The following is a 68,376-nucleotide window of genomic DNA, read 5'->3' on the forward strand; positions in this document are numbered from 1 at the left end:
AGGCTGGTCTGTGGTCCGTTCCCCGATCCCCCCAGGGTGCTCGGCTGTGAGCGCGGAGCCTGTCATGCCCGTGAGCATGGGAGTCCTCTCTGTGCGAAATGTGCTCGACCACACAAGAGGCACGGACGCCCCTACGGTTCTATTTTTTATTTATTTATTTTTTTGAGACAGAGTCTCACTCTGTTGCCCAGGCTAGAGTGCCGTGGCGTCAGCCTAGCTCACAGCAACCTCAAACTCCTGGGCTCAAGCAATCCTCCTGCCTCAGCTTCCCTAGTAGCTGGGACTACAGGCATGCGCCACCATGCCCGGCTAATTTTTTCTATATATATATTTTAGTTGTCTAATTAATTTCTTTCTGTTTTTAGTAGATACGGGGTCTCACTCTTGCTCAGGCTGGTTTCGAACTCCTGACCTTGAGCAATCCTCCCCCCTCGGCCTCCCAGAGTGCTAGGATTACAGGCCTGAGCCACTGCGCCCAGCCTGTTGGAATTTTTGTTGGAGTTTGAGCAGCAGATGCCCCACGGCCAGCATAGTGGGAGGCAGGGGCCATGGGCAGAGCCCCCCTGTCCCTGGGGCGTCGTCCCTCCTCGGGGCCTGGCGGCCGCTGCCCACTCCCAGCCCCGCTGACCAGGCGACGGTCAGTCTGCTCGGACCCCGCCAGCCCCGCGGCCACCCAGGGGACACGGGCAGGGCGTCCATCCACCGTGGGAGGTGAGCAACCCCTGCCTGGTGTCGAGAGGCGCACAGAGAGCAAATGCTGGGACTCCTCCTGCACGGACACAGCGCCCTCGCCTGGCCGCCCCTCAGCACACGCGTGTGGCATGATACGCGTGTGCGACCCCGTCGTGGACGCTGGCAGAGGAGGGACAGTCACCCGCCATCCAGCCGTTCCGAGGGGCTCACTGTCGCGGCCCGGGAGAGTCCCTTCCGCCCGTTTCCTAGCAGAGCCCCTTGCTGGACGCAGGAGCAGCAGACAAGTGAGGAAGGACGCCGTGGGTGGACACAGGGACTTGCCGCCGCCCACCGCCCTCTGCACTCCACACGCGACGGAAAGGGAGGCCAGGCCCAAGGACGTGACCGGCAGTTCCGCCGCCAACTCGGTGCCGTCTTCTCCAAGGGGCCAACACTCCCAAACGCCGAGTCCCAGGTTCCCGTGTGCGACGGCCGCCCCCAGCAGCACCCTGTCCCCTGCCTGGCCCTGTCGCCCCGGGTGTGGACCCCACTGTGTGTGTTTGGGGCCTGCACGGCCTTTCCCGCCCATCCCCTGTGTCCGGCGGCCTCAGTCGTCCTTGGGAGCCCAGCACGATGCCACCTCCTGGGGGAGGAAGGGCCCTGTCCGCCCGCCTGGCCTGCGGGCCTCTCTGGCCAGGCCAGCCCTGGCCGTCCCTGTGTGTCCCAGACGCGGGCCGTGGTGCCTGCCCCCAAGGAGCTGGGTCATTCGCACACTTGGGCCTCTTCCCGCGACGCGGTCTCGCCCGCCCTTCCGGGGGCTCGGCAGGGGCCCGCGGGCCGGAGCGAGCGGATCCGCACCCGGCCACAGAGCCCGGGGCGGTGGGGAGCTGTTCCCCGGGAAAGGTCGGCCGTGTTTGTGTTCCGGCTCTTTCTCCTCCCTGAGGTCATGCGAGGCCCGGCTTATCTGAGCACAGAACCTCTTTGTGCCTCGGCTGGCACCGGTCACGGTGAATGTCACGCAGAGGGGACGTGCCTGGACGCCACCTGGACCTGTGTCCCCTGACCCGGCTGCCAAGCTGACGCCGAGGACGTGGCCTCCTGGGCAAGCACTGCCGTCTTCCCACCCACTCGCTCCCTGCCCGGGCGCCCCTCCCGGGCCCTGGGCACCCCCACTCCCCAGGCCGGGCCCAGGATGGCGTCGCCGGCGCTGGGCAGCCACGGCCAGCGTGGGGTCCTAGCAGACGGCCTTGGCCAGCACAGGCCACGGACAGTGGGGGAGGGGACACGGCACGGGCACCCGCGGGGCCCTCAGCCCGGCTCGTCCTCCTGGAGGACCAGCCACCCTCCTGAGCAGCTGGGGGTCGGGGAGCTGGGACGTGAGGCCCAGCCCAGGAACAGCCTCCAAACCTCACTACAGGACTCGCCTTCCCGAAGACCCCAGGAATGAGGAAGAGGGGAGCAGGAGGGCGGGAGGGAGGGAGTCCCGAGCCAGGGGCCACTGGGAGGGAGCAGCATGGACCTGTCTGGGTCACCTCCTGGGAAACTGAGTCCCAGTGAGGCGGAACCAGGTCTCCCGCTCCAGTCCCGCCCACCACACAGGCAGCTGCTCCGTGGGAGGCGGGAGACATCCGAGGTGGGGCCTTCAGCCCATGAGACATGTTGGGGGGCACGTCCTGCTGTCCCTGCACCTGGCACCTACCCTGGCCCAGGTGAGCACCAGGAAGCCCCTCTCTGGGTGGGCGTGATGCTAACGTCTGTGCAGCTGTCTGATTCGGAGGAAGGTGCGTCCAGGTGACAGGGCTCGGAGAGGCTGCCGTAGACGGTTGGTGCCAGGCTTACACTCTCGTGGGGAGCTGCGTTCTGCGCCTCTTCCCCGGGAGAGGGAGGCCGGGCTGGAGGGTGAGGAGGGGCCGAGCTCGCTCAGGGGCCGGCACGGACCCCAGACTCACACCCGGCACCAGGCAGAAGCCCCATCTCCCCTCGCCCGCGCTGCCCCTCGGCCCCGGGCTGAGAAGCGCTGGGGGAACGCCTCCCCCCCTCCCCGTGGCCCCGGGCTGAGATGCGCGGGGCGGGGCGGCCCTGGGCCCACGCCCAGCTGGGGGTCTGCAGAGCCCCCTCCTCAAAAGGTCTCTGTCTCTCTCCTCCTTCTGCTTTTGGTTTCTGAGCCGCAGCTGTGACTGTCGGTCAAACGTCCCTACCAGGAACCGGGGGCTGACGGAGGGGCCGCCCCCTGCGTGGGGGACACGTGAGGGTTTTAGCTCCTGCTTCTGAGCTTTCTGCACTTCCTCGGTCACCTGTGTGACCACATCAGAAAGGCTTGGCACCAAGGAGAGCACAGTGTATCTGTGTTATAGACAATTTTACATTTTTAAGAAAAAATACAGAAACCTCTGTATCCAGTTCCCTCTTTCCCATCCCACCCCCTATAAAAAAGCAAAAAATACAAATTTTCTATGTCACATCCCCCCCCCCGAAATAAAAACTCCTTAGGGCCTTACTGGGCTGCCGTTGGGTATTTAATTAATTTGGGACAATTCTCCCTGTCTCATTTGCTCCCCGTTTAATCTGTGGCCGGCAGCGTCCTGCAGGGAGGCTGGTCTCTGCCGTGTGCGTCGTGCACTCTTGGGGGGCTCCGGGCACCTCGCAGGCCTAGTGAGACTGGCCCCAGCAGTACCTGGACAGGTGCGCACACCGGGACGCTGTTCTCGCAGGAAGTCAGGGCCGTCGGGGACGCGGGAGGATCCGGCCCCCCGCCCCTCCCTCCACCCCACACAGACCGAGTCCTGGGGGACTGGGGGACGAGGGCCGTGCTCCGGCGAGTCGCACTGGGCTGGTGTGGCCGGCTCTCTGGTCTGCGACTGCTCCGGAACAGGCCGGGAGGCCTGAGAAGAAACATGGGGGGGAGGACACCTGAGACCCCGGCAGGAGCCCCTGTGAGGATGGGCCCACCCTGGGACCCTCAGGGAGAGAGGCCTGAGAAGAAATATGCAGGGGGCACCCGAGACCCTGGCAAGTGCCCCCATGGGGACGGGCCCACCCTGGGACCCTCAGGGAGAGAGGCAGGGGGCACCCAGGTCCTCAACGACACCAGGGACGCCCGTATGACCCTGGACCCCAGCCACGTGGGCTGACGCCTGGCCAGGCTGACCCAGCAGTATGAGGCCGAGCACGGTGCCCGGCGTGGGTGTCACGTGTGCCTGAGCCAGCTGTGCTGTGGACGGGATAGTGACGGCTGGGGGATGGGGGTGGGGGATGGGGGTGTCAGGGGACGGGGAGTGACAGCTGCTTTGAGTGTCACGGGGAGCACGCTGCTGGGCAGCAGCGAGAGGTCGGGGGTGGGGGTGGGACCTCGGGACGGCCACAGAGCACAAGGCACCTTGGCAAGCAGCGGGCTGTGTCTTCAGACCTGCAGCAACTGACCTTTAAACATCAGAGGCGAAGCACGCTTGTCTCAAAACGTTTAGGGCCCCACCTCAAACAATTGTGCAGGTCACTATACCTGTGGACAGCCAACATCAACACTGCGTGCTCACTGGCCTCGCCAGCTTGGCCGTTCCATGGGGAAGGGTATCAAGCCATTGTGCAGGCCACTGTGCCCAGGGAAAACCGGCAGTGACATCTGTACACGATGGCCCTGCCAGCTTGACCGTTCCATGGGGAAGGGTATCAAGCCATTGTGCAGGTCACTGTGCCCATGGAAAGCCGGCAGTGACAACTGTACACGATGGCCCTGCCAGCTTGGCCGTTCCATGGGGAAGGGTATCAAGCCATCGTGCAGGCCACTGTGCCCAGGGAAAGCTGGCAGTGACAACTGTACACGATGGCCCTGCCAGCTTGGCCGTTCCATGGGGAAGGGTATCAAGCCATCGTGCAGGTCACTGTGCCCAGGGAAAGCCGGCAGTGACATCTGTACACGATGGCCTCACCAGTTTGGTCGTTCCGTGGGGAAGGGTATCAAGCCATCGTGCAGGTCACTGTGCCCAGGGAAAGCCGGCAGTGACAACTGTACACGATGGCCCTGCCAGCTTGGCCGTTCCATGGGGAAGGGTATCAAGCCATCGTGCAGGCCACTGTATCCATGGAAAGCCGACAGTGACATCTCTGCACGCTGGCTTCAGGTCGTGGGGCTGTGAGGAAGTGAAACTGGTGGCCAGCTCGAAGCCCCTGGCGCCGCCTGCCAGACGGGGGACCAGGCCGGTCCAGACCTTCCAAGGTCAGTTCAACAACCTCCCTTCTGTAGGCCCCAGGGAGCCAGAGCTTTCTTCACCCCCATTCTCAGGGCTTCCTGCCTTCCCTCCCTCCCTCCTTCTGCTTTCTGGGACGGGTGAGCTCCTAGGTGTTACTGCTGACACCACCCCAGCACTGGGTGGGCACTAAGCCGTTATTCCTCAGTCGAGAACTTCAGCCTGAACTCTGCCCCAGCTCCCAATAGCAGGCAGTTCTTTATAAAACGGCTCTTTTTGTTCTGAGAATATTTTTAAGTTCTCTCTCCTTCCTTCGTCTCAGTTAAGGAGCAGAATCCCTTCTGGATCTTTCGCTTTTGTAATGGTGTTTTATGTGAATCACAAAAGTTTTAGATTTTGACGAAGTACAGTCTTTTCTTATGGGTTATGCTTTCGCTGATGCATGTAAGAACTTTGGCAAACTCAAAAGGCATGAACATTTTCTGTTTTCTTCTGGAAAGTGTATAGCTTTGGCTCTACCATGTAGATTCATGATCATTTTGAGTTAATTCTTTGGTATTCTGTGAGGTACGAATAAATCTTTTGAGTGACATACAATTATCCCAGCAGCATTTGTGACTCCAGCGAACTGCCCTGGCACCTTGTCAAAACCAGTGGACCGTGGTAGTGCCAGGCTCGGGACTGGGCTCTGGCTTGCACACGGACGGACGTGCCAATCCTCGAGCTAGGAGGGCGCAGCTCTCTAGTAAGTTCTGCAATGGGGAGCGTGAGGCCTCCAACTTTATTCTTCGGCAAGACTGTTTTGGCATCTCATGAATTCTAAGATCAACTTGTCAGTCTTTGAAAACAAACACACACATTGTGTTCACCTCCTGGGGGGCAAACTTGGAGGCCGTCCCCCGCTCAGGCCTCTTCCCGTTTCGCCCAGAGCCCTCTGAGCCCGCAGCCGGGCACCCCATTGCTCAGAAGCGGCCCCAGTCTCTGTCTGTTCCCAGACAGTCCTCTGACAGTCCTGTCCTCTGACAGTCTCTGTCCCCATCAGTCTGCTCCTTCCCTGTCACTCCCTACTCCTGAAGTGGTCTGGCTCATTGGTGCCTGCTGGGTCACACCCTCGGCTGGGCCACCCCTGTCCCACCCGACCCCCCAGAGCTGGAAGCACAGCAAGCTTAGTGGTTCCTCACTGGCCATGTCCAGTGCAGGGTCCGGTGGAACCATCAGCAGATGGAGAGGGGGCCAGGCCAGCCACCAGCCCGGATCCGTGGGCAGCGTATGGAGCAGTGGTGGGGCTCCAGGGAGCCTGCCGGGGTCTGCGGCCCTGACTCTCCACTCTCCTCCTCGCAGGGCACCCCTGGTTTGTCGAGCACTCCGAGGGCTGCTCCGTCCACCCAGCCCCTAAAGCAAAGACCAGAGGGCAGAGCTACCTCCACCCCTCATCAGCACCTGTGCCCTACTGCGTCTCTCCTGGTCCTGCCCCGGCCCCTCCCTGAGTGGCTTGGCAGGGAAGGTCTGTGCCAGGCCTGCTACTATGGGCTGGCTCGGACCCTCGGTTTCAAGGGCCTCTCTCAGGGGAGGCCCAGTTCAAGTTCCAGGAGCACCTACTGGAAGCACCAAGCAGTAAGTTCTGCCTGAGTCGAACTGCTGTCTCACTGCAGGGCCTTGGCTCCCCAGCTCTGTGGGGGCCCAGCTCAGGGAAACTGCGTCTGCACGCCCCAGAGGATTCTGTCAGGGGAGAGCCCTGGAGCGACCGCTCAGTTTACCCACCTGCAAAGCTGCACCTTCAGATGTCAGGTTTGCAGATGAAAGCCACGCTGGCCAGCTGGCAAGTCCACACTAGAGCGCAGCTCCCCGGACCTTCTGGATCCTGAACCCGGGCACCCCCGACACCGCCGAGGACCACACTGTGCCCAACCTGCACTGAGACAGGCAGACATCGGACTCCAAACCCCCCTGCTCGCATGCTGCTCCTGCAGGGCAGGTGGGGGCAGGCACAGGCTCCACACCTGGCCACACGAGGGCCCCGCCTGGAGGCCCCACGGACCCTGCTGCCCCGGTGCTCCCCAGGGACAGGCTCCTCGGGGCGGTCACCTAGGCAGCACAAGGGGCCCTGAAAGACGACAGTGGCCGCCTATTCCAGGCACAGAACTGTGTCCTTACACAAGGGAATACTAAGCATCTTGTCAGCAAGTACCCCTCGGTCTGTCCTCAACGCTCTGGGGCACACCGAGCCTGTTTCTGTGAACACTCTGCTACTGCCTCCCGGCCTGGCTGCGCCGGGGCTTGTCGTGTGCCCCAGTGCTGCCCTCATCAAGTCACCTCACAGACCGTCTGCCCCGTCCCCAGGGCAGGGACACTTCTTGTGTGCCCTGGGGCCCCGTGGGTGTCTGATAAACGTCACACCAATGAGGGCAAACCCAAGCGTGGCAGAACTCAAAGCTCCAAGTCAAATTTTGCCAAATCTAGGTTTTATTTCTGCTGGGATCAGACCATCTGTTTGGCCAGGCTGGTCCCAACCCAGCTGGGAGCTTCTGAGAGGTTTGCCTGCGACATCACGTCATAAAACAGCCCCCGGAGGTAGGCAGGGAAGCAGCCCCACGCCGGGTGTCTGGAGCGGCAGGCGACCTCCCTAACGGAGGTCTGATGTCAGGGCGGAAGCTTGGGCTGCTCAGATTACAGGGAGAGCCGTGTCTCCCCACGGGTGGGCCACGCCCACAGCGGGGTGTCGGCCCGGGGCCACGCCCGCAGCGGGGTGTCGGCCCGAGGCCTAACTGCAGGGAAGCAGCTGTTTTGGACGTGTTGCTTGCCCCGTGGTCTGCTCCTCACAGAAAAAAATACCGATGGCCTACTTGGCCCTGGGTCTGGAGTGGAACCTGGATGGGCGTGGTGGGAACCAGCCGGGTACTGTCACCCACAACAAGGACCCAGATGCCCAGCACTAGAAATGCTGGGGCCCCAGGGCTGGGGAGGGGATGCCCAGCGCAGACGGGCTTGGCCACTCTTTGGTCTGGGAGGAGGGCGGCTGAGGCCTACCCTGGGGGCCTTCAGGTGGGTCTGGCCCCCGGCCCCCAGCCCCCTGCTGTCCCTGCAGCCGATGCAGGATCTCGACCTGCTTCCGCTTCTCCTTGGCCCGGCTGATGACCGTCCGGAAGAGCCTGCAGTAGAGGTGGACGGCCGGGGGCGAGTCATCGTTGCCAGGGACGGGGTAGGTGATGAGGCAGGGGTTGCAGTTGGTGTCCACGATGCCCACAGTGGGGATGTTCATCTTGGCCGCGTCCCTCACGGCCACGTGGGGCTCGAAGACGTTGTTGAGCGTGTGCAGGAAGATGATGAGGTCCGGCAGGCGGACCATGGGGCCGAAGAGGAGGGGCGCGTTGGTCAGCAGGCCGCCCTTGAAGTAGCGGGTGTGGGCGTACTCGCCACAGTCACGGGCCACGTTCTCGATCAGGTTCGAGAACTGCCGGTTGCGGCTCACAAACAAGATGATGCCCTTGCGGTAGGCCACATGGGCGGTGAAATTCAAGGCCAGCTGGAGGTGCACGGCTGTCTGCTCCAGGTCAATTATGTCCTGGTCCAGGCGGCTCCCGAAAATGTATGGCTCCATAAACCTGCCAGAGACCCCAGCCAGGCAAGAGCCATGAGGGCCAGAGAGCCAGTTCCACCCCTGACCTTGTACAGACACCCACCGGGGACATGGGCTCCTCTGCAGGGGCACTACAGTTGAGAGGCACAATTTGAAATACTCCCCATGTGGACAGATGGCAGTGAGGACCTCCGCCCAGGTGTGACGGTCTGGGAGAGCAGGTCGTGGGGCCACCTATGTGCCTTGGGCACAGGCTTAACCCCTCCGACCCTTCACCGACTCTTGCGGAGATCTTAACAGAACTGATGCCACACGAAGGTCTGGATGTTTAAAAATGACAGTGAGGCTGGGCGTGGTGGCTCACACCTTTAATCCTAGCACTCGGGGAGGCTGAGGCGGGCAGACAGCTCGAGGTCAGGAGTTCGAAACCAGCCTGAGCAAGAGTGAGACCCTGTCTCTACTATAAATAGAAAGAAATTAATTGGCCGACTAATATATATAGAAAAAGTTAGCCGGGCATGGTGGCGCATGCCTGTAGTCCCAGCTACTCGGGAGGCTGAGGCAGGAAGATTGCTTGAGCCCAGGAGTCTGAGGTTGCTGCGAGCTAGGCTGACACCACCACACTCTAGCCTGGGCAACAGAGTGAGACTCTGTCTCAAAAAAATAAAAATAAAAATGACAGTGACAGGACAGTCTATCGGATGTGGTGCATGCAGATGCTACTTGTCACTCCAGGCCTTATGGACAAGGCCCCTCTGGGCTTGGGCTGCGGGACCAGAATGGGGGAGGGAGGTGCTCTGGGCCCAAAGCATCGCGGGTATCAGGGCAGGAGCCTGCCGCGCCGGGGAGGGGAACCCCAAGGGCACAGGACGGCTGCTGGCCTGGGCCGAGGAACAGTGGGGCACAAAAGATGGCCATGCCTCCGTGCCTGGCAGTGAGTGGTCCACACTAGCAGTTCCCGGGTCCTCACCTCCAGTCCACTCCCGCTGGGCTGTGTCCCTTCCTCTCAACTGCTTACCAAGGGTGACCTCTGTCTTGCCAAGGTCACATCCTGGCAGCATCAACAGAGGACCACGCCCCCCCCCCCTGCCCTTCCTCTTCCCTGGCTCCAAACCCTGCAACCCTGGGGGTCCCATCCCGGACTTTCTCCCCAGGAGCTCTAGAAACATCCTTCTATGCCAAGAGCTCAGAGCCTGGTGGGTCCCTCCTAGTACCAACATGGCCTCTCCATGGGGACGGCCAAAGGGTTTGAACCAAAGGCCAAGGTCCCTGCTGCCGCACCCACCTCCAGCCCCACTCAAGGGCCCCCACTGCCTTGTGTCCACTCACTGCCCCAGCTCTTCTGCGACTGGAAGTCAAGCGCCCTCACCCCCCCCCGGACATCCACACCACCTCCCGTCCGTGCACCCCACAGCAGTCAAAACCACCACGTAAGAATACGGGACCAGTCATTCCTTCTCCCGACAGCCTGCAAGGTCCTGCCCAGTCGAATATGGCCAGCTTCACAGCCCTGCAGCCCAACAGGCCCCACCCTTGGTCTTGGGTCTCTGAGGCCCTTCATCCCCTGCAAGTCCGTCCCTGCTTAGGGCTGTGAGCCCAGCCAGGTTTGGAGGGTAACCCCAGCCCCGTGGTGGGGTCAGAGCTCCCAGCTGGAGGAGGGGGCTGCACTCACTTAAACAAGACTTACAGAGGCCCGCTCAAAAGTGGCCCTAGACCCAGGGCAGGATGTCCCAAGCCCTCTTGGGAACCACCACTGGGACAGACTCGCCAGGTGTCACCTACCTGTGCCGACAGCCGGCTTTGTGCCCCAGGTGCACTCGGGCATCGAAGAGACTTTTGACAGAAAACAGTTCCTTGACACGGAAGAAGTCTGAGTGCTTGAGAGGCTCATTCAGAATCTTGTCACTGAACTCTGTGGCAGTGCGCAGAAGAGGACACTGCAGTTTCCCACCCGGCCCACTCCTGTTGCACTGCTGGGAGAGGGAGGAGCAAAGCCCAGCAGCCGAAGATGCCCTGAGCCCCAGGAAAGACCTGGAAGCCAGGTATGGCCCCTGACTTTGCTCCTGGGTGAACTGCGTCGACCCCACCCTTGGCCTCCTGACTTGGAAAGCAGAGAAGAGGATAGGGCCCACTGGGGTCTGAAGGCTTTCTGGCTTCCAAGTACGGCATTCGGTCTCAGGTGCCCTGCCACCAGGAGTCCAGCAAGGTGGTAGGGCTCCAGGCCTGGTGCTCACAGGGGGCCAAGCTCAGGGCTGTGCCTTAGTGGCCCAGTGGCATTTCCAAAGAAGCTAGGTCCTGTGTTAACAACTGGACGGCCACTGGAGTCTCTCACATCCACCCCCCAAAAGAGGTGCAGGCCCCAGCCCCATTCAGGGGAGTTCACTGACCCGGAGCTGCACCAGCAAGAGCTTGGCAGCGGGTGGGGCCAGGCTGGGGAGGCCCACGTGTCTGACACAGAGTGACTATAAACCCCTGCTTTACCTGTGGGGCCTTGCCTTCCCCACAAGCAGTGCCCAGCATGGCGGGGCCGCTGGGTGCTGGGACAATACCCGCTAAGTGCCAGTGGAAGCTGGAAAATGCCAAGAAGGGCTGAGGAGGACTGAGGCCTGCCGCCCCCTCTCTCCTGGGGCCCAGAACCTCCAGGGCTCACATCTAACTAAAGGGCACCCAGGACCTCTGGCGGCTGGCAACTCTCCGCATCCCATCCCACACCCCGTTAGTCGGCTGGGGGGCCCAGGTTACCGCTGCTGTCCTCGGGCTCGCTGACCGCAGGGGTTGGGGAGCTTCCAAGTGTCCTGCAGCTCGGCCGAGCCGGCCCGGGGGTCGCCTTAACGAAACCCAGCCAGCGTGACCGGGGCCAGGCACCTGCGGAGAAAGCAAGAGTCCTGGCGCCGCGCCCAGGCCGGGCTTCCCAGCGCGGCCGGTCCAGAGCGCAGCCAGGCCTGGGTAGGCTGTCCCCTGTCCCCAAGCCCCTCCGGGTCCCCCACCCCCTCCGGGCCCCCCCACGTCCCCACCCCCTCTGGGTCCCCCCACGTCCCCGCGCCCCTTCCAGTCCCTGCCTCCTCTCCACCTCCCGGCACCTCCTCCGGGCCCCCGTCGTCCCCCTCCCCGCCACGTCCCCGCGCCTCGCCGGGCGCCCGCCCCAGGGTCCGCCGGGCGCGCACTCACCCGCACCCAGCAGCCGGGGCAGCGCGGCGCTGGCGGGCGCCATGTCGGGGACGCGGGGCGGGGCCACCTCCCGGCCCGACAGGGCGGCCTCCACTTCCGCCGCGCGCGGGGCCACACCGCCGCCTGCAGGCCCGGAGGACCCCTGCGCGGCGCGCGCGCTCTCCGGAAGGGGCAGGGCTGCGCGTCCCCGCGCCCGCCCGGCCCCCCGGGGACTCCGCGCGCCCCGCGCCTCCCGCACACGCGCCGGGCCGCGTCCCTCGTGGGGCCGTCCCCGCGCCTCCCGCACACGCGCCGGGCCGCGTCCCTCGTGGGGACCGTCCCAGCGCCTCCCGCACACGCGCCGGGCCGCGTTCCTCGTGGGGCCGTCCCCGCGCCTCCCGCACACGCGCCGGGCCGCGTCCCTCGTGGGGGCCGTCCCCGCGCCTCCCGCACACGCGCCGGGCCGCGTTCCTCGTGGGGCCGTCCCCGCGCCTCCCGCACACGCGCCGGGCCGCGTCCTTCGTGGGGGCCGTCCCCGCCCGCCGCGCGAGCTCCGCCTCGGGCCCGGCGCAGCCTCTCGCAGCCCCAGACCGTTTGGGTGTCTCCACAGTCCTGGCTTAGGGGGTGCCCTGAAGGCGGCGGAGTCTGGGGCCAAACCTAGGCTGGGGCGTCGGGGGCGTGCGGTCACGGCGTCGGGAGGCAGCCCCGGCGTGCGCAGGTAGCGTCCCATTCTGGCGGACTTGGGCCCGTAAGCCCCGTCCCTCTGCGGTGCCGTCCCGCGCCCGGGGGCTTCACGTGCCCGCGTCCCGCCCGCGGCCGTGCTCCGCGCCCGCAGGGGCTGGGGGTTCGGGCCTCCCCTCGGCAGCCTCCAGCCCCGCCCGCGCCTCTGGGGACCCCGCCCTCCGGGCCGGGTGACCAGGCCGTCGCCTAGCGACGGGACGCTGGCGGACGTCGCGCCCGCGCTGCCGCAGGCAAAATGTCCGAGGAGGAGAGCCCCCAAGAGTGCGGGGATCCTGTGCAGCGGGACCCCAGGGTCCCCCCGGAGAAAACCAGCGACTGCTACCGCGTGAGCGAGGCCCTGCCCGCCAGGTTCAACAACCCCGCGTGGTTCCGGGGCTACAGGTGAGGAAGGGGGAGCGGTCAGAGGCCGAGGCCTCCCCCAGGCAAGGGGTCGCCCCCCACCCCCGGACGCCCAGGGTCCTGGCCACAGGTGGCAGAAGGAACGAGCCGGCCGCTGGGGCTGTGCGGTTGTTACCCGCCAGTGAGCCCTCCCGCCAGCTTCAGGAGGCAGGAATGAATGAATGAATGGTGGGGTCAGTGCAGGTCAGGGCGCTGGGGTGACCCCAGTGGAAGTCAGAAACCCAGCTCTCGTCTCGGTCCCACCGTGTGACCGGGTGAGTCTCCTCTCCTCTCCAGCCTGAGCTCCTCTGCAAGACGTGAGCACAGCGACACCTCCATCATCGTGCTGTGGAGACAGCTGCGAGCTGTCACGGGGCCTTGCGGACTCCAAGAAAATAATAAGGAACCCTTGGCTATGGCCGGGCAGGTGTGAGCGCCGCCCTGCGCTGCGCTTTTGCATGTCGTCCCCTCAACGGTCCTATAGGGGAGGGTCTGTTAGTATCCTGGCTCTCCAGTAGAGACAGCTGGGGTGCAGAAAGAGAACAGCTTGCCCAAGACCCGGTGGTGTGAGCTGAGTGGGACAGTACTAACAGGTAGGGGCAGTGTCACACACTGCTGCCACCTTGGCTTTTTGACCCACTCTGGATAGAAGCATGGCCTCAGCGAGGGTGGGGGCTCAGAGGTGGAGCACCCCCCAGGGCGCCAGGGTCTGCAGGCCGAGCCTGGGCTCCCAACAGGTTGACTGACCTACCCAGGAAGTGACGGCCCGTGCCAAGGCCCTGCCGGGGCGGAGGGTCAGCATTTGCCAGCAGAGTGCTTGGTAGGGCTCCATCTGGAACCTGTTTTTCAGTTCAGCTTGCCTTGGGAAGAGAAGGGACAGTGGTGAGCCAGGGGCCAGGGAGAGGGTGCCTGCCAGCACGGTCAGCCCTACACTACCAGGCTTCCCTTGGGGACCATTTCCAATGAAGCTCCATTAACCAAATTCTTTAAGAGGGTGGTTTGGGAGGAATTAGAATAAAAATGAATGGAAAATAAGAGTGCTTCTCATCTGCCAGGTCCAAGCAGGCTGTCTCACTGTACAGGACCAGTAACCAGACGTACGGGAGCAGAGCCCCCACCGTGCACGAGATGCCCGTAAGTGGGGAGCAAGGCAGGACATGGGGAGGGGGACAGGTGGAGGGACCCCGAAGTTCCAATGTCACAAAGGGGGAGGGAGGCACCTCAAATCATTTTGGGACAGGGCAGGGTAGAAATGAGTGAATGGAAGACTTTAGGACTGAAACGTTTAGAAGAATGAGCAAAGTGCATATAGGCTTGCTCACGTCACCCTGGTCCCCACACCCAGCCATACATGTAATACTCACACATGCGCACAACCGTCCCTTGCACCTCAAGGCAGTCGGTTTTGAGGCAGCTAAGGGAAGAAGAGCTCCTTCCTTTCTGGAATTCTACTGTACTTTATGAGATGTTGTGACCTCAGAGGTAGTGTGGGAAGCCACAGCACATTGCTGGAAGGCACACTGGTGGGCAGAGGGACTTGCGCGCCTGGGGGAGCCCAACCCCTGTTTGAGCTTGACCTTACACTCCAGGGTCTCCCTCCTAGAGCCTCCCCACCCCCCGCGTGTCCAGGTGAAGGGCCAGATGGACCCTCATAGCGTCCCCTGCCACCCGTGACACTAGGGCCACCCGTTTTGGGGTGAGAATGTTGTGTGTGTGTGTTTTTTCCCAAAAAATTCATCATTTTAAAAGATCTGGTAATGTCGTGTTGCATGAGTGAGTGGGCTCTTGTGAGATTATTCATCTGAACACTTTCTGGGGCATTTGCGGGTCACCCTCCCAGCGTTGGACGATTCTGAGTGTTCCCTGGGAACCAGGTATTTCTGTGACAAAGGCCAGCACGCTCGCAGGGGACAGATGCTTTCGCTTTTATAAAAGGCCATTGAGAAACTGTTCCTGCTGTAAACCGTGGGGGCTTTCTAGTCCCCGGTGTCATCAGGCAGTGGGATGTGAGCATGAGAGCTCACGGGGCACATCTTCAAGGAGGTTTCTCCTGCGCCATCTGGAACCCGTTTTCCAGTTTCGGGACCAAGTGTGGAAGCTGGACTCGGCGAGCAGCTATTGCTGTTTACCTTCCCTGTGGGAACAGAGTAAAAGTGCTTTGCATTTTGAAAAATGCACTGGAGGAAATTACTTTCTGATACCGTAATGGTGATATTTCTATTCTACAGAAGAGAAAACTGAAGTTCAGAGTGGTCCAGTAACTTGCCCAGAGTAGCACAGTTAGGGAAAGCAGATCTGGGGGTGACTCCAAGCCTGACCCCCAAGTGAATGCTCACAACACATCCAGGCACAGAAATGCCACACCAGGTGGCCCTGTAATTGATCCTGCTATCCACACAGTAGTGAAAGGGGGCACTATTCATAGTTAATCCCAGATGCTCAGCATAAATTGGGATGGTCTGGGGCAAACCAGGCCATCTTGCCCACCCTGGCTTCTCTGCATTTTCTTAAAAATTCTTATTTTTCTTCCAAAATTATCCAGTTGATTGCTCGAGTATTACTAATATCATGCGTCATTAATCTTAGTGTTCCCTTTCTCTTTTAGAAAGCATTTTATCCAAAAACGTATAAATTTTCCAGACAACTTGCAGCCTGTGGAATGTTCCGGGACAACACTTTGAACGTGTACATGGACAAAAGCCTCGTGACTGGCCCCGACAACTATATTACCTCCTTCGACCCGCTCAACTTCCACCCCAGTTACAATGTCAACAAGCCATCCGTCTGCGAGTGAGGGGTCTTTTGGCTCTCCGGGGGTCTTTTGGAATCATTGTCCCTGATGCTTGACAGTTTGCCCAGGTGTAAAGGAACACACTTTGCTGTTTTCCCTGAAAACATTTTTCCTCCCTGGAATAGAAAAATATGCAAACGAAGCCGTGAAGCCCTGCTTTCTCTATTTGATATCTAAGACGTACATGGAAAAGATGCTCATGGTTGACTTTCCATTAAAAGCATCATGTCCTGAATTCCTGTCTTGTCTGAGATTTGTAATGACAGAGCAGGGCTGTGGGGTCCCAGGACAGATCTTAGCCAGAACTCCGGGAACATTGGTGGAGAAGTCCCCCAGCTGTCTTTGTTTGGGAGCTACCATTATACGCTTGACCAGTTACGGGCAGAGTGCCTGTTGTCCCAAAGCACCCTGAGATCCACCGACATTGCAAGGCCCCTCGGGGCGTGGAGTGCCCTACTGGGGTATGGATGAGGGCTGGGGCTGTCTTCCATCCAGTCCAGGTACACACCTCAGTCCCCTAGCAGGGGCAGGAACAAGGTTGGCAAATGCCTTTCACTGTTGATGATGACAAGTCGTGGGGACATGGGGGTCTCTATGGTTATTTTTAAATTTCAAAAAAAGATTAAAAAAAAAAAAACAGGCAAGGATTCACTTGTGTTTTTCTAAGGTGAAGGTATTAACTACATTAAGAGGATTTTTATCTCTAGTCCTCAGTCAGAGTTTACTGTGAGTTCCAGGGTCCTCCATAAAAAAAACCAATGTTACCTGCGACAGCATGTATCTTGCAGGCATAGATTTCTTTCCTTTATAAGAGCAAGGTGTGCTCATTATAGGAAATTTATAAAGTGTCAAAACTAGAAGAAATCGTTCTTACCTGCCATCAATGATACCTCATTTATAGAGATTTTATCCCTGGGGATTCTACTCATGAATTAGGGAAGAAATTAAACATCATGACTGGTTATGTCTCCATTATAAATTTTTTATTATTAATACACAGAAGTAAACATTTTGGCAACATTCTTAATGTCTAATTTGGAATGGAAATGGCTTCCAGGAAAAAAATATGTTTAATAAAAAAGATACAAAGCTGACCGTGCAGCCCAGATCTGTGTGACGTCTTCCTCCCCAGCCGGGAAACCCGTGGAGACTCCAGACATCAAACTTTGAAAATAAGTTTTTGCAGTCCTTCGTTTGAAATGCCAAAATGCCAGTAACCCCTCTGTGTTTGCCTCTGTTGAGCTAGAAGAAGAATGCCTCATTAACCCAGTTTCTAAACACACTGATAAGAATGAATTCCTTCCCTGGCAGCTGGTTTTGAAAGGCCAGTTAGCGAGTCCAGGGCAGGATGAAGCCATCATCCCAAATGACTGCTCTTCCCCAGCCTAGAACTGCGGGCACCTGTGCTGCTGTAGCCGGGCCGCTTTACCCCTCCTTTTGGGCTGAGAGTGGTATCGGGGCCCAGGGTGGAGTCACCAACCAACCAACAGAACGTGTGGCCACGCAAGGACCCTTTGGAGTTGGTTCTGGCATCACAGCTGGGCGCTGAAATGCTTGCATTGATCCTGTCCAATAAAATGCAGTTTCTGTAACAGCTGCTTGTTACTTACTGCAAAGTTATACTCCATACATTTATTCTTTCTTTTTATTTTGAGACAGAGTCTCACTCTGTTGTCCTGGCTAGAGTGCCGTGGTGTCAGCCTCAGTCACAGCAACCTCAAACTCCTGGGCTCAAGCAATCCTCCTGCCTCAGCCTCCCGAGTAGCTGGGACTACAGGCATGCGCCACCATGCCTGGCTAATTTTTCCTATTTTTGGTAGAGACAGGGTTTCGCTCTTGCTCAGGCTGGTCTCGAACTCCTGAGCTCAAACAATCTGCCTGCCTCGGCCTCCCAGAGTGCCAGGATTGCAGGCGTCAGCCACCCCGCCCGGCCCATACATTTATTCTAAATGGAATAAGTGAAAAGGTGAAAAACCCAAACACTCTTGATAATTAACATACATGTCCCGCTTCCCCAAAATTCCGTAACTGTGTTTCCAGCTCAGGCTCCCAATCCCACGCCCTGGCGTGTGCCGTGGCCTCTCCGTTTCTCTGCCCTCACGTAGTTTTCAAAGGGCCTTGATGCAGTTACCTTGTCTGAGCGTCACAACTGGGGCAGTTCTGACTAACGGGGCTCTATTTTCAGACGGGAAAATCAAGGCCCAAGGGAAGGCCCCGGGCTTGAACCACCTTGGGGGTGGGTGCGGTGCTGGGAGGCACGAGGCCAGCCGCGCCTGACCCCACAGGCTGGGCCCTGACTTTCTCCACGTGTGCACGAGTCACATAGGAACTCCAGTGATTATACATTCTGCGACATTCCTCTTTCTAACAGGTTTCCACACTGAACTTTTTACATGCTGAGAAAAAAAAAGGAGTTTTTGTGTTTGAGATCACAACACACAAAATGGATGGTTGAAAAATGAAAGGAAAACGACAGAGATCATTCTTCTCGTCTTCATACTGTGTTCTTTCAAAATCTCAAATCGCATCAGAACAATCACAGAAGAGGTGATCCAAACATTTAGGGCAACAAATCAGTTTTCACGGACATTTGAAAGGAGAAAAAAGGCTGGGCTCAGCGGCTCACGCCTGTGATCCCAGCACTCTGGGAGGCTGAGGTGGGAGGATCGCTTGAACCTCAGGAGTTTGAGGTTGCAGTGAGCTATGACAATGCCATGGCACTCCAGCCCGGGCAACAGAGCGAGACTCTTTCAGAAAAAACAAAACAAAACAAAACAACACAACTTGGAAATTAAAAGTTAAAAAACAAAGTTTCGTATCACTTTACTGATCATTATTTTAGGTGCTGGGTTGTTTTAAAACTAGTACTAGAAGTAAAACTTCTTACTTTAGATGTATATTTTCATCCATAGTTCTGTATTTGCTTAGTAACCCTTTATCTTTTAATTATAGCCAGAATAAATGGTTTCTCATACTCAGTACAGGAAATTCCAGAAGCCTCAAAGATTTCACAAATACTGTACCGTGTCCCCCATCCCCTCCAGCAGCGATGCCTGGGTATAAACCTGGTGGTTATTTGCAGATACCGATCGTGGGTTTTGGGCCGTTTACTCCCCTGCTCCTTTTAAACAGGCCCTTTCCTTAATTTTGGGGGGGGCTGTTGAGAGGACAATACTGTCTATGTTTTCATACGAGCAGATAAAGTGCTAATATTTAGATTTCTTGCCTGATTTTCCAGTGCAAACATATCTCGAGCTGAGCAAACCTGCTATCTGACCACCCAAATGCATAGCAAGAGATAAAATAAGGGTGACTCCTCCCCTGAGGGAGACCCTCTCCCCTATACGGGGACTTGGGTGGAGAGCATCAAACACTAACCGCCAGGGCTGTGGCCTTTGCCCCGCCCCCGTTCCTATTCTACCAGGACTTTAGGGGTGCTCTGGCCCAGGAGGACCTACCCCCAGAGGACTGGACACCTCTGAAAACCCGGCCTCCCTCCACTCTTTGCGTTGAGTGAAATGGACCCCTGGCCCCCCTCCCTAGGGAGGGAGAGGAGCTCTTTGGGTGTGACTCACCTCTAGGTCCTAAGAATCAAAAATAAAATCCTAACACCCATACAGACCCAAGACCCACTCTGGGCCAAGGGACCTCAGAGAAACCTTAAAAACGGAGTTTCCGCCCATGACGGGACGGGAGGTTGGACATGCCTTGTCATAGCCCCTGGATTCTGCAGTTCAGACACAGCACCTGACCGACATTAAAGTAGAAATCACAAGACAGATGGGGCGGACTCTTTGTGGCAAATTATAAAGAGGACCTAAGGCCACGCGAGGCCAGGGCTAAGTCATGCGCCCCTACATTTAAAGAGTAAGCTGTGTTCTCACCGCCACCGGGCTCTTCCTTTTCTCTAGCAGCTACTGAAGCCCCGGCCGGGAGACAGCTTGTGGGAACAATTGCACGCTGCCGGCGCCGGCCCGCCCGCTCCACCAGCGTCACTAGGGCGCTGACTGCGAGAGAAACTGATTTTAGTAACTTTCGCCTGATAAGAGAGCACTGCCCGTGGGCCGGCGCTGGCTGGTTTGTGGAGGCTGCACGGAGCGTCTTCTTCCCGTCCTTGCTTCACCTTTTGACGTGCAGGCCCTAATTTTAATGCATTTAAATCTTAGTCTCCACCCCAGAGCAAACACAGGACACATGTTTGTTCAATAGACATGCTTCGGGACTCCCCTTTGTAAATATTCACAGCTCCTTCTATATCCTGTTAAATGTTAACATGCATACTTGGCCAACCCACTCCACATAAACATTTCTGTCCTGTGCTCCCTCTCTCAGAGTGCTGCCTCCGGTTTGGGCTGGAGGTCCGCTTGCCAGCCTGCGGGCTGTGACCCTTTATTAGAAAGTTTCCTTCGGATTTATGGAGACCTCTTCTTTTGTATGGACAGTCTTAATACTTAACAGCCTTGCAAAGAGCTTGATTCAGTAACACGCTGTCCACCTGAGACCCTGCAGGGTGGGCACACACCTGTTTACTCAGCAGCACCTCCGCGTCCCGTGACACAGCTGCACTGCCGGGCCTGGACGTGCAGGGGCACCAGGAGGCGGCTGCGGACACACAGGCAGCCACCCCTCCTGGACGGCTCCTGTCTGCAGCCCCCTCCCACACGGGGGACCTGGGAACAGTGGGCCTTGGCCTCTCCCCTAAAACAAAAGCGCAACATGGGGCATAGAAGCAAGGGCTTTGAGACCACATGGCACACGGGCAGTTCCGGGGATGCACACATCGGAACGTCCAGTCTGTGAAAACAAGGAATGTGCAAATGGGATCATTCCTCAATTGAGTCTATTGTTTTTTTGTTTTTTTTTTTGAGACAGAGTCTCACTCTGTTGCCCGGACTAGAGTGCCATGGCGTCAGCCTAGCTCACAGCAACCTCAAACTCCTGGGCTCAAGCGATCCTCCTGCCTCAGCCTCCCGAGTAGCTGGGACTACAGGCAGGTGCCACCATGCCCGGCTAATTTTTTCTATTTTTGGTAGAGACAGGGTCTCGCTCTTGCTCAGGCTGGTCTTGAACTCCTGACCTTGAGCAATCCGCCTGCCTTGGCCTCCCAGAGTGCTAGGATTACAGGCGTGAGCCGCCTCGCCCGGCCTTCAACTGATCCTTGTAGGTACCAAATTATTGCTGGAAGCGGGAAAAGAGGAGGTTCGAGGGAAATTTCGATCAGCATGAGAACAAAGGCTGGAGGAAGGCCCTACGGGTTCCAGGTACAACTCCACACTAAAGGTCTGTTTTAAGCTCGTCAGGAGGGCCCTTCGGTCACTTTCAACAAGCCGCCCCTGGTGGCGACAAAGCCCAACCCCTAGGGCATCAGTACAGGGCATTCCGGGCAGTTTCAGAGTCCTCCCACCAGGCACACACCAATCAGTGTGTTTACAGAAACTGAAAACAGGCCAAAGTGTCCCGTAAAGAGGAAGGGAGGTCCTGGAGCGTTCTCCCCAGTACTCGAATAACCCACGGTGCCCAGAGGCCCGTTGCCAACTGCTCTGCATGTCAACAGGATGCCCTACATGCGTGTATGTGTGGAACATGCTAACGAGAGCTGATGACAGTGTTACGGGTGCCACGTCCCTCTACTTGGGGAGGTCGTCCTTCCTGGGCGGCAGCGGCTGGGGGGGGGGGCAGGCACCGAACCCGCTGCAGCGGAGGCTCCTGCCCGTGAAGGCCCCGGGACGACGGGGTTCTCCCACCAGCACCCTGAAGAGACTCCACTTGCAGACTGTGCAGAACACAAACTCCAAAACTGACTCACGGATGGTGCTTGATTTATTAGTAATAAAAAAACAGTTCTTATATACAAAACAAGCCGATTTTTCTTTTTGAGGGTTAAAAGCACTCTTTAAAAAATTAAAGCATGGATCACATGGAATTGTTTTTCCTAGAAGCACTTAAGTGAATGAATATGCCACAGTGACGATACCAAATGACAGCAAGAGGGCACTGGACAGTCACAGGGAGTGAGGGGGCCCGACTGTCACAGCCCCCGACCCTGGGGACGCCGACCGCAGATGTCTGGTGGCACATGCCCACATCTGGGTACAAATTACTGCTGAAACCCAGGGGCACAACGTGTGGGCAATTCACGTGTGTTAGAACGTCGACAAAATTCAGCTGCACAGCAAACCCTGCATCGCAGCTAGATCAGGACGTTGAGTCGTAAACCCAGGCAACCGGTGACAGTTTGCTGGACAATCACAATGTAAACGCTGTGACCCATCAGTGCCCGGCCCAGCTTCTGTCCCCACAGCCGCCACGGGCACCGCGGTGGCCTCAGAGCGGAAGGCACAGGGTGTCGGGCAGCACTGCTCAGCCCAAGTGCTGAGCACCAAAGCCACTGCCTCTGACCAGGCCTCGGTGCAGGACAAGGGCCCTTCCCGTCCTGCCCAGGGAGGGAGGCCCACAGAAAGCCACCAAAGGCTGGGCTCTGTTGTCTGGGCACCCCTCGACTGGGCTCCAGTTCCGAGGGCAGCCACGGGGAGGTTGGTTCCCAGTCACCAGGCTTCGCATGTCAGTGCCACGGTGTCCGGGGACCAAAACCAACGCAGCTCTACGCGATGCTTATTTGTGTGCGTAAATCAAGAAAAGGGAAATTCAGAAACAGGGTTAGAAATGAAGAACGGGACTCCCATATAAAAAGCGGTTTATTTAGATGTTAGAATCATCTAGTGACTGAACAGACTTAACCGACCGGAGCTCAGGGCCAGGCGGCAGAGCGACCCCTCTCCCTGGCCCAGCCAGCCTGGGGCTGGCTGTTGTGCTTCGAGACATTTTCCCAACCGAAGGCTGTGGCTGCAGAGTTCAGAAGACAGGCTCTGGCCTCAAGGGACGGGGGCGGGGGTCCTTTGTACAAAAAGTGCTGTCCCGGGAGCTTCCCAGCGGGCACCTTTGGGCGTTTCAGCGATTCTCGGGCAGGTGAGCGCCACCCACCTCAGGGACGGACAGCGCGACGTCTCCCCAGCTGGCCAGCGACTGTCGCTCTCAGAGTCTCTCTGAACCCGGCTGTGACGGGAGGAACCAAACCTTTGCTAATCTAAGACTTGTAAGCAGACCGCAGAAAACTGCAGTTAGGAACGCCCTACAAAAGTCAACGACAACATGTTCCAAAAATATTTTTTACAGCACTTTAAATAATTTACAAAAAGCTACAAAAATCAAATTTACCAGGACACATCTGTTAAATAAAAACGTCGTTCCGCGTCAGTGTACATATATACACGCAGGGCCGCGTGTGCGGGCTCCGTCTCCCCCGCCCTGACTCCCGAGCACCCCCCCAGCCCGTGCACAGGCACGCGCACGCACGCACCGCTTCCCGTAGCGCCAGGAAACCCAGGGAGCTTACTCACAACTTGAGAGCTTTGCCCTTCACTACTGAGCGGCCACCACCATCCTCCACGGAGGTGTCACTGAAGTCACTGGCGTCACTGCCCAGGGCCTCCTGGTCCTGGCCGTGCGTGCCCGTTCGGCGGTACCTCAGGTCTAAGACGCTTTCCTCCGGGCCCGAGCTCCTCCTGTCGTGCAGAGCGAGGCCGGCCTGCGCCTTCCTGCACGGCCAGGGCCCGCTGTCCTTGCCCAGCAGGCGTGGGCTCCCGAACACGGGGCTGGGCCCGGCCTGGGCCTCCCTGAAGGCCGAGAAGGACGGGCCCTGCAGAGGCAGCCCCGGGTGGGGGCTGAAGAGGCCGGCGGGCTTGGCCCCCCAGGGCACGCTCTTTCCGAAGTGGAAAAGCTGGGTGGACAGCAGCGGGGAGAAGCCCGCAAAGGGCAGGCTGGGGGGGCCTCTGGGGGCGCCCTCGGGCCCCTTCTCCCTCTCACCCCCCAGGACCCCCCTCCACGCAGAGTCTCTGCCTTCCGAGTTCAGCGCCCATGGGCTGGGCAGCCTGCTCTGGTGGGTGAAGTCGCTCCAAGGCAGGGTGAGGTCAGCCTGGGGTCGAGTGTCCCTCTCGGCTCCCGAGCTGGGAGTCAGGAGGCTCCGGCTCCCGTAACCCACATGAAAGGTACCCCCGGCCCCTCCTGCCTCGGTGCCCGCTTTGGCACAGCCGGGCAGCTGACCGAAAGCACTTTCCGCGGTAGCAGCAGGCTCCGCCCCGCGAGGGCTCTGGTCTTTGTGGACGTAGACGTTTCTCCTACTCGCTGGAGACCCCTTGGCAGAGACATTTCCACCGGGGCCCCTGGGCGGCCCCAGGTCACACCTGGCCGGAGCGGCAGGGCCCTTCCCGCCGGGGCTGAAGAGGCTGGCTGCACTCTGCGCTCCGGCTCTCTCTGCGCCCCGCAGTCCTTGGGCCGGCTGGGGGGCCCCCTTGGCCCTCTGGCTCCGAGTGCACACGCCGGGCTGCGGGGCTGGCTCCTTCCTGCCCGGCCCCTCTGGCCTGGCTGGGGCCCCCGTGCCGAGAGCCATGGGGCCCTCTGCGTGAATTTCCGAACTGCTCACCGACTCCTTGGCCTTTTCTGCCAAAAACCTCCTAATCTCCAGTTCGATGCTGTCATCGCTGTCCACGGAACTGCTGTCGTCAGACATGGAGCTGGGGCAGGGAGCCGGGCCCTGGTGATCACCCGGGAGCAGCGTCCCCTCGGAGGCATTCCTCCTTAACCGGAAGGCCAGCGCCACATCTTGGTCCCCAGCACCCTCCGGCTTGGCTCTCTCTGTCACACTGCCGAAGACGCTGGCAGGTTTTTTCACGGGGCTCTCTCCGCTGTCTCTCTTGGACTTGGAGAGGCAGCTTTTCAGCACCGGTGGGTCTCTGTCTTTCCAGTCTCTCCGGAACCCGCCTAGCTTATCCAAAAACTGCGTCTCGGTGGTGCTGAACCTGACCTTCTTCTTGCACCCGGCCCTGGGGTCCCTGCACCTCTTCTTAAGCTTCCGCTTAGACCTTAGCAAGTCCTTAATGGCTGTGTCGAGGTCCTCGTCACTGTCCAGCGAGCTGCTCTTGTCCTCAGAGCTCTCCTTCTCATCCACACCCCTCGTCTCCGCTGTGTTGCGGTGGCCCTGCGGCACGGGCGCTCCACTGGCCGCTGTGGCCTCGCCCTCCCGCCCGGGGGCCTCGCCGGCTTTGCCCTGGCCGGGTGGGTCTTGTCCCCCATAGCCGGGCTCCGCTGTCCCTGTGCCGTGGTCAGCATCCTGGCCACCCTCTTTCGCCACTTCCCTCGTCTTCTTGGGTGTGGATGGCCTCACCGCGTGGCCGCCGCCCCTACGTTTCCTTCTGCAGCTGGGCGACAGGTCTGGTGTTTTAGGGACCAGGGCCCTGGGTCCACCAGCCTGGCTGTTGGGGCCTGGAGGCTCCGGCGGGCCCTGTGCAGCCTGGGGGCCACCGTCTGGCCTGGCCGGCAAGCTCCCGGACTGCGCCTTGAGGGCCAAAAATGTCCGGATTTCCTGCTCTATGCTGTCGTCGCTGTCCACAGGGCTGCTGTCGCCGCCGGGGCAGGAAGGCACGCTGGGGGAGCAGAAGAGCGGGCTGGTGGGCAGCACCCTGTCGCCACCCTCCACGGGGGCTGGCAGGATCGTCTTGGAGATGTCCAGGATGGCTTCAGCGCACATCAGCTCGGCGGACGTGTCTGCCCGGCACGAGGGCCGTTCCGCAAACTCGCTTCTGGAAGCTGTGCTCGCCGCGGGGGCAGCTTTGGTTTCCTTCGGTAGCTTGGAGGGAGGGTCCGCGTCAAGGCCCCCCGGGCAGGGGTCCGTAGGCTTCGCGGCCACGGGCTTCTTCCTGCTGGGTGCTCTCCTGTGCGTGTCGGGCAAGGCACCTTTCGCAGCGCTGCCTGTGCCGTCCGCGGGCGGGTCGGGCCTCTTTTCCTCCCGGCGCTGGGCTCTCGGAGGCGGGTCCCCGCCGGCCTCCTTCCTGGTCTTCTCCAGCTGGTAGAGCCGGATGGCCGCCTCGATGCCGTCGTCGCTGCTGGAGTCGGACGCCTCCGGCGCCAGGGCCGCGCTCCTCGCCCGCTTTCCCCGCCTCGCGGCGCCCACATTCCTCCTAACCCCGCCTCTGCCCTGCGTAGCTTCCGCAGGGCGGCAGGGACCGGGGGCCTTGGGGGCTGCCGGCTTGGTGCTGCCCACGCTCTCCGGCCCGGCCGCGGCCTTAGACCTGAGGCTCCTGGGCTGTGCGTTCGCCTTGGCTACCCTGGGGGGTTTGCGGAAGACAAACTCCTTACAGGCTCCCGTGGGATCCTGCCGGAGCGCCCCCTTAACGGCCAGCTCTTTGCCGGATTTAAACGGTGATTTGGCTGAATTTCCGTTGGGATCTAGTTTCTTGTCCACAGACCCGTCACACTTTTGGGTCTCGTGCTGTCTTTTCTCGTTCAGAAACTGCTCTATTTCTGCCCTGATGCTCTGTTCAAAGGAGTCGTCGCTGCTCACGCTAGCAGGGGAGGCAGAGCCTTGGTCCATGCTGGCTCCCACGTGGATGCCAGGGAAGCCGCCTGAGCCAGGTGCAAGTTTTGGGGCACACAGGGTGGTTGGGGTGCTGCTGTGAGCAGGTTCTGGTTTGCATCGACCGCCCCCACCCGTGGCCCCAAAACGCTGGGCCCCGCAGGACACGGGCTGTGTGGCTCCACTCTTCGCCTTCAGATACTCCTGGATGGCCTCTTCGATGTCCCGGTCCACAGAATCGTCACTGTCCGAGTCCAGGGCCAAGGGACCAAAGCCTGCAGCTTCCTCCTCCCCCATGGGGTCGAAATTAGCAGCAAGACCACAGGCAGCAAAGGGAGGCTGCTCTTTGCACATGGCGGGACTGGCGGCCAGCCTGGCGTCTTGGCATCTCTCTGCCCTCTGGCTTCTGGGCGGCGCACGCTCATGGTTCATGCCCAGAGCAGCCTCGTCGCGCTGCAGCGAGCTGATGATCATCTGCACTTTGGCACTCACGGAAGCTCTCTCAACGCCCTCTTTCGACTCCGAGAAGCACCCGGGAAACCTAAAGCTCCCCGGTGGTCCAAAGGTCTCCCATTTGGACTGGAGAGCAACCACTGGAGGGGCGTTCATGAGAAACATTCTAGCAGACGGGGAGGGACGCGCAGAGAGGCGATGCTGTCCTATTCTGCTGGTGTCACATCCTGGGAGGAAAGAAAGCACATGGGCGTGATGCACCTAAGGAATCAGCTGGACAGTTAACCCCATGTGCGGCCACAGAGGAATAGCATGCCGGGGTTATGAAGCCCAGACACCCGGGTGAGAACCCGCCATCCAGCTGGGCATCCCTGGGCAAGTTACTCATGCTTCCTGGGCCTCAGTTTACTCAGACGTGAAAGGGGCAATTTACTCCTTTCCGCCCAGGGCTGCTGTGCAGATTCGATAAGAAAATGTCCCACGCCACCCAGCACACCTGTCACCTCCCTGTCCATGCCTTTCTTACTCTGGGCTTCCACCTTCTCCCTAAGAAGAGAACAGAGGTTTGATTTACCTTGAAAGGTTGCCAAGCAGTGCCCAAGAGATGAAGTCTACAAATGCTTCTCTGCAGGTTAAAAAAAATGGCTACTATGAATCCAGCATCAGCAAGACTTCGAGGGTAGGTTCATTCTTCCAACGACCAATAAGCTTCTGGAACAAAAAGTTGCATGATGTGAGCAACTCAGAAATTATTTCCCCAAACATCTGAGAGACGTGTTTTTACTAAAGCCTTTTCATCTTAAAACGTGGAATGTATATTTGCCAGATGGTCTCATGGGGCCGTAGCATTATTTTTAGCTAACTAACTAAAAGTTGTCCCAAACACAGTCGCGTGCCCCTTTCGTCCTGTGCTTCCGTGTCACAGCCAGGTGTGGCTGCCTCAGCAGGACTGCTGGGCTGCTCTCGGGAACATTCTCAAGACCTGTTCCCAAACGGCCTGCGTAGGCCAGGCCTGAGGACCGCCACTGCCGGAGGAACGTAACGGACAGGGCGCATCATACAGCCGATAACTCTTAACGTGTTGCTGGTCCCCTCCTGCCTACACCCCCCAAATTGGAGTGGAAAGCAGTTCAAATCCAAGAGGAGAGCCCCGCAAGGCTATGGACACAGGAAACAGAAGTCCCTTCAGGAATGGAGTTTGTGAGGCCACTGCCACCTGGGGGGCCTCGATGGGCGCCTGCAACTGCCCTGCGGGCTCGCTCTGCCGCGGCTGCGCGTCCCTCTCTACCCGGAGTGTTCTCCACTTAACCCGGAGCTGCCTTCCTGGCAGGCACACAATCTGGTGTCGACCTCCCAGACACAGGCATGGCCCAGCAGTTAACCAGCAGGTGTGACAAATTCGGAAGCAAGTCTTTTGCTGTTACCAATTTTTGCTTTAAAGGTAAATCTGAGAAGTGAGAATTTATTGCAATTACTTGAGATGCTTTTCGAATCCAGGTTCCCTGTGATGTTCCGAACGCTGCCGGGATGCGGTCTTCATCGCTCCACTCGCACGCCAAAGCGTCCTTTGCCTGCTTTTTAAACAGACTTTTGACTATCAGAATTAAAGAGAATCAGAGGCATCTGATTAGAGGCTGGAGCTAAAATTTATATGTTTTTTGGCAAGAAATATCGTCAACTTAAGGGCTCAAAAGTAAATTTTGAAAGCACATGGCCTTACCCTGAGACCAAATACATTTAACCACAGCTAATCCGCAGCCATCCTGGACAGCAGATCTGATGCTGACGGGGCGGGGCTGGGGTACGTCTCAGAGTCAAGCAACCAGCTACAGTCCTGACTTCCTCCACAAAGTCACCTGCAGTGGGGGGAGGGGCTCTTGCACTGGCTAGGGGACTGTGCCCACCTTAATGATTCAAATTGCCATGGCAAAATTACAGAAATTACAAAACATTTGCATGAGCCTTGGACTGTGAAGAGCCTAAATCAAGACCATTAACTCTTTAAGCAGCCACACTACCTTAAAAACAGGCCCAGGGCAAACAAGGAATGATTTTTACACCAGGTGACAAAGTTGGGGGGAGGGAGTTCCCCCGAGGAATAACACTCTCATCTCCACAAACATGTTCAGGGCCTTTAAATGACTGCAGAGACTGGACTCCTCGTGAACAGTTTTCCCGACTGTCAAATTACTTAGCCCAAGAATGAGATTAAAAAACTGGGGGGAGTGTCCCAGAGGCAGACTGCAGCTTTGAAACAATCCACTACATGAGATGAACCATTCCGGAAAACTCCCCTAAACCGTATCAAACTGTGGGCCCACGCCAGGGGCTCAGGCTTTGTCCAGCTGCCGTCCTGCACGGGGCTGGAGGGCACTGGCCATCTTCTCAGCCTAGACACCAACCTTCTGGGGAGAACAAAACCCCACTCAAACCCTTGTCACCTTAACAGCATGGCTCCCCTCGAGAAATGTCCCCAGATACATTTCTCCATTTACCAAAAAGCGGTTCAGCTCGTGTTCTTACCTCCCAAATGGGGGTTCCCCCACCCCAGGGTTAGGGGAGGCCAGGGTCTGCATGCCAGGGAGGAGGAGCAGCGGTCCAGGAGGGAGGCGGCAGCAGGAGGGCCCTCTCCAGCCAACCTGAAGTGGGCGTGGGCTAGAATTCAGTTCCCAGCCTGCCAGAAGCTGAGATTTTACAGGATCACAAGCTCCCCCAGCAAAGCTGCGACGCCTTTCCCGTGTCCGCAGACTGGCCAGGGGAGACGCTCACAGCTGCCCCCGCTCTCACCTCCCACCTGGGCAGGGGCTACTCACAGCCTGGAGTGCGAGGGGGCTCATCTCCCTGCGGGGGCGGCCACCCCAGCCCCGGAGCAGCAGCCTGGTCCCCGGCCAGGTGAGCGCGAATATACACCCCCTGGGGAAGAGGTCAGGCCTCCGAGCCGGTCTCCGACGCCCGGAGCTATTTTTCTGGGATGCCAGGACTTGGGAGCTTGGGGCCTGGGAGCTCCGCGACCCTCCCGGAAGCTCCGCCTGGCGTAGGGCGTGAGCGACAGTCCAGAAACCCGCCAGGCCCTCGGCCTTTCTCGAAGGGCAGCGGCCGCCCAGAGCAGGCCGGAGGCTCCCCGCCGCGGGCCCTCACCTGCGCCTCACCTGGGCCGGCGCGCGGCCGCCGGTGCTCGAGGAACGCGCGGAGGGCTAGGCGCGCGCGGAGGCGGGAGCCGGGAGACGCCTCGGAGACCGCGACCCCCTCCCGGGGCAGGGCCAGCCCCTGCGCCCGGCAGACAGTCCCCCGCCCGCCGCGGCGCCCTTTCCCCGGGGACCCCGCGCCGCCGGCCTGCCGCGGCCTGCACGGCGCACCGCCCCCGGCCCGGCCCCCTCCCGCGCTCGCTCACCTCCGCCCGCCGGCCCGGCCCGCCGCCCGCCGCGCCGCCCCGCCCCGCGTCCCGGGGGAGGAGGCGGCGGGCCGGGGGCGGGTCGGAGGCGGCGGGGCCGGCGCGCTCCGCCCTCGGCCCGGGCGCGGGGAGGGGGCCGCGGGCCGTCCGGCCGGGCCCCCGCCTCCCCGCGCGCCGCCGCCCCGCGCCCCGCGCCCGGGCTGCGCGGAGAGACGCGCGGGAGGGGCGGGGCGGGGGGCGGGGCGACCCCCCCGGGCCACCCCCTCCCCGCGACCTACCGGGCGCCGGCGGCGGCGGCCGCGCTCCGGAAGCCGTGCCCGGTGGCTGGGCATCATGGGAATGGCACGGCCGAGTTCCGGGGGAGGCGCGCGGCCCGGCCGGACCCCCGCCCGCGAGAGCGCGCCCACCTGCCGCCGCGCCGCCCAGGGCCCGAGCGCCCGCCCGGGAGGCGGCCGAGGCTGCGCCCTGCCCCGCGCGGGCCCCGCTGCCCGCTCCCCGCTGCCCGCTCCTGGCTGCCCGCTCCCGGCTCCCGGCTGCCCGCTCCCCGATCCCCGCCGCGCGCCCGGCCCGGGCCCCGCGCAGTTCGCGCCGCGGCCGGGCCCTCGGGGCGCAGCGGGTCCCCGGGGCCGGGAAGCTGGCCCGCGGGGGCGTGGCCGTGGGAAAGCGCTCGCGGGGCCGGGGCGCGCCGCCGAGGTGGACTCCCCGCCTGCAGCGGGCGCGGAGCGTGGGTAAGCCCGCGCCCCTGCGAGTCCCCCGGTCCCCGCGCTCACGCGCCGCGCGGGCTCCAGCGGCCTTTGGCTGCGGGTTTGGTGATGCAGATGTGTGTCTGAGCTCCCTCCCTGCCTCACCCTAACTCGGGGCCAAGGGTCCTGGGGCTGAGGGTGGGGGTCGTGTGGCAGGGGCGCAAGGGAAGCGTGCCCCCGGGCCAGGAGGCTGGGGAACTGGGGGGGGGGTCAGGTGTGGGGACAGGGGCACTGTTTTCTAGGAACGTGCCCTGGGCTGTAGGTCGGGTTCTGTTTCTGTCTCTGCTGTTCACTGACCTTGTGACCTTGGAAATCTTTCCAGTTTATTTTTTTTTTGAACAGTGGAGAGAGATGTGCCCAAGGCTGGTGGCATCCCAGGTGCTGCCAGACATCCCTGCCCCGCCCCCCGTGCCCACTGTGGCAGGGGCTGACCGCAGGCAGGACGAGGACCTGTGCTGTTGACCTCCTAGGCCTCTGAGGAGGGTGTCTGCTGAGGAACTGGGGTTGGCTTCCTGTCTCGAAAGTGTCAGAGGCTTTGATAGCATCAGAAACCGAGACTTCCTTTCTTCTCCAGAGGAGGGAAAGGGAGATACTTATTTCCAGTCGTGCCAGCCTGGGGAATTTGGGGGCCAACTTTGCGGTCAAGAAACCCATTAAAACATTGTTTTAATGCCTTGTTTTTTCAATAAGCTTTTTTCCCTCATTATAAAGTAATACCTTTTCATTACCAAAATTTGGGGGAACTGATCTAATTAATAGTGTAATCTCCCAGAGATACGACTATTGATATTTTGACATGTTTCATCGCGGTGTTTAAAGCAGTGGTGTGGCGAGCATCTCTGATGCTATGTCCCTGGAGCCGCTCTGAGTATTTATTTCCTTAGGCTCAAGATCCCGAGAGCGGAGTGTGGGGCCAAAGACCATGATGTCTTTTGCCAATGCCCCCAGAAACGTGGGGCCACTTTGCCGTCCTCTGCCGGCGGGTGAGTGTGGCTGTGTTCCGGCCAGTCCGTGGTGGTGTCATGCCATTTCGTCTTTGGCAATCTGAGAGGTAAAACAGGACTTTTCATCACTTTAGTTTTGATTTCTTTGACTGCTGGTGATGTTGAACATCATGTTATGATTGGCCATTTGGAAAATTGCCTGTATGGGTTCTTTGCCCAGTTTTTATTTTTCTACTGGGCTGCGTGTCTTTTCCTGTTGGATTCTAAGAGCTTTTTATATGAAAGTATTTAGCCTGTCTCTGCCATACACCTTGTGTGCATTGCATTTATTTTACCCAGGTTGTCATCTTTCTTTTGACTTTGGATTTAGTTTTTTTGTTTGTTTTGTTTGCTGCGCACAAGTTTGAAACTTTTCTGTAGCTAAGTCTATCAGCTTTTCTTTTATGATTTCTGGCTTTGGGGTAAGGCCTGGGGCAGCTTTTACCACTCTGAGATTTCATGAGCATTCACCAGTTTAATGCCTGAATTTCAAAATAAGATGAACCACCGGAGACGTGGAGAGATGTGACCAAGGCTTCCCGTGGCATTCTGATGCCGGCGTGTGTGGCGGGTAATAAACAGTTTCTCAAAAGGGAGAACACTTTCTTTACTTCTTTTTGAAGCTGTTGACCTTCAGATGTTGGTTGTTTGATTTTTTTTTTAAACTTTTAGGAGGCCTCCCTTGAGCCTTCTGAGGTCTTCCTTGGACAACAAGAAGAGGCATCTGTCTTTGTCACAACTCTCTGGTCCTGAGCTGGCTTTGGCGTTGCAGACTCCCCTCTGGTGGGCTCCTAACCCTGCAGGTTCCGTGTCTCCCAGGATCAGCCCCCCAGGTTACCTTCCACCTGTCCTTTCTGTAGACTCACCTGCCGTGGAGGAAGACGGGGCTCCTGGCATCTTTCCACTCAGCCTGGCGCCGATGCTCCCAGGATGACAGTTGGTCACTCTGCTGTCTCTGTGTGGGAGGGCGGTGGGGACTGGGGACAAGGGCAGTGGGCGTGACATCTTACATGAGGGGCTCTGGAGTCCTGTGCAGCCATTGCTCCCCTCTGGGCCTCTGTGTGGCCCCCTGTAAAGGCCACAGGGGACTTCTGTTGGGACCTCCTCGTGGTCCCTGTCCGTATGCAGTGGAGAGATGTCCAGGGAGAGGCGGCCGACAGCCCGCCGGGGGCCGGTGTCGGTGCTAATGAGAAAGTAAGCGGTTTCTCCGTTCCTGTTTTCCTTTCCAGAATTAACGACACTTTCATAATTAAAGAAACTCAAATGAAAGAAGGCACCATTTACCCCCACACGGGAGGAAGCTTGGCAGTCCCGTGCGGGCACCCCAGAGCCCGCTGGCGGGGAGCCACATGGTACCCCCTCTGGGAGGCCATCCTTGCCGTGTCTGTTATATGTAATGCAGGTAACATTTGCGCAGTGACAACACTTTTAGGGATTGTCCTTGCATTATGCTCACGCGTCTGTCCAGGCTCGCTTTTAAAAAGGGTGGGAGTGCGGCAGAGTGACCGACCGCTTGGCAGAACGCAGGCACAGATGCCAAGGATGTGTGGTCGCTGGGGAGTGGCCTGGGAGGAGCCGTGCAGGGGATAGGGGACGTTTTATTGTTTGTGTTGTCTTCCTTTATACCACTGACTTTTTTTTTTTTTTTTGAGGCAGGGTCTTGCTCTGTCTCCCAGGCTAGAGTGCAGTGGTGTCAGCCTAGCTCACAGCAACCTCAAACTCCTGGGCTCAAACCATCCTCCTGCCTCAGCCTCCCGAGTAGCTGGGACTATAGACACATGCTACCGAGCTTGGCTCACTTTTTAATATTTTGTAGACATGGGCTGTCGCTATGTTGCCCAGGCTGGTCTCCAATTCCTGGGCTCAAGCGATCCTCCCATCTTGGTCTCCCAGAGTGCTGGGATTGCAGGCTCAGCCACCGTGCCCAGCTTACGGCTTTTAAATTTTTTTAATCACAAGCTTTGCTCTCATATATACATAAATCAACTCACAAAAAATATTTAACGAGCATGCATGAATATTCGTGAATGCAGACGCGGCCGTACACACTCACCTGTGTGTGGGTGGGAGACCCGCCACAGACAGGGGGCTGAAACCCTTCACCCGAGCCCAGAAAGGGAGACAGCCCACTCTGGGCGGGTCCAGGGAACTCGCTGATCCAATCCTTGGAAATTCTATTTCTGCAAAACAATTTTTAAAACCTTTTACCTCAACAATGACTTCTTTGAATGACCTCCTTCAGTTTCATTTCTTGAGCGTTAGGTTCTTAGAATTTTCCTGGCATGAATTTTACCCAATTTATTACTTACAATTTCAGGGGACAACTTGACTCTATGATGATCTATTTATAAGGTAGCATGTTAAGCTGGAGCAGAAAATAAGTCTCCTGAGACGGAATTATTCAGGAGGGCCCAGTGTGCATCACAAGCGGAGAACGAGGACACATCACCTCGGATTTATCCAGGAAAGAGCAGGAGACTTTCCAATTCAGGATCTGAGAGGAAAGTGATTTTCTCGCTCTGATTCTTTGCAGAAAATACATCGGGCAAAGGCCCTCGTTCTTGTTAGACGTTTTGCCTGAGTTTGCTCCTGTCCTTAAACAGGAGGGCCTGGTGGAACCTGCGTGTGGGGGGACTTGGAGAACACCTCGGGGGGCCGGGACAGGTGGGTCAGGATGGCTGGTCCCCTCTTCAAAGGTGGGAAAAAATTTGAGAAAAAAGGCAAAAGCGGGCCGGGCGCGGTGGCTCACCCCTGTAATCCTAGCACTCTGGGAGGCCGAGGCGGGAGGGTTGCTCAAGGTCAGGAGTTCTAAACCAGCCTGAGTGAGACCCCGTCTCTACTAAAAATAGAAAGAAATTAATTGTCCAACTAAAAATATATAGAAAAAATTAGCCGGGCATGGTGGTGCATGCCTGTAGTCCCAGCTACTCGGGAGGCTGAGGCAGGAGGATCGCTTTGTTGCGCAGTGTGTACAGCTAGCATTACAACTCTTGTCACAGCTCTTATTCGTTTGACCAGGGAAAGAACCGAGTGGCACACGAAGAGTCGGAGAACAGCCTTTATTCCTCCCCAGCAGGCTCAGCACACCTAGTGTTACAGCTCTCCTCCTGTCTTCAGATCTCCTGGCCCTTCTGCCCCTTCTGCCCCTGCTTTTATACCCTTGGTAGGGCTCAAAAAGCGTCCAGTTAACTACAAGGTTTAACATCCAATCGACAATAAGCTTTAACATCCAATCAAAAACAGTGGGATTCAAAAATTACCCAATCAGGATCACACAAGCAGCGTGGCGGGAAACAGGCAGCAGCACATGGCCTGGGGGCATTCCGGCACGCTGGGCCTGGCCCCAGCAGCGTGCCTTCCAACTGGCCAGGCACAGCGCTGGCCTGGGGAGATGCGGAGCGATGGGGAGGTGGCAAGCAGCCGAGGCCTGGCGCCCGGCATTTTCCACATCAGCTTGAGCCCAGGAGTCTGAGGTTGCTGTGGGCTAGGCTGACTCCACGGCACTCACTCTAGCCCGGGCAACAGAGTGAGACTCTGTCTCAAAGGAAAAAAAAAAAAGAAGCTAAGGCAAAAGCAGCAATGCCGGGGCCCCACACAGACCTGAGGAGAGGCCTGTGGGGATTGGGGTGCCCTTGGGGCAGGACTGGGCAGGGGCAGCTGGTTTGCCATGTGGTCATAGCAGAGGCCTCGGCTAACCCCTGGGGGTGCTCTGGAGCAGGGGTGGCCCCTCAGATGGCCTTGATGAGGAGAGGGGCTGGGCCTTCATACCCCCACACGGCCAGTGGCAGCAGGAAGCACTCCTCACGGAGGGGACCACCGAGCACCCCTGCTTTGAGGGGGGCCGGGGACACAGCTGCCCTGTGTCCACCACAAACCACCCGGGGTTCTCGTGTTTGAAGCAGCTCCTGGTATCCTTTTTTTTTTTTTTTTGAGACAGAGTCTCACTCTGTTGCCCAGGCTGGAGTGAGTGCCGTGGCGTCATCCTAGCTCACAGCAACCTCAAACTCCTGGGCTCAAGTGATCCTCCTGCCTCAGCCTCCTGAGTAGCTGGGACTACAGGCATGCACCACCATGCTCGGCTAATTTTTTCTGTATATTTTTAGGTGACTGATTAATTTATTTCTATTTTTTTTTTTTAATAGAGATGGGGGTCTTGCTCTTGCTCAGGCTGGTTTCGAACTCCTGATCTTGAGCGATACTCCCGCCTCGGCCTTTCAGAATGCTAGGATTACAGGCGTGAGCCACTGCGCCCGGCCTGCGCTCCTGGAATCTTCAGAAACTGCCAGGAGCTCGCTGCCTCCGTACTTTAGTTGACTTGTTAAATCTTCTTGAGAAATTTTATCCAAACTATATTCAGTGGAAGGGGCTGCTGAAAATGTGTCAGAAATCATAAGACTTTTAAGACTTAGCTATAAAAGTCTGAAGTAGAATTTCAACAATCAGGATTAAAATGATGGCCGGCGTGAAGGAGGAAATAGATTCTGGCAAAACTTCCCACAAGGAAGTTTCCACGCTCTTGGTAAAGGAATGTGGCTCGGAGTAAAAACGAGAAAGTTCACACTTCTCTTGGGTCTCAGAAGTTTCCCCTAAATCCATGGAAATTATTCTATTTCAGTTAGCATTTGGCAGAGAGCAGAGGGAATCTAACGCACATTCTCTGGAGTTTGGAAAGGCAACGTAGAACATTTTGTATTTTTGTATCAAAGTCTACTTCTGTCCCGAGTCACCTTATCCTGGGATCGGGGTGGTAGGCAGCAGGCATCTGAGAGCTCGGTGGAGATTTGTAGTATTTTTTTGTACGGACGTTTGCACAGAGGGCTGGACCATCTGCGCCCTCAAAGCTCCGTGTCAAGCTGAGGGCATGGAAGGGTCACCCCTGGGGCCAGCCCGCGGCTCGTCCAGGCCCCTCTGTGCTCCGGAAGGCGCAGCGACACTGCGAACCGAGGCCACGGTCAGCGATGCCCCCATGACAGCACCGCGGTGTTGGCTCCTGGGACGTGCCTGGGCAGAGTGACTGTCCACTGTCCCCTCAGCCGTGTCACAAACAGGCAGGCTTTGGGAAAGGAGGTGGCCGCGTCTGCTGCCACTGTTCCCAGCACCCTGAGAGCTGGGAGTCCAGGGCCACGTGGGGGAGGGAGGAGGTGGCCCCGGGCATTTGTGTGCGGTCAACGCCACGCCGAGTCTTAGGGCCGGCTCCCTTTGCCACGCTCGGCGACCCTTGGGGGTCCGTCCACTGACGTGGGGTCCGGGGCGGAGGGAGACCCCTTCCTGAGCTGCTTGCCCGGCCAGCTGCGGGGACGGCCAGAAACCGCGGGTGAGGGAGGAGCGGAGGGGGTAGGAGCCTGAGGACGGGTGGGTTTGCTTTTCCCTCCCTCGAATCAGAAAGCCAGAGGCAGCTATTCCCTGGGAGTCTAGGCTTTTCATTTTCCTCTTTTAGAGTTTGTTATTTTTTTTGTTTGTTTTTGAGACAGAGTCTCACTTTGTTGCCCGGGCTAGAGTGAGTGGCGTGGCATCAGCCTACCTCACAGCAACCTCACACTCCTGGGCTCAAGCGATCCTCCTGCCTCAGCCTCCCGAGTAGCTGGGACTACAGGCATGCGCCACCATGCTCGGCTAATTTTTTTTTTTCCTATTTTTAGTTGTTTGGCTAATTTCTATTTATAGTAGAGACAGGGTCTCACTCTTGCTCAGGCCGGTCTCTAACTCCTGAGCTCAAGCAATCCCTCCGCCTCGGCCTTCCAGAGTGCTAGGATTATAGGCGTGAGCCACCACGCCCAGCCCTCTTTTAGAGTATTTGATCAGCGTGTTTTGTTTCACTCCCTGGAGCGTGCCTGGTGACTGTGCCTGGCCTTCAGACCTGGGTAGTAGGGTGGGTGTGGCCACCCACATGCCCACTTGCCCCGACCCCGGGGTGGGGGACAAAACACGGGGTGAGCTGCCCCTGCCAGGCCCTGTGGAGATGGCGTGTGCCTGGGGAGGGCTGGGGTGGGGCAAGGAGCTGAAACCCTTGGTTGGAGACAAAGCCCTTAACCCTAATCCTCTGCTCGTTTCTGCAGCAGCAGCTGCAGAACCGAACACCTGCGTTCCCAACCTAACGCTCGGCCACACCAGGGAGAGGCAGGGGGAGGTTGACAGTAAGATGGATGTGAACCCGACACATGGCTCTTTTCTTACCCCAGTGGAAGCTGGGTTAAAGAACTTTGACTACTGAGGCTTTTATCCAAGTGTCTGAGCTGGGTGACCAGCCATCTGGTTAGCAGTTGGACAGAGGTGACCTTTCCCTGTGCATGTGTAACCCACTCCCAGGCAGCCCAAGAATGCTCTGGGTCTCTTCCACGACGCACCAACACAGTAGGGGCTTTGTGTCTTCTGTTCTGCTCAGCAAGCAAGGGGCGTTCAGGGAAGTGGGTGTCAGGACGGCAGACGGGCTCAGGGGCGGATCCTCTGGGTGGGGGGAAAGAGGGCAGCAGCTGGCCAGGCCTTGGGGGGGGGACCCAGGCCACTGCTGTTATCTGTAGCCTCTGTCACCAAGGATAAGAAAGGAGGGGGTGTGGTGCAAACTCCCCGCTAAGCAGCCACGCCTGCTCTTAAAGACTGGAACAGAACGTGCCGGCGAGATTGAGGTCTCCACGGCGACGGCCGTGGCCAGGCACCGTGAGGATTGCGGGAACGCGGACCAGCTCCTCCACGCACGGGCCTGCTCTGACGGCCTCCCTGTGTCCCTGGCCTGCTGGAGAAGAGGCAGCTCACACCCGAAATCTTGAAGGAGGGAGCGCGGGCATTTAATGGTGATGCCAAAGAGAGAAAGTGTGTTTTACAACTGGTTTCTGCTCTTGAGAATTTTCCTTGATATCTTTGGCTGAGCCTCTCGGAAAGAACAAAGTGCTGTTTAAAATCTTACACTTAGGACCTGGAGAAAAAAGAGGTCTCTTTGTGAGTCTGCTAGATCTTCTTAAGAACCCAGAGCTGGTCTTGATATGTGGGCTGCAGAGAGAGTGACTTTAAGTGTTGTCTGAAGACCGCAGCCTGGGGTGTCTAGGGTGGAACCAGGAACAGGATATTTGTGATTTCAGTGGGTGGGGCCTGTCTTGTGAAAATTCACCCTAAGAATCCAGAACTGACTGGAAAAGCAGGGCCCTGCTCCTTAAGGCTCCGCTCGAGATGACACCCTGTGCAACAAGTCAAGGGTTCAGCCCAAGGTCAAAGGCGAGCAGCAGAACCTTAGTGTGGGCCGAGCACAGTGGCTCACGCCTGTAATCCTAGCACTCTGGGAGGCTGAGGCGGGCGGATTGAGCTCAGGAGTTCTAGACCAGCCTGAGCAAGAGCGAGACCCCATCTCTACTAAAAATAGAAGGAAATTAGCTGGAAAACTAAAAATATATAGGAAATCCCCATGGTTTTCAGAGGGAAATAAAAAAAAAAATATATATATAGGAAAAAGTTAGCCGGGCATGGTGGCGCATGCCTGTAGTCCCAGCTACTCGGGAGGCTGAGGCAAGAGGATCGCTTGAGCTTAGGAGTCTGAGGTTGCTGTGAGCTAGGCTGACATCACGACACTCTAGCCTGGGCAAGAGAGTGAAACTCTGTCTCAAAAATAATAATAATAAATTAAAAAAATAAAAAAGAAGAAAGCTTAGTGTGGACGTGAACACCGCACCATGCCCGAACACACGTGGCTCCAGAGCCGTCTGAGAACCAGCCCCACGGGGTCACCGAGATGGGGAGAGGAGGCAGTGTGGGGTGCAGAGGACCCCACCTGGCCCTTAAGGCTGAAAGACCTGAAGAGTGAACACTTCCGGGCGGCAGGGACCAGCTGTTCCGCCCAGAACCCCTCAGGTAAGCAAAGGAAAGCAAGCCTGCTCTTTGAGGGGAAGAAGGAAACTTCTCAGGCATGCCCAAGCACCGACGCCAGTTCCTGGGCTGGAGGGAAGACAGAGCTGTGTCTGGGGCTGCCTGACCCTGGGGACCCAGAGGCCCTGGGCTCTGGCTGGGCTGATTGCAGAGCGAGCCCCGTTCACAGTGTCCTGCCCCAAACTCAGCACTCTTAGCCCGCCTTAGTAAGAACTGTAAAAGTTTCGTAAATATGCTGCAGTCTCTATCCTCGCATGACCTAGGTTTCCTGCCCACTGGGACCGCGACTCAGCTGAAGGCCCCAAGTGGACAGAGTAGCATGGTACCTGAGGCCTTCGTTTTGGGGAAGGTTGAAGCCGGGGGGTCGTCTTCCTGGAGCTGGGCTCCTGCGACAGGCTTCGCTTCAGGGGGCTCCTCCTCTGGAGAGGCAGGCTGCGATGCCCTCCTGCCGGCCACTATAAAATAAAGAAAGATGAATGAGTAAATCTTGAAGAGGTTCTGCCCATGCCAGAGATGGGAGAACTTGAGCTTCAGTGAGGATAGTAATTGCAGTCCATCGAAACCCACAAATACATTTGAGTCTATGAGTTCGCTGTGATATAAAAAAAAAAAAATCCCTGTAACAAAGTGATCGCTTTTGGAGGCTAAGAGAAACGTCGACCTTAAAGCAAGAAGCTGCGGCAACATTCAAGCAGAGAGTTTATTTGGGCCAAGGCTGAGGACAAGCACAGCTGCTGCTCTGAGCACTTGCAGGCAGATTTTAAAGGACACAATGGGGAGGTTTAGGAAGACGGTCTCGGCCCGCTCCTGTAGAAACACTGTGGATTAACGGGAACAAGCTAAGGGATAATTGGCTAAATTCCATAGCGCCTCTTGGAATCATCATTATCAGTTTGCGATTAACCCAGTCCCTGGAATTCTTCACATGAGCAAGAGGAGTCCAAGAATTTTTGGGGGGTAATGGTGGCCTCAGACCCACTTTTCTTCGGCCGTTGTAATGTAGTTAATCTTGTATTTGTGCAACTTCGTTCTCCTTTCCCCCTTTTGGCCAAAATCTTTCTTCTGGAGAGCAATGATGATCAATGAATTGTTTCATACTCCCTCGATGCTAGAAGGCTCCACTTTCAGTGGGGAACAGGAGTTGACCTCTTATGAAATGGTCCCGGGAAGGCCCATTGTCCTAATAATAGAACCTCACTTGTCTTCCGCTCCCAAGCTCTGATGGGACTAGGTGTCGTCAACCTGCGACACCTCTGACCAAGGCCGTGCAGTAGATGCCGTTAGCTTTGCCCAATGCTGTGGTGTCTGCGATGCCGTATTTACCTGTTTTACAACTTGTCCAGTGAAACAAATGCCTTTGTCGCTGGAGATTGCTCCAGGACCGTCCCACGAGAGAAACACATTTCCTAATAACGTTTTAGCTACCGTTATAGCATTGGCCTTCTTGAATAGGAAAGCTTCTATACAACTGGGAAACGTGCATTGAAGATGGCAGTTGAATGAAATCCATCTATAAATGTGCGGATGGCCCATCAGGTAGCAGAAATGCACCTGGAGTTTTGATTGTCTTCTTGGGATTATGGGTTTGACAAACAAAGCATTGGCCATAAACCATGTTAGCCATTTAACAGTCACCACACCAATATATATGTTTTTTTTTTTTTAATATAATTTGGGTCATTTTTATCTCTTCCATGATGGGTCACAGAGTGCTGAGTTTTAATCATGCAAGATTTAAGGACTCAGGAAGGCCCAGGCATGTGTCCAGGCTTCCCATGAGTCCCAGCTTAACAATGGATGTGTAGCCTCTTACACACCGATTTTATTTCTCCAATTCAGGTGCATAGGGCTGTTTATTGGATAGGTTATCACAGGTAATTTGATTTGGACCATGGAGTTCATTCAAATTGCATATCTTAACAATTTCAGTACTGGCTGATTTAGCATGGAAACCTGGCAGAGAATTTCCTTGGTATTCAATTAATTCGTGTCCTATTTTGGTTAGCAGTTTTATAAATCAGTCAAGCTTTTCATTAGAGTCCTGGGAATTCCTGCCCAGTTCCAATGGCACGATCCTAAAGTCACCAGAAACCTGTGTTCAGGATGCTTGTCTATTCCATCCGTCCTTGGAAACACAAAACTCTAGGATTATAATTACTTATGAAGATGTTTCAGAAAGCGCATCAGCATTAAGTCATTAACTGTGAGCAAGGCTTAATACAGTCATGGCTGAAGAGACAGTCGACAAGGATATTTGCTTATTTCTGTGGCCTACAATAATTTAACATAACAGCCATAATTATGATTGATAGCATAAACCAAGATGTATCAGATTTTTAGGAAACTCATACAATTCTAGAGCACATACTAATACCACCTTTACATGAACATGACTCCAAGAAAGTTAAATGCCACGTCTTATTTGACAGGTAAAATCCCGTGTGATTTTAACACGCCAAAGAAGCCTAATACGTCTGTCTTGGACTTCCAGGGGCCCTATTTGGACTTCCAGGAACCCTAATGTCCAAAAGTTAGTTGGAGGTAAAAAAGATTGAATTTAGAATTTGAAATTTGATTTTGGGAAAAGTTTGTCAACTACAACACTTGACATCAAAGTACATCTCCGTCTCTCCGTTAGGGTATCCAGCTGCATGCTGTCCGCTTTTCCCACTGGAGCCCTTGAGCCTGTTAACCATGCTTACTTTGATTCCTGATCTGATAACCCCCAGGTCACGGCCGTGTCTGAATCTGGTTCTGAGGTTTGCTTGTCTCTTTAGACAGTTTTTCTGTCTGTGGGGTGTGTGTGCGTGCGCATGCGTGTGCGTGTGCGTGTGCGTGCGTGTGTGTGTGTGTGTGTGTGTGTGTTCCCTCCCTTAGGTGGGGCAGGAAGGCTGGAGGGGCTGCAGGGAGAGGAGTCCCTTCCCCGGCTGGGATGGGCTCTGGAAAAGTCTTTCCCCTGGAGCAGAGGCCGTGGTTATGAAGAAGCTTCTGGGTGTTTCCAGAAAATTCTCTACCCATCCCCCACCAGCGCCTACAGGGTCTTTCTCAGCTAGAACCAGGTGGGGTTCCTGGAGGGAAACCCGTGAAAGCGTGGGGCACCCCCTAGACTGGAGACCCCCGGACTTTCTCACGCCGGTGCAGTCCACACGCAGCCTCCAGCAGTTCTCCCAGTCACCTAGTGACTTTTCCCGCCAGCTAGGGCTCGCGGGGTTTCCGCTCCAGGTCAGCAGGTGTCGCGGAGACTCTCCAGCCCCGGGGTGACCCCCGACCCCTGCACGCGAGGAGACCGAAGGCAGAAGTGTCTCGCTCTGTTCTTTTCTCTGCTGCTCTCGCTGTTGTACCTCCTGGGTCGGGTCTCTGAATTTCCGATAGTTCCTCTTCTGTTTTCTGTCTGCTTGCTATTTCCGTTCTTCTCCTTACTTTGGGCTTGTTTGTGCTTCCTTTTCTAGCTTTTTAACAGCCAACGGGGCTCTGGGCCAGGGCGTGTGCCTGTCCTCTCCCATCCGGACCCTACTGCCCGTGGGGGGCAGGTGGCCGGGGGTGTTTGCGGGCCCGCCAGTGTGGAGATCGGGGGCATGCTGGGATATTTAGGGGGATCTTAAATACAAACGCTGGAAAGGTCTTCAGGGACCATGTGGGAGGCTCCCTCCTCTTACAAGGGAGAGAGTTTTAGCCACCAAGTCAGGCCGAGCAGGGGTCCTAACTCCAAGCCCACCACACATCTGCAGCGCCCTGGATGTCCATGGCCTCTGGCCACAAAATTGTGACTTACATTTACAAGTTGCCCAAGTTGGGAGATAATTGGGGTTTCTTCAAAAGCAGTAAAAGTGAAGAAGAAAAAAGTCACAAAGATTTGACATCTAAGGGAGTGAGATTCCCTTACTTGGAAAATTCTCTCAGTCTGAGCCGAATGCCCCGATGCCTGGGACCTGGGTCACAGAAGTCAGACATTCTCTGCTAATCCCCTCTGAGCCTGGAACCCCCCCGGCTCCCTGGGTGGCAGCTGGGAACCGGCACGTGACACCCTTTAGCGAATCAGCTCACCCCTCAGCATAATCTGCACCATTCCAGCTCCCCTGTGGCTGTCCTCGGTCTCCCTGTAAAATTCCTAAGCCACGACCAGTCTGTCCTCTGGCTCCAGGCTGGAGTAAGCTCAAACCACCCCTTTCTTCAATCAGCACTCTCCCCAAAGTGACTTCCAGGGTTGGGGTGACGAGCAGTAGTTACAGAGGAGACGACGCCAGCAGGTGTCGGCTTGCCCTACAGTCAAACCAGACCCTCGGCTCTGGGTGGAGCCCCTGGGAGGGAACACACAAGCACAGAGGTGACATTCTCCACCTCCACCCTGGAGACCCTAAGGGAGAGAATGGCAGGGCTGGATCACTCATCAAAGTCCAGATAAAAATAACTAAGCAAAAGAAGCCAATACGAAATGTCCAGAATGGGGAAACCTATAGGAACAGAGAGTAGATTTTTGGTGGCCAGGACTGGGCTCGGGGAGGTAGGGGGTGATGGCTAAAGGGTACACCCACCCTTTTGGGCCAAACCAATGTATGCCTCCCACGTACTGATCGATGACTTTACCTGCAATCCCCATCTCCCTGAAATGTGTAAAAACCAAACTGTAACCCAGCCACAGCGAGTCCACTTGCCCACGGCCTCTTGGCAGTGGCTCCGGGTCATGGTCCTCAAATTTGGCTCAGAATAAAATCTCTTTAAAATTATTTTGCAGAGTTTGGCTTTTTTCTGTTGACACAGGTTAAGCCTGGAGATGTATAATCACATTTGTTTGTATCATTCTCATTCGCGCTCATGTTTTTCGTGAGAGTCGGTTGCAGACACAGCCCCCTTACCGCCGAGCACCGTGCATGCGTTTGGGGAGAACAAGGGCATCCTTCCTCTCGGCAGGCACGGCGCAGCCCTAGACAGGACGTCAGCGCCGACACAGCGCCGTTCTCCCGTCGAGGGACTGCGTCTGAACTCCACCAGCCCTCAGAGTGACGCCTTCACAGCAAAGGAAGGACCCTCTCCGGCCCGGGACCGTGCACCTGTCCCATCTGCGTTCACTCTATGACTTGTTTCAGTTCGGCTGCCCCGACCTCCTCCCTGGTGACCCCGGGGGATCTCGAAGAGTCCAGGCTGTTGTTTGGCAGACAGCCTCGATGTGTTCTTGGTTGTTTTCTTCTGCTGTCGTCTAAGGCTCAGGTCGAGAGCGTGCCCTTTTGGGCAGGGACACGGCAGGGTGAGGCTGTGTCCTCTACCCGTCCCGTCAGACGGCGAGGGTGCTGCCGTGGCTCATTCTCGGGGCGATGCTGACCACCCGGTTAGGGGGTGTCAGGAGTTGCCACCGGGAACTCGCTCTTTCCCCCTTGTGACCAATAACCACCTTGCTGGGGGCATGGAGGGGACGGTTCGGGACTATGTGGATATCCTGCTTCTTGCCATACTTTGCCCGCTAGTTTTAGATCCACCCACGAGGCTTGCTTGAAAATGACGTCCCTGTGACCGCCTCCAACCTGCGGTTTTCCCGGCTCCCTCGCCGGCATACCACACGAAGGAGACGCTCCCTTCTCCCTTTGAACGCGGGTACGCACGTCCGTGTGTGTGTGTGTGTGTGTGTGTAAGGGTGGGCTCGCGGGCTGCTGCTTTATTTTGTGGGTTATGATTAGTTGCTGTCATTATTTAGTTTGCTGTTCCAATTGCCCCGGACTGGGCAGTTGCCATGCTCCTTTCAGAAAGGAGTACGGCAGTTAGACGTGGGTTTTGAGAGGGTCTTCGTAAACCGCAGCAAGAGGCCACCGCACACACGGGGACAGTTAGAATGGAAACAGGTGGCGGCACCAAGCCTTGGCGAAGCTGTGGACCAGCTGCGACCCTCCCCCGGGGAAAACAGCGGCGTCTGCACAGGCCGTTTGGGCAAAGGCACGTGGCCCCCAGGGCTGGAGATTTTGGATCCAGGAACCTCAGCCTCCCCAAGTGCTGCTCTGTGGTCCCCAAAGCTGAGGGTGTCAATATCTTGACCCATCACATGGCATAGCAGGAGAGTTTACGAGAACGGAAGGCTTCCCAATGCGTTAAGATTTTCTGTGCTACAACTGGGGAGGTTGTGGGAAAGCCGGTGGGGAAGTTGTGGGAAAGCCGGTCCGGAAGTGGAAAATGTTGTCGCAGCCACTTGGGAGAAAGGTTCGGCAGGTTTTTTGTTTTTTTTTTTTGTAAGCTCAAATATACACTTACCACATGACCCAGAAATTCCACTTCTAGATATTGACCCAAGAGAAATTAAAATGTGTCCACACAAAACCTTCCGCATTAACGCTCGCGGTGGCTTTGTTTACTACAGCCCCTATGCAGCACTAAGAAAGAATGAACTCCTGACACTCGACGTGGGCAGATCCCAGAAGCATCAGACTAAGTGACAGGAGCCAGGCACAAGGGAATGGACTGCATGGTTTCATTTATATAAAATCCTAGAACTTGCAAAACTTCATGGACACAAAGCGGAGCAGCGGTTGAGCTGGCGGCGGGAGGGGGGCAAGGAGGTATTGATAACAGAGCAGCAGGTCTAAAATTTGGGGGTGACGGGAGCGTTCTAATCTCCACTCTGAGAAGGTCATGCACAGTCCACAGCGTGAGATGTGTGGTCTCCTCTCCTTGTCCTTGCTGCATGTTCCCCCATCCCAGGTTGCCTGAACCTTTGAGATCCTCCCCCCGGGAAGCCTGGTAGACCATCCAACCCAGAGGGACCTTCCTTCCTGTCCTTTTGTGACTTTCAGAAACCACAAACTCGGCTTTCCTGGGCAGTCCTGGCCTCTTGGGCTAGGCCATTCTTGTTTGCACTGGCAGGACTCATGTCCCCAGAAACATCCCAGAATATTGGGTCCGAGGGGCTATGCTCTCAGACGTACTGCTCAGAGAGCACCACCCCCAGAGTATGACCGTGGGCGGGCCACCCAGCCATCCTACGTGCAGATGAAGAAATAGAGGCTCAGGAGGAAGAGATCCAGCCCGTCCCCAAGCCCAGGCGGCTGTTTCTCACGGCTTCCATCTCCTGTATCCTCCTGAGCACCTGCCCTAGCAGGCAGGCCCTGCCCCGTGTGGGGGTTGGGGGAGGTGGCAAGCCAGCGAGGCCCAGCCTGGCCCACCGAGCCAGCCCAGAGGCGGGAAGAGCCCAGGGAGAAAAGGCCTGCAGGCGAGGAGGCTTCATGGCCCCAACCCGGAGGAGACTCCTTCTCCCCGCCAGACAGTAAAGCCATTAATTGGTTCTTTTTACGAGGCTTGGGGAGACTGGGACTCCAGGAGACAGATGGTGCTTAAAAGGGCTTTTCAGCCGAGTCTCTTTCATTCCTATTCCAGAAAGCACCCAGTGATAATCGGGTATTAGCCGTGCTGGCTTCTCAGCTCTCCGCTGAGGAACTTTCTTCTTTAAACTGTCCTGAGGGCCCCAAACCTTGAACTCTCCCCACCGCCTGTCTCCCACGACCACCTTGGGGACGTCGACAAGAGAGATTCATGCGTGAGCAGGACACAAGCTGGTGACCACATCCCCTTCCTCTGATAGGAACACTGTGTGTGAAGTGGCAAGTGGTGGCATTTCTCCCTTGCAGAGGAAGATGTGAACGTTCTGAGAACACTCCAGGGTTCCACAGCCCTGCGGGGTTGTCATGGATGATCTCTCGGGAGGGCGGCTCAGTCTTTCTGAAGGAACCATGTTCTCCCCATGGTGGTGCCTCCATCCTGATCCTTGCCCAGTCCCCACCCTGCACCCAGTCCCTAGCCCTGCCCCCAATCTCCACCCTGCACCCAGTCCCCAGCCCTGCCCCCAATCTCCACCCTGCACCCAGTCCCCAACCCTGCCCCCAATCTCCACTCTGCACCCAGTCCCCAGCCCTGCCCCCCAATCTCCACCCTGCACCCAGCCCTGCCCCCCAATCTCCACCCTGCACCCAGTCCCCAACCCTGCCCCCCAATCTTCACCCTGTACCCAGCCCTGCCCCCCAATCTCCACCCTGCACCCAGTTCCCAACCCTGCTCCCCAATCTCCACCCTGCACCCAGTCCCCAACCCTGCTCCCCAATCTCCACCCTGCACCCAATCCCCAACCTTGCTCCCCAATCTCGACCCTGCACCCAATCCCCAACCCTGCTCCCCAATCTCCACCCTGCACCCAGTTCCCAACCCTGCCCCCAATCTCTACCCTGCACCCAATCCCCAACCCTGCTCCCCAATCTCGACCCTGCACCCAGTCCCCAGCCCTGCCCCCCAAACTCCACCTTGCACCCAGTTCCCAACCCTGCCCCCCAATCTCCACCCTGCACCCAGTCCCCAGCCCTGCCCCCCAATCTCCACCCTGCACCCAGTCCCCAGCCCTGCCCCCCAATCTCCACCCTGCACTCAGTCCCCAACATGCACCCCTTCCCCAGCCCTGCCCACCAATCTCCACCCTGTACTCATTCCCCAACATGTACCCAGTCCGCAACCCTGTCCCCCAATCTCCACCCTGCACCCAGTCCCCATCATGCACCCAGTCCCCAATCTCCACCCTGCACCCAGTTCCCAATCTCCACCCTGCACCCAGTCCCCAACATGCACCCAGTCCCCACCCTGCACAGCCAGGCCCCCTGGTCCCACCTTCTGAGTCCTGATCCTCCCAGCCGGGGGTCTCAGGGGGTCCCAGTGCTGATGGGTCAGCAGGCCTGTGTTGGCTTGGTGGCGTGGGGAGGAGGAGGAAGAGGGTGGAGATGCATAGATGCAGAAACATTTTTCCCTTTCATATCACATTTTTATTCTTCCCAAACAGATTTACATTTTAATACACAAACAGCTACACTTTATTTAAATTCCCCAGCGGGTGTTTATAAAGGGGGCTAATGAGGGGCCGATTTAGCAAGCAGGGGTAGGGTTAGGAGAACGGTGGGTGGGAGCTGTCAGCGCCTCCAGCCTGAGGGGTGAGGCTGCCCGGCAAGCCAGGGCCCTGCAGGGCTGGGGAGGTGGGTGACCTCCTTCCTCCCTCCCACCCCCTCATCTCCTGCCAGGGCCCCACGAGCTGATCTCAGCCAGAGGCCAGAGGCCATGGAACCAGGGGCACGGGTGGGGGAGAGAGGAGAGTGGACGCAGGGTGAAGGGAAGACGTCCTGGGGAATGTGGTCGGGCGGGGGACGAGCCGTCTGACGAGGGGCTGTGACTTGGGTATATTTGGGGCAGGAGTGCCATGTTCTCGTGTGTGTTCTAGAAAGCTTTGCTGGCTGCTGTGGAGACACCTTTGTGGTGACAGGAGTGGACACAAGACAGTTGGGAGGCCAGCAGGGTCATTCAGGGGAAGTGGGGTGTCCCATTTGGGTACGGAGAGGGTAGGCAGGAGGGACGGGGAGGAAGGGGGCCTCTGGTTGACTGATTTGGGACAATGAGGGAGGAGAAAGCGCACAGAGCTGTCCAAGCAGGCTCAAACGACAGGGAGCTTGCAGTTTTGGGAAGCAGGGCTGTCCTGGAGGGGCCCGAGGATTACCGGTGTGGCAGGCATGTGGGGCAGAGGGTAGTGGGAGCTTCCATTCGAGGTGGATTTCGCTGCTTTTCTGGGCCAGCCTCCCAGGACTTTGCTCCAGAGAGCAGCTTCTCTTGAGGGCCCACAGCCAGCGGACAGAGCACAGCCACCAGACTCTGTTGCACCCCCAATGCTTGGCTCAAGGCCCCACCACCAGCTCCGTTTCTGATGCTGAAGCTCAGTTCTTTTTAATTTTTTTTTATTCCTTTATTTTTTTTTTTCCATTTTCAGTTGGCCAATTAACGTTTTTTTTTTTTTTTTTTTTTATTTTTAGTAGAGACGGGGTCTCGGCTCTTGCTCAGGCTGGTCTTGAACTTCTGAGCTCCAACGATCCACCCGCCTCGGCCTCCCAGAGAGCTAGGATTACAGGCGTGAGCCACAGCGCCCGGCCGCAGTTCTGAGGGGAAGAGTTTGGCCGGCACGGTTCATCTTTATGAGCTGGACTCCCAAGTCACAGCTGACACACCAGTGTGTGGTTTTGTGTCCTTGGGTCAGGTGTCTGCTGTAATTAGCTGTGCTCAGGAGTATAGGATGGGCAGGGGGTGGAGAGGCCAACCCTTAGAAGGGGGAGTGGATTGTCTGCCAGGAAAAAAGTTAGCCATTTGGGAACTAAGAATAAGTTGCTTGGCCGGGTGCAATGGCTCCCGCCTGTAATCCTAGCACTCTGGGAGGCCGAGGCAGGAGGATCGCTCAAGGGCAGGAGTTTGAAACCAGCCTGAGCAAGAGTGAGACCCCGTCTCTACTAAAAATAGAAAGAAAGTAATTAGCCAACTAAAAATATGTAGAAAATATTAGCCGGGCATGGTGGCACATGCCTGTAGTCCCAGCTATTTAGGAGGCTGATGCAGGAGAATTGCCTGAGCCCAGAAGTTTGAGGTTGCTGTTTGCTAGGCTGATGCCATGGCACTCTAGCCCAGGCAACAGAGTGAGACTCTGTCTCAAGAAAAAAAAAAAAAGAATAAGTTGCTTATTATATGCCCAATAATTAAAATCAATCAATCAATCAATCAATAAAGTGCCTGGGACTGAAAATGGCCCCAACAGAGCCAGCACTCTCTCCTCCAGCAGTCACCATTCCTACTGAGGCGTGCCCATCCGTAATGTCACCTACACCTGAAACCTGGGTTGGGGGCAGGTTGCAGCTGAGAACAGCAGAAGAACAGCCCAGCTGAGCACAGCCCAAGGTGCTGGCTCAGAGAATGATGAGCAGATAAAGTGGTTGTCTCTCAGCTGGGATCTTAGCTGGGGCTCTTGGCCAGAACACCTCCGTAAGACGCCTCCCTGGGCCCTCAGCTTCCTCACAACATCGTGACTGAGCCCTGAGGGCGAGTGCTTCCTGGGAGAGAGTCAGATGCAGGCAGTATCACCTTTTTGACCCAGCCTCAATGTCACGCAGCATCAGTTCCACTGGATTCTAGTCCTGGAGGCAGACACTACTTTGACCTGCCAAGTTCCACGAAGGGGAATTAAACTCCATCTCTTCACGGGGAGTGGCAAGGTCCTGGAAGACCTTGGAACAGAAATGTTGTCGTGGCCATTTTTGGAAAATGCCATCTGCTGCGCTCCTGTGGTCAAAGATTGCACTCTGCGTGATACCAGCACTTGGAAATTTTTTGAGGCTTCCTTTATGACTCAGTTAATTTTTGTAAATGCTCTGGGTGTGTTTGAGAAGAAAATACACTCTGCAGTTGTTAGTTGTAATAAAATCTCAGTTGATTTTGTTAGTTGTGTTGTTCAAGTATTTTATATCTATACCATTTTTCTGTCTGCTTGTTCTAGTTAATCACTGACAGAATATATTGAAATCTTCCATGATTGTGGATTTACCTATTTTTTTAAAAATTTGCTTTGTGTATTTTGAGGCTATTTTATTAGGTACATAAAACTTTAGAATTGTTACATATTCTTGATAAATTGATGGTTTTGTCAATGTGAAGTGTTTTTGTTTTTGAGACAAGGTCTTGCTCTGTCACTCTGGCTAGAGTGTAGTGGTGTCATCACAAGTTACTGCAACCTCAGATTCCTGGGCTCAAGAGATCCTCCTGCCTCAGCCTCCTGAGTAGTTGGGACTACAGGCATGTGCCACCGTGAATGTTTAATTTTTCTATTTTTTTTTTTTTTGTAGAGATGGGTTCTTGCTGTGTTGCTCAGGCTGGTCTTGAACTCCAGAGCTCAAGTGATCCTCCTGCTTTGGCTTCCCAGAGTGCTGAGATTACAGGCATGAGCCACTGCACTGGGCTGCAGTGTTTTTCTCCATCACTTTAGAATTGTTTTATTAATATATTCTTGATAAATTCATGATTTTATCCATGTGAAGTGTTTTTCTTTTCTCAAATAATGTATTTTGCTTTAAAGTTTATTTTTCTAATATTAATATAATTATACTGTAACTTTAATATACTATGTATAATATACTATAACTATATATATAAAATATAACTATGCTATAACTTTCTTTTGGTTAGTGTTTATATGCTATCTTTTCCCATCCTTTTAATTTTTCAGTATACTTACGCTTTAGGTTTATTTCCTATAAAGAGTATATAGCTTCCTCTACCCCACAACCCTTCTGATAATTCTATTAATATGTTGACTATTATTCTCTGTTAGCACTTCTGAGAGATCATTTCATCATTGTATTCTGGTTTGTAGGTAAACTATTATTTCTTATAGGCTGCCTAAGATGTCTCTTTATTATAGGGGTGTTTTTAGTGATTATACCACAGTGAATGTCTAACTATAGATTTTTTTATTCTCCTTAGGATTTATAAGCCTTCTTGAATCTACAGACTGATGTCTTTAACCAATGTTGCAAATTTCTCAGCCATTACCTCTTCAAACACTGCCCGTCCATTCTCTCCTCCCCTTCTGGAACCCTAGGGAAATGTGTGTTGGGTTTTTCACTCTGTGCTCCAGGAATCTTACATTCTCTTCTGTACTTTCTATGCTTTTGATTTATATATTCAATGTTCACCTGTAAAAATAAAAATACTTTTATTTTCATTTTTCTTCATTTCTTCCTCCTCTATTTGAGATTCATATTTAACTGTGCTATTTAAGAAGGTTAGAAGTTTGTGTTTGTGTTGCTTGCATTGTATATAATTAAGTTCTTTTTTTTCTTTATATATTATCATCTATTAGCAGACAACTGTGAGCAACCATGAAATTACCGTATTTGCTCTCCCCCTCTTTTAATATCCAATTTTAGTTGCCTTTTTTTCTGATTTCCCGATATACTATTGACTGTTTATTTTCAACCTTCTCAAGTAACTTTTTAAATGTATTTCTCGCCCACAGCAAAGAGTTGGGTTTTGCTTTTTGATCTGAAAATCTGAAAGTATATTTCTTTTATTATATGAGTTAGGCACATTTATATTTTTAGTTTTGTTTTTTATTTAAATATTTGATTGGCAAATAAAGAATGCGTATGTGCAAGGTGTACAGTGTGATTTGATGTATGTGTAACAATCGTCACAACCAAATTAATTACCGTGCTCATCACCGCCCATGCTGTAAGTTAGATGCCCGGACTTTGTTCGCCTTATGACTGAAGGTTTGTGGCCTGTGGTCAGCATCTCCCTGTTCCCTCCACCCCCAACCCTTGACGGCCACTGTTTTGCTCTCACGTTTTATGAGTTTGACTTTTTGAGATTCCACATCCGAATGAGCTCACACAGCGTTTGTCTCTCTGTGTCTTGTCTTATTTCACTTGGAGAATGTCTTCCGTGAAGCCCGTTTGCATTTAACGCTATTGCAGATAACGCTTTCCCAGGTTCCTTCCTGTTCTTTTATATTTTGTTTTCTGTTAGTTGTTGTCCGCTACCTATGGCGCTAGAGATTTCTCTTTGTTTTGTGTGGTTTCTAGGTGGTACAAATCCAGATTTACACAGCCATGTTCATAACAGCAAGTCCAAGCTCATGCTTTTCTAGTAAATATTTCAGGTTTTGAAAAACACAATGATCCCCTTAGGAGATTCTGTTCAGGTTTATTTATTTATTTATTTATTTATTTATTTAAGCTAAAGCCAAAAGTCATTTCTCCTGAAAGAAATTTTGGGGCCATCTTGGTTTTAGGAATATCTGTCATAACATTATAACTTCACAAAAGGTACAGATGGGGAGCGGGAGCCCTGAGGAGATGTTGGCCAAAGGATACAAAGTTTCAGGTACAAATATGTGAGGGCTGGGGTGTAACCTATAGCGTGAGGACTGCAGTCAATCATTCTGTACTGGATACCTGGAATTTGCTAAAAGAGTAGATCTGAAATGTCCTCACCCCTCAACACACACACACACACACACACACACATACACGCACACGCATGCACACACACTTGCATGCACACACACGCACACACACACCCACACACACATGCACGCACACACACGCACACACTCGCACACGAGAATGGTTACTGTGATGGATGTGTTAATTAGCCTGATTGCGGTAATCATTTCAGAGTGGATACTATATCAGATCATCACATTGCACCTCTTGAATGTATACACTTTTTATTTGTCAACTATACCTCAATAAAGCTGGAGGGAAAAAGTACATCTTGGCCAGGCACGGTGGCTCATGCCTGTAATCCTAGCCCTTTGGGAGGTCGAGGCGGTAGGATCACTCGAGGCCAGGAATTTGAGACCAGCCTGAGCAAGAGCCAGACCCCGCCTCTATAGAATACAAAAAAAAAAAAAAAAAAAAAAAATTAGCCATGTGTGTTGGTGCATGCCTGTAGTCTCAGCTACTCGGGAGGCTCAGACAGGAGGATCACCTGAGCTCAGGAGTCTGAGGTTGCTGTGAACTATGATGATGCCACTGCGCTCCAGCCCTAGGCGACAATGAGACCCTGACTCAAAAAAAAAAAAATAAAAATAAAGCAAAAAGCACATCTTGTGATAATTTATTAAGTTCAAATAAACAAACCCTTCCAGTAGAGTAAACTAAGAGGACAAATTTCATCAGATTTTCCTTAAAAAAAACACACCAAAAAACATGAACTGGGCACTTTACTTTTTCATTGTCCGCTGCTTGGTATCATGGTTGCTGGTATAAAAGCCTCCAGGGGAAATCATCATTTCTCCTTTCTGATACTTCTCAGAAGGAGAGGGTGCAAGCGTCAGTTGTTCATGTCGTTGATATCGGGGCCCCTGGCTCTGGGTGGCTCCCCGAGACTGCGTGGCGAGTGAGGGAGGGACCCCACCAGACGGGGCAGAGAGGCTGGGAGGCCGCCAGCTCCCAGGGACAGGGCTGACAGCGGGAGGGAGGGCTCCAGAGGGACCGCATGGATAAGAGCTATCTCGCTGGGCAGCCTTTCGGGGAGGAGCAGCCTCCAGGGCCTTCTCTCTTTGAGACAATTATGCAGTCGTGGTTCCCAGCGACTCTCTCTGATAGGGACAGGTCTCTTTCCCGTTGTGTTACAGATGAAAGGCTCTGCCTTGAAATTCCCCTCACAGAAAACTCATTCAAACCCTGTGTAGTGGAAGAGGAGGCTGAAAATGTGTCAGGAATGACAAAGCTGAGTCCAAAATAGAAGCCTGAAATAGTACTTCTAATAATTACGGAGAAAACGAAGCGTAAGTGGGACAGGGGAGGAGGTCTGTCAAGATTTGCAGTTGGGGCCAGGCGCGGTGGCTCACGCCTGTAATCCTAGCTCTCTGGGAGGCCCAGGCGGGCGGATCGCTCAAGGTCAGGAGTTCAAAACCAGCCCGAGCAAGAGCAAGACTCGTCTCTACTATAAATAGAAATAAATGAATTGGTCAACTAATAGATATAGAAAAAATTAGCCGGCCATGGTGGCGCATGCCTGTAGTCCCAGCTACTCGGGAGGCTGAGGCAGGAGGATTGCTTGAGCCCAGGAGTGTGAGGTTGCTGTGAGCTACGATGACACCATGGCACTCACTATAGCCTGGGCAACAGAGCGAGACTCTGTCTCAAAAAAAAAAAAAAAAAGATTCGCAGTTGGAAAAGGTTCATGTAAAACTGTCCCGCTCTGTGGGGTCTGTCCTTGAAGGAAACGTTCTTGGTCAAATGTTCTAGAAAGATCTTTCCCACGGCCGGTGACGGAGACTCGGTCTCTCCAGCCAGGCTCCGAGGAGAGAGAGAATGACGCCCTTGGGGCTCTCCCCTGGAGGTGACCTTGCGGTCCAGGATGGCTGGGGACATCTGTGGTTGTCACCCTGAGGGGGAGTTCTGTTGGCCTCTGAGAGGGGGAGGCCAGGGATGCTGCTGAATGTCCCGGAATGCCCCGCAGTCCCCACGACAGGAAGGTACCCAGCAGGAGTCATTCACAGCCGGAGGGAAGCGCTGCTCCCAGGAACAGGGGATGGGACTCTGAATTCTGGCAGAAAAGAATATATGAGGTTTTATATTTTCATGTAAAAACATGTTTATCCTAAAGGAAAGAGCGCCCCCACCCCAGCTGAAACACCGTCTCAGCGTGTCCTGGGACGCGGGCAAGTGTTGGCGGTGCTTTTCCATCACGGCTGGCTTAAAGAATTAATTAGTTCACATGATCCAACCTGAAGTCGAGTTTCCCGTGATGGATGCACATGTCTGGCCCGTAGAATATGCTCGATAAATATTTGTAGAATAAATAAAGGCGAGAAATGCCGGCTGAGGCAGCTCAATATCAGCCCCCACCGAGCAGCTGCATCTCTTTCCTTTCGAAGCCCAGACCAGCTTTGAGATAGGAGGGTTTATGCTGTTTCCAGCCGGCGGGGGGTGCCAGGGAGGACCCCTGTCCCTCCCTGGTGGACAGGAGAAATAACTGCAGCAAGAGAAGGGAGAAAATTGAGTCTCCCGAAATTTGCATCTTCCCAAGGCATCTTCCAGCTTTAAAGCAATAATTAAAAATGCTCTTTGGTGTAGCAATTTGTACGTTTTATTGCAAATATTTCCTTCTGTTCGATGTCTTTTTAAAAGTCTGCCTGCCTTCCTCACAGAAGGTGTTGTTAGAAAGAGGTAGCTAGGCCACTCCCTGGGCTGCAAAGTGCCCCCACTGCCGGCTGGGAGCCAGGGCCATTAGGGACTTAAGGTCGTAAACGAGCCGTGCGGAGAAGCGCATGGGTGTGTGCGCGCACGCGTGCATGTGCACAGCGGCTCATGCGTGTGTATCTGTGCACGTGGGAGGTCTCCTTTGGAAATGCGTTCTAGCCGGGACAGCCCCTCACCCGAGTTAAAGTGCAGTCCTGCTGCCTGCTGAGAAAGGGAGGGAGGAGAAGCTTGGCACCTGGGTCTAGGCCTTGTCCGGCGGAGGTGACAGGGAGAACTGCCGGGAACAGGAGTTTCCACAGTCTGTTCCCGGTCACCTTGGCTTGGAGCAACCCGTGAGGGCCCCACAGCCCCAGCAGGGCACAGTGAGCTTCTTCTCCCAAGAAGGGAGAAGGCAGTGGGTGGGCTGTCCCTGACACCTCACCCCACCTGTCCCTCACTTGGGTGGTGTGTGACGCCCTCCCAGGAGGTGCGGGTGGGGACCAGGCCCACCAGGGTGGGGGTGGCCGGGCCGGGCATTCCCGCAGTGCTGTCTCTGGGAAGAAGAAACGAAGGGCGCTGTGCCCCCCTGGTGTTTGACGATCACACCTCCCCATCAATCCCACGCCCTATTGGGGCAATCGATTTTCTATCCTGCCTCAGAAATTATTATTTTCCAGTCACCATTTGGAAAATGAAAGGCTCCCTCCCTGTTGCCCTTACGGAATATTCCATGAATTTCTATGCTCTGGATAAAAGGGAAGCCGTTTCATACACGGGAAAATTAGGAGGGTCAGGCCAGGACATGTGGTGTCTTGAGGTCACGTTTACAGGCCTGGCTACTACAGAAGGTTCTGGAAAGGCACACCCTGGGGAGCCCTGGACCCACGGGCAGCCATTTCTCTTGAGAGAGGCTAGCAGCGCAGGGGGAGGGTGGGTGGGGGAAGCTTCCGGTCAGCGGGGTTTGCTTGTTGGGGTGTGTGAGTCTCTCGGAGAGTTCTGCACGCTTCGAGAACAGGGCTGAGGCAGGAAGGAGGCGGGAGAGGCCTTGGGGGCCTTCCTGGGTGGGGGTCTCACCGCTCTCCTTGGAGGCAGGGTCTCAGTCGGGGCTGGGGGTCGGCCGGGGTGGGAAGGACGGGTGTGGCCGTGGCGGGGCCCGGGCCCACCGCTGCCCACCTGCCCGGCTCCCAGGCACGCCACGCGGCCCTTGGGTCCCGGAAGCCTGAGTCTGCCACCCGCCTTGTCCAAGTCCAGCCCGGTTCCGTGCCCTCCCTCTGCTCTCCTCACCCCCCAACACACACACACAATCGCCTCGCCCGCAAGACTCGGGGTGCTGCTCTTCAGACGCCCCAAGAGCCACCGGCCTTCTGGTTGGTTCCGGAGCAGCACCCGGGTGGGACGACAGCCCAGGAGAGAGCCCTGCCATTGACTTCCTGCCCTGCAGCTGCCACGCGTGGTGACCCCTCGGGGTCTGCGGGGGACCGTGCCCACTTGTGCACGCCCCAGCACTCCCTCATCGCTGACGCTCGATTGCAGCCCCCCCCCCCCCCCCCCCCCAGCGGGTGTCAAGGCATGCCAAGACGTCAGCCTGTCTGGGCAGAAGCCACCAGAGGGCAGTGTAAATTAAAAAGATAATTCCGTCATTACACGTGTTAAAAGACGGTAAGGAAAACTTTGTCACTGGCATGTCCCCAGTAGGGACTGCTCCTTCGGCGACGAGCAGAGGAGTGGCAGAGCCAGCCCATCACACGGGAGCATCTGCGTGTGCCGCTGGCGTCCAGGGCGTGTTTGTTACTGCGGCAAAGCTGACTAATGCGGTGCGCACGTCCAGCCCCTGCCGCTGTCTGACCTGGCCGTGCAGGGGAGAGGCCGTGAGCACTTCAAGTACATTGGTGGCAGGAGCACGGTTCTGGGGTGGCAGGGGCTTTGCAGAAACACTCATTTACATAGAGGACTGTCCCCCCGACCCACGCTGAAAACGGCCACCTGGCTCGTTCCTCCTGAGCGCCTAAAAGCCTAAAAGCTAACCTTTGAATTGGTGAATGCGAAGATGACAAAGCGCTGAACGTCTCAACTAATTTTCAAAATTAAACCTCTGCCTATAGTTGAGTGACGCAGTGAGATGCAGTGGATATAATTTAGTTTAGGCACCCCTGGCCTGGGGCAGGGGAGCTTGCCAGGAAATTCCTCATACAATTGCAGCTCATAAGGAAATACAATTATGACCCCAAGTCTCACTATATAGAGTGTTTCTCGTGTGTGTGCACATGTGTGTGGGTCACACACTGAGGAGGGGCGTGTTGACCCGGACGCTGTCAGCCCGGAGCCCAGAGGAGAGAAGGAGGCTGGCCTGCAGGAGGGAACGAGGCCAGCAGCAGGGGCCGGGGAAGAGGAGGAAAGAGAGAGTGGTTTGTCCGTTTGTGCTGCTACAGGATAGCACAGACTGGGTAATTTATTAACAGCAGGGGTCCTAAACTTTTTAAACAGGGGGCCAGTTCACTGTCCCTCAGACTGTTGGAGGGCCTTTGGAGAGTGCGGCGCACATTCCATATGTGCCCACCTGGGACGAGTCGGCTGCTAAGCAGGGCAGGCAGCAGCGGCAAAAACACCCAGCGGGCCGGATAAATGTCCTCGGCAGGCTGCATGTGGCCCGAGGGCCGTAGTTTGAGGATGCCTGGTCAGCAGCATGAATTTACCGCTCACAGCTCTGGAGGCTGTGAAGTCCAAGTTCACAGCGCCACTGATTGGGCGTCTGCTGAGGGCTACTCTCCGATTCCAAGACGGTGCCTTGTTTCTGTGTTCTCTGGAGGGGACAGGCACCGTGGCTGGTGGAAGAGCCTAGCTAGTTTCCTCCGGCTCTTTTATAGGGTTGCTAGTCCCATCCATGGGGAGGGGGGCATGACTTAACTGCCTCCTAAAGGCCCGACCTCTTAATGCCTTGCCAAATAAGTTTCAACGTATGAATTCTGGATAGGTACGTATGTTCAAATGATAGCAGAGGTGGGGGAGAGGGAGGCAGAAAGAGAGAGAGAGGGAGAGGGTGGGAAGGTGGCAGAAATGTCCTATAACTTTACCTTGGGCTCTCCATCCCAAGGCTGCCTCCACCCTACTGGTACCTTCCTTTCTGGGGATAAGCTGGTTAGGGTCCCACTTCTGCCCTGAAAGAGTTCTGAGCAATGAGAGAGCTTTGAAGCTGGCCCAATATTTCCTGAAAATATAGCTGTACACCATGTCTCAGTGGTCAAGCTCATAGGTCATTAAAGTTAACTTAGACTCAAAAGTTTGCAAAAGATGAGATTTTAGGCAGAAAAACAGCATCCCTATCATGTTGTTCAAATTGGAAGCAGCTGGACAGCTACCAGTCGAATAAAGAGACCTATTGATCTGGTTGCCAACTTCTGTGTAACAAACCGTCCCACCTTTGCTTGGTGAGATGAAACACCGCTATCTCTTCATGCTCTTGGAGCCTGGGGTGCATGCGGGGTGCAGTGGGGCGGCTTTGGTTCTGTTCCCTGCTGTCTGGGGTCACAATGGGAAGGTGCCACCGGCTGGGGTGACCTGAAGCTGGACCATCACAGGTGTGGGTGATGAGGGCAGGCCCGCTGGCGACTGTCAACCAGAGCAAAGCCTTGTGGTCTCCCAAGTGGCTTGGGCTTCTCCCAGCTTGGTGGCCAGGTTCCAAGACAGAGCTTCTGAGTTGGAAGGGCCAGGGAGCCGGCATTCCGGGAGTACCGGGTGGAGCTGCCCAGCCTCTGCTGCCCAGCCTCCAGCACACCTGGCCCCACCGCTGCTGGCCTTTGTTGGGGGAAGCAGTCACAGCCGGCCCAGGTTCAGGGGGAGGGACAGAGCCCCCACCTCTCACTGGGAAGAAAGTTAAGGACTTTGTGGCTGTGTTTTAGACCTGCCACCCTGAATCCTAAGATCTAAGACCTTCACAGTTCCCCTGGCGGTTCTTCAAGGCTGGAAGGCAGCTTCCTGCAAAAGTCCTGAACGAAGGGGCTCGCTTCTCCCCTGCGTGGCCGGGGGACAGAGAGGCCTGCTGTGAAGAACTAGGAGGAGCCTCGAGTTTCAAAGTCCCCCCACGTAACCGGGAACTCCCCTAAGAGCTACCGCAAGCTTCACCTCTGGGTCCCTGCTAGACAGGGTATCCTGCAAGGGATGAAAGCACTTTAAAGAATCGAGGTAAAGTTCACATCACATAAAATTAACCATGTTTAAAAGCACCTTTACCGAGGTATGATTGGTTTATAGGAACTGCACATATTTAGCGAGGATTGACGAGCCGTTTTAAAGTGCACAGTTCAGCGGCATTTAGTGCATTCCCGACGGTGTGCCGCCACGACCTCCACCTGGTTCCAAGGTGCTGTCACCATAAGGAAACCTGCACCATGGGCACCGTGCAGTCCGTTCCCCGTCCCCACAGCCTCTGGCAGCCACCGATCTCCTTTTCGTCTCCACGGATTTGCTTATTCTCTCATTTCACGTAAAAATAATCACAGCGCGTGTCCTTTTGTGGCTCCTTTCACTGCGCATAATGTTTTCAAATCTCGGGATTTCTTTCCTTTTTCTGGCTGCATGGTGTTCCACCGTGGGGACAGGCCACTGTTGTGGCATTTCCCCTGGCGGTGGACGTCTGGCCACCGTGAACGGTGCTGCTGCGAACGCTCGGGTGCAGAGTTTTGTTTGAATGCCTGTTCCCAGTTCTTCTGGAAAAGCACTTTTTGTTTATTTTTTAGAGAAGCCACAGGTCAATGCAGGGGGTGGCTGTGCAAGGGGACAACTCTGTGCCCAAGTCCCCCAGCCCGGCACTAGTCGTGCCTCCCAGGGAGAAAGCTGCAGACAGGGTCCTCCCCACACCCCAGCCACGTTTGTGAGTAAAGGAGCCCAGAACCTCTTGCGAGATCTCCCAAGACACCAGGTGCCGGGAGAAGCCGTGTTGCAACCACTGGGGGTCAGGGCCTCGGCCCGGGGTGGCCGGAACCAGGAGGTCAACGCCTGTTGTTTAAGCCCCCAGTCCGGGGCATTTGTTTAGGGCAGCCTGAGCTTCCAGAAAGAGCATCGGGCAACTGAGAGTCCTGCCAAGGTACCTCGGTTTCCCCACCGCCAGGGCAGCCGCAGGGGAGAACAGGGGCAGATCTGCTCTTTATTTAATGTTTGCTATTTGGCTCGCCATGGATATTTTTGCATGAATTATGACTGTTAGGACGAGTGCACGTTTCTGTCTCGATGCCGAGCTTTCCCGCGCCCGCCTCTCGCTCCCCGTGGCGATGCCGGCCGCGCCCGCTGGGTGCCAGGCTGTCCCCGCGGAAGGCGCGGCGCGCGGCGGCGTCCGGCAGGGGGCGCGCGCGCGCTTCCCGGGCTGCGCTGGGGTTGCGGTCGCGGGGAGCGGCCTGGAGCCCGCAACGGCCCTGCGCTCTTTTCACACAAAGTGACCCCCCAGTTTCCTTATTCCTATCGCCCCCATCCCGGGCGTGCAGGGGCGTGGGAGGGGGCGTGCAGGGGCGTGGAAGGGGGTCGTGCAGGGGCATGGGAGGGGGGGCGTGCAGGGGCGTGGGAGGGGGCGTGCAGGGGCGTGGGAGAGGCGTGCAGGGGCATGGGAGGGGGCGTGCAGGGGCGTGGGAGGGGGCGTGCAGGGGCGTGGGAGGGGGCGTGCAGGGGCGTGGGAGGGGGCGTGCAGGGGCGTGGGAGGGGGGTTGTGCAGGGGCGAGGGAGAGGCGTGCAGGGGCGTGGAAGGGGGCGTGCAGGGGCGTGGGAGAGGCGTGCAGGGGGCGTGGAAGGGGGGTCATGCAGGGGGCGTGGGAGGGGCCCTGTGAGTTCCTACGGTTTGGCCTTGCTGCTGCCCTTGAGCACCGCAGGGGCGGGGCCCAGTGGGACGTGCTGTCCAGGTGTCAAGTCCGTGCCCGACTTTGAAGGCTGTAGAAAAACAAACGCGAGAACATCTCTTTAATAACTCTTATGTTGGTTCCATGCGGGAATGACAACACTTTTGGGATGGATGTCCCTGTTTCTTCTTGCCTCGGAAAACGCTGCTGCACGGGTCGCTCTATGGGACAGCCTGAGCCTGCGACTCCGGGTTCGCTGGGCTGTCCGGGGAAGGGCTGGGCACCGGCTTCCCTGTGCCTATGAAAGGAGAGAGATTTCAACGTGAAGACATTAAAATTAGGAATTTCTGTTCCTTAAGGGGCAGATCCAATTCAGCAAAAAGACAAGCTATGAACTTGGAGAAGGTGTTGTCCTCACAGACACCTGGCCAGGTATCCGTGCCAGTGCAGATAAAGACCGCCTGCAGGCCAGCAGGGAAAGAACACGTGACCCAATGGCGAAATCCGCAAAGGACATGAGCAGGCGTCTCAAAGAGGGAGGACAGAGGGTCGACAGCATGGCAGGAGGTGCTCGGCCTTGGTAGGCGCCAGGAAGCCAGATGAGGGTCAGGGAGGTGACCCCCGCCAGACCTCTCTTGGTCCACGGTCTCACCAAGTGACAGAAGGGAGTTGGCTCTGCAGGACCTTCTGTTCTTGGGAAGGGTAAATTTGAGCAACTGCTCTGGGAAAATTTGGGCTCATGTTGTGAAGTCGAACATCCACAGGCCCCAAGGCCCCCAGAGCTCTTGAACAACCGCCCAGGAGCACAGTTGGTGCAAAAAACCAGAGACGCCCCAGAGCACGCCCGTGGGAAGGCGGGCGGCCGCATTCACACGGTGGAACAGCTCGCAGCCGTGGGCACAGGTGCGCCAGAGCACCAGCCAGGCGGGGCTGGTCTCAGCAGCGAAGTTCCGTGGGAAAGGCAAGTCCCCAAACACAACCTGCAGCGGGGTAAGTTGAAACACAACTAAAACAAAACAATATGTGACTTAGGTACATATTTATGTGATAAAAACTGTTTCAAAGAAGTCCAATAAACACGCGGTTCAGGCTGTGCATCCCTCTGGGCGGGTGGGGGGCGGCAGCAGGTGGGACGGGAGAGAGAGAGCACACTGGCGCTTCTTCTCTTGGACGCGGGGCGTGGGGTGTTCACTTTGCTATAGATACACGAATTAATGAGCGTATGGGCGAGTGACAGTGACAGCGGCCATGTGTGAACGAGAGATGGGGGTGTGTCTTGGGCCCGGGAGTGCCATCTGCTTCTAAGCCCCTGGGTCCGGATGGCAACTGGACACAACCCCCACCCTCAGCACCCCCGATGCCTGCCTCGGGCGCCAACTCAGTACTACGAGACACAGAGGGAAATACTGGCTGCCCCACCTCTCGAGGCCCCGCTGGGAGCTGCTTTTCTGGGTTTTCCCAGTGTCCAGCTCAGGGTCCACAGCCGAGGACACTGGTCACGGGGGGGGGGGAGGTCAGGGCTGGCCCAAGGAGCTGGGGTGAAAAGCCCCACTTCACGGCTGCATGACCTGGGGTAAGTGTCTCTGCCTGCCTCCGTTTCTGTCTGTAGAATGGGGCTAGCCACCTGATAGGATGGTCACTAGGATTAGGCAAATTGGTGTTTGCAGAGGGCTTAGCACATGGCCCGGCACAGGGTCAGTGCTGCCCAAGTGTCCAGTGTCGTGTGGGCTTGCAAACAACTGAGCTGCTCTGCTGGTGCTGCCCTGGTGGCTGCACAGGTGGGTGGCATTTCCTCTGGAACCTTGCCCTTCCTTCCAGAGCAGCTCCGCCTCCCGCTCAAGGACTGCAGGGACTGGGGAGGGCCTGCCCCTCCTCTCCTCTTCCACTTCCTGCGCTTTAATGAGTGGGAAAGTGACCCTATTATTGTCCGAGCCACAGAAAAGCAGAAGTGTGCATCTCCCTGAGCTGTGAAAAAATAGGGAAATTAGAGGACAAGGTTCAGCTGGACCGCCGCCCGCTGTGGGTGCCTGTTGCGCGGTCCCCCTTGTCCCCTCTCATCAGGCCTCCAGGAAGAACGGGGCGCCGGTCTGCCCCAGGTCCCACACGGTGGCTGGTGGGGCGTGGTCCTAGCAAAAGCACCAGCCGCCCTGGCACCTGTCGGGCAGGTTGCCGTGGGCCGGCTCAGCCAGCCAGGATTGATGGCACGATTTTTATGAGAAAATATATCTGTCCGCTTTCCCACCCCGAAGCTCGAGCGGCGTTTTCCTGGTAGCTCATTCTCTCTTCCGGCAGGTGCCCCTCGGGCGTGGGCTGGTGGGCTCTGGGGAAGCGGCTCTGAGCAAAGGGGGCGGGGTCCTCGCCCCTCGGAGCTGCCGTGCAAGTCCACGCCCGGAACGAAGGACCACAGACAGATAGCGCTCGGAGGTGGGAGGACGCTGGGAGGGGAACCAAAGCAGGCCGGGGTGGGGGGCCCTGGGTGGGGCTGCTGTCACTGTACATGGCGGCGCCTCCTCTCTGCTGAGTGGCATTCCTGCAGGAAGGAGGGAACGAGCCAGGCGGATGCGGGGAAGGGGGCTCTTTCTCCACTCGGAGGAGCGCTGGGAGCTGGGAGTGGTGGGTGGGTGCACGTGAGGGTGGAAGGAAGACCGAGCCGGAGCCCAGGAAGCCGGCACTGAGGGCTCTTTCCTGGGGTCTTTCTCCTGTGCCTGCTCAAGGCCCTGAGAGCAGCACTGGGCCCCTCTGCCCTCTCTCCCATCCCTGTCTGCGGACACTCCCGTCGCCTCCCCTCCAGCGAGGTCAGTCCTCACCGCGGCATTCAGCTTCCTGCTCCGTCCTGTCCAGGCCACTGGGGAAGACCCGCCCCTGCCCTGAGCCCTCTGCCCCAAAGCCCCTCCCTAGGCTCCTGGAGGCTCCCTGCTCCCAGCCAGGCAGGGGCTTTGGAGTCCCCTGCGGCACCTGCCCCCGCCTGTCAGCGGCAGGTCCTTCCAGCCCCAGTCTGGGGTCCCCCTAGGGGGGGTGCAGACTCACACCTACACCTTGAGTCCCAGTATGCACCTGACTGGGCAGTGCACGTGGGTTGCACAGGCCCTCAGCCCTGGTCAGCCACCTCTGCCATCTATTTCATGCCGAGGGGCTGGGCCAAGGCGGAGGGTGGCCGAGATGGGGCCGGGAGAGCAGCCCCTGGGGTGGGCCCGGCTGGGGAGGTGGGAGGGCAGGCACCGAGTTCTAGCGGTGGGTGAGCACATCAAGCAAGGAAAAGTCCGCTCATCCCAAGGGGCCCCAGCACCCTCCGTGCAGAGTGAGGACCCTAGTGAGGCCATGAGGATGGCAGACTGAGCCCAGGACCCAGCACACGGCTGGTGGCCAAGGGGGAGCGATGGGGGCCCCTCCCAGCCCACCAGCCAACCCCTCCCAGCCAACCAGCCCATCACCTGCTGCAGCCCCAAGCACAGCTTCCTTTTCTGTCTGGTCCTGCTGTGACCCCAGCCCAGGTCGGGGGTGTCCCTCCAAGCACTACGAGCCGCTCCCCATCCTCCACCTCCTGCCTGTCCTGTGCCCCTTGGGCCCCTCCTCTGCACGGTGGCCAGGAGGCCTCTGCAAGCCTGAGATGTCCTCTCCTGTCCTGTGGAGAAGACCTCATAGCCTTGGGACACTCTAAGGGCCTGGCCTGGCATCCCAAGGCCTGCTGTCCACCTGGAGCGGGCTCAGGCCTTGCACACGCCGGTCCCCCTGCCCCTGCACAGCCTGGTGCATCTCCAGCCATCGGGTCCCAGCTGAATAGTCACTCCCTGGCCCCATGCAAGCTTTGCTCCTGGCCCATCTGCTCTGCCGGGTTTCCATCCTGTGGTCCTGCTGGAGATATGGAGCTATTTGTGACCATCCTGTGGTGCCATCCCCCAGTGCAGCCCCCAAGGGTGGCACTATCTGCCTTGTCCGTCCAATCTAGCCTCCCCTCCCCCAGCCCAGGATGTGGCTTGTAGCAGGTGCACAGGAGTATTTGTTAAATGAATGCATGAAAAGTCCTCTACACTCCTGGTGTGGTCTGCCACACCGTGCCTCAGTGTCCCCAGCTGAATTCGGATAATCACATTTGCTGTGAGAATGAAACAAGTTAATACACATGAAGCGCTTAACCCCATGCCTGGCATATCGTGTTCCATAGATGTGAGCCTTAATGCCATTGTCACTACGACCACAGGTAACATCTTGGACCCCTGCTCACGTCTGGGATGCTGTGTGCCAGGTGAGGCACTCGAGGAAGCGAATATCCTCACCACGTGGGCAGAGTGTGGACCGGCCCCTCCTGGGGAGTGAGACCAGGGCTCCCGGCTGATGGCACAGGCTTGGGGTGGGCCACAGCCCCCGTCCCGAGCGCCTGCCACTCTGTCCCTGAGCCAGAAGTGTGCTGCTCCCTGCAAACTACCCTGGCCTCGGGCATGCTGGAATCAGACCGTGCCTGCCTCCCTGCCGGGCTGGACCCCTTCGGAACGAAAGACAAATGCATTTTAATTTGTTTCAGCTTGATGCAAAAATCCCCCCTTGAGAAACTGGGTCACCAAGCACAGAAATCCTTAGCTGGCTCCAACTCACAATCCCTTCCCATAAAACAGCCCTTGTTCTTTTTTATCACGTGGAAAGTCCCTGGGGTGCTGTCCCTTGGGACACCTAGTCCCGTGCTCAGATAGTTCCAGAAATGGACGGGCCTTGGGGAGCTGTGGGGCAGCCCAGGAGCAGAATCCTCCACCCTCGGAGCTCCCAGGGGCCTCAGCGGTGGGCTTGTCTCCGCCGCTCCACCTTAGAGAGGGCAAAGGTGGGGTTCAGAGAGGGGAGGGGACCTGCCTGGGGTCACTCGGCACACTAGAGCCGAGACAGGCACCGAAGCCCTGACCCCTAGTGAGGGGCATCGGGAAGGGCCATTTTCCCAACCTCCGTCCTGCAGGCACTGAGGGTGCTGAGACCTGTCTGGCCTGGCTCCCTCGCCTGTAACACAGGTGACCACACCTGCCTCTCAGGCACGTGCCTGTTAGGGGGGCCTGAGTGTCCCAGGTGCCGGTCGGCTTTGGGAGTGGGCTTTGGGAGGTCCCTGGGCCTCCCCCCTGCCACCTGGATTCCAGGGGCATTCAGGGTCCGAGACTTGGCCTGTCCACTTCCATCAGGTGGCCATTCAGGTCCCTCTGAGTCAGCGAGTGGATCGCAGCAGGTGATTGGGCAGTTGGGGAGGGCCTGGATCTAGGGTGGGCTGGGCTCCTGGACTGTGCCCTCTTGTTCAAGGACACGGAGGCTTCACACACCCTCACGTAGGGCTCCAACAGGCAGGACCTGCGGGGCACAGTGGAGGAGGGAAGACTGGCAGGGAGTGGGGCTGTGGGGACTGGCCGAGCCCCCCCGAGGGTGGTTCCAAGCTGGGTGTTTTTTGAAGTTCTTGGCATTTGGATCCTTGAATTTAACCTGGTGAAGAAAGGGGACATGTGAGTCACCCTAAGGTAGGGACTTGGTGCTGCTCTGGGTTCAAGGGTTTCTTCAATGTTGGAGACTCCAGGGCTGTGGCTGGACTCTGAGGCGCTTTGTCAGGAGTGTGGCGGTGCCAGGCTGCATGCAGCTCAGGCCTTGGTTTCTATTTCTGATGAGATTTCTCCTACCAGCACCCTGCTGGGGCTGCAGGGCTGTGCCCTCAGGGGGATTCCCCAGGCTCTTGGCTCTGTGTAGCATGTGGTCCTTCCTCTCTGGGCTCACTGTCCTCTCTGGGCTCACTGTCCTCAGGCTACCTGCCTTGCTCCATGCCCTGCCTGTGTCCACCTCCTGCTCCTCTGCACTGTTCACCATCCCTCCACTTGTGTGTAAGCATGTCCATCTGTCCCTGCACCCATCTACCAGTCCATCCACTCATCCACAACCCATGATCCATGCAGCCATGCATCCATCCATTCATCCATCCATCCACCCATGCATTCCTGCATCCATGCATGCCTCCATTCATCCATCCATCCATCCACCTGTCCATCCATCCATTCATCCATCCATCCACCCATGCATTCCTGCATCCATGCATGCATCCATCCATCCACCTGTCCATCCATCCATCTATCTATCCATCCATCTATCCACCTGTCCATCCATCCATCCATCCATCCATCCATCCATCCATCCATCCATGGATCCATCCATCCACCCATGCATTCCTGCATCCATGCATGCATCCATCCATCCATGCATCCATCCATCCATCCATTCCTGCATCCATGCATCCATCCATCTACCTATCCATCCATCCATCCATCCATCCATCCATCCATCCATCCATCCACCCACCCATGCATTCCTGCATCCATGCATCCATGCATCCATCCATCCATTCACCCGTCCATCCATCCATCCATCCATCCATCCATCCATCCATCCATCCATCCACCCGTGCATTCCTGCATCAATGCATGCATGTATCCACCCACCCGACTGTCCATCCATCCATCCACCCACCCATGCATCCCCTCATCCTCCCAGCATTTTTGCTCGAACTGCTCAAATATGCCAGTCTAGGGCTGGGAGTGGGAGGGGGGAGCTCGAAAGGGAGAGTCAGATACAGCTTCTGCCCTGACGGAGCCCCGTCTGCTGGGATGACAGGCAAGCAACATGGCCGCATCCATCCATGTGGGGAAGGTGGGATGAGGGCTCCATGGTGCTTAGGGGGACAGAGGGGCCGTGCCTGTGGAGGGGGTGGGGCATC

The 68,376-nt window shown here is 56.5% G+C and overlaps 3 protein-coding genes and 1 long non-coding RNA gene across 9 annotated transcripts; 1 reads left to right on the forward strand and 3 right to left on the reverse strand.

The window, feature by feature from the left end:
• Nucleotides 1-7,301: 7,301 nt before the first annotated feature.
• On the reverse strand, nt 7,302-11,715 carry MRPS2 (mitochondrial ribosomal protein S2). Its single transcript, XM_012782091.2, has 4 exons — nt 11,602-11,715; nt 11,176-11,298; nt 10,216-10,345; nt 7,302-8,458 (listed from the first exon to the last, which is right to left on the reverse strand). Exons 1-4 carry the CDS (start codon nt 11,642-11,644, stop codon nt 7,789-7,791), a joined length of 966 nt encoding a protein of 321 aa, XP_012637545.1. The 5' UTR covers nt 11,645-11,715; the 3' UTR covers nt 7,302-7,788.
• Nucleotides 11,716-12,152: 437 nt separating this feature from the next.
• Nucleotides 12,153-15,725, forward strand: PIERCE1 (piercer of microtubule wall 1). Its single transcript, XM_012782092.3, has 3 exons — nt 12,153-12,702; nt 13,755-13,833; nt 15,305-15,725. The coding sequence occupies exons 1-3, from the start codon at nt 12,557-12,559 to the stop codon at nt 15,491-15,493; spliced, it is 414 nt and encodes a 137-aa protein (XP_012637546.1). The 5' UTR covers nt 12,153-12,556; the 3' UTR covers nt 15,494-15,725.
• A 5,574-nt stretch (nt 15,726-21,299) lies between these two features.
• On the reverse strand, nt 21,300-29,694 carry PPP1R26 (protein phosphatase 1 regulatory subunit 26). Of its 6 annotated transcripts, XM_076009154.1 has the most exons (6): nt 29,165-29,694; nt 28,875-28,990; nt 28,072-28,207; nt 27,827-27,945; nt 26,926-27,062; nt 21,300-26,578 (listed from the first exon to the last, which is right to left on the reverse strand). In XM_076009154.1, the coding sequence occupies exon 6, from the start codon at nt 26,514-26,516 to the stop codon at nt 22,884-22,886; it is 3,633 nt and encodes a 1,210-aa protein (XP_075865269.1). In that variant the 5' UTR covers nt 26,517-26,578; nt 26,926-27,062; nt 27,827-27,945; nt 28,072-28,207; nt 28,875-28,990; nt 29,165-29,694; the 3' UTR covers nt 21,300-22,883. The 6 variants fall into 6 exon arrangements, with proteins under 6 accessions (XP_075865269.1, XP_075865270.1, XP_075865271.1 ...); XM_076009155.1 differs by having other exon boundaries at nt 27,827-27,922; nt 28,875-29,694; XM_076009156.1 differs by having other exon boundaries at nt 27,827-27,925; nt 28,875-29,694.
• Nucleotides 29,695-34,914: 5,220 nt separating this feature from the next.
• LOC142874327 (uncharacterized) lies at nt 34,915-42,737 on the reverse strand. Its single transcript, XR_012922150.1, has 3 exons — nt 42,661-42,737; nt 39,646-39,774; nt 34,915-35,002 (listed from the first exon to the last, which is right to left on the reverse strand). It is a non-coding gene; the product is annotated as an uncharacterized LOC142874327 (long non-coding RNA).
• Nucleotides 42,738-68,376: the final 25,639 nt, after the last annotated feature.

This window comes from Microcebus murinus, chromosome 12, assembly GCF_040939455.1.
Source record: "Microcebus murinus isolate Inina chromosome 12, M.murinus_Inina_mat1.0, whole genome shotgun sequence".
NCBI classification, from domain to species: Eukaryota; Metazoa; Chordata; class Mammalia; order Primates; family Cheirogaleidae; genus Microcebus; species Microcebus murinus.

Bases quoted from the DNA above. Each gene is read 5' to 3' on its own strand.
- MRPS2 (XM_012782091.2), bottom strand. From the start codon at position 11,644: ATGGCGCCCGCCAGCGCCGCGCTGCCCCGGCTGCTGGGTGCGG. The intron at 11,299-11,601 runs GTGAGTGCGCGC...CTTTCTCCGCAG, and splicing joins GCCCCGGCTGCTGGGTGCGG to GTGCCTGGCCCCGGTCACGC. The intron at 10,346-11,175 runs GTAACCTGGGCC...GCACTGCCACAG, and splicing joins CGAGCCCGAGGACAGCAGCG to AGTTCAGTGACAAGATTCTG.
- PIERCE1 (XM_012782092.3), top strand. From the start codon at position 12,557: ATGTCCGAGGAGGAGAGCCCCCAAGAGTGCGGGGATCCTGTGCAGCGG. The intron at 12,703-13,754 runs GTGAGGAAGGGG...CTCATCTGCCAG, and splicing joins GCGTGGTTCCGGGGCTACAG to GTCCAAGCAGGCTGTCTCAC. The intron at 13,834-15,304 runs GTAAGTGGGGAG...TTTCTCTTTTAG, and splicing joins CCACCGTGCACGAGATGCCC to AAAGCATTTTATCCAAAAAC.
- PPP1R26 (XM_076009154.1), bottom strand. From the start codon at position 26,516: ATGTTTCTCATGAACGCCCCTCCAGTGGTTGCTCTCCAGTCCAAATGG.